This window comes from Arachis ipaensis, chromosome B3, assembly GCF_059453495.1.
Source record: "Arachis ipaensis isolate K30076 ecotype BB chromosome B3, ASM5945349v1, whole genome shotgun sequence".
Classification (NCBI taxonomy): domain Eukaryota; kingdom Viridiplantae; phylum Streptophyta; class Magnoliopsida; order Fabales; family Fabaceae; genus Arachis; species Arachis ipaensis.
In genome coordinates, this window is record NC_142438.1 from 95,085,985 (window position 1) to 95,158,073 (window position 72,089).

Consider the following 72,089-nt stretch of genomic DNA (forward strand, 5'->3'; position numbering starts at 1 on the left):
AAAATAAGGATTCCAAAATTTTTAATATGAATTCCAGGAATCTTGTGCTCTTTAGTCTAAAGCTCCAATCTGAGGGTTAGGCATGGCTTAATAGCCAGCCAAGCTTTAGTATGTAACTCAGACATGACACAGCTGACATACCAATCAACCTGCCTCTATGCTGATGGTTGGAAGCCCCTATCCAAAAGAATTAGACATGGCTTTACAGCCAGCCAGGCTTCAACATGCTTCATGAAACTCTAGAATTCATTCTTAAAAATTCTGAAGAAAAATATATTTTTGAAAAGATTCATTTTATTTTTTTTTTTTGAAAACAGATGAGAAATTTTTGAAAGATTTTTGAAAAATTTTTGAAAAGAAAACAAAAAGAAAATTACCTAATCTGAGCAACAAGATGAACCGTCAGTTGTTCAAACTCGAACAATCCCCGGCAACGGCGCCAAAAACTTGGTGCACGAAATTGTGATCTCAGGCAACGGCGCCAGAAACTCTGTACGCACGTCTTAATAAATCGTTTTTCATTCACAACTTCGATACAACTAACCAGCAAGTGCACTGGGTCGTCCAAGTAATAAACCTTACGTGAGTAAGGGTCGATCCCACGGAGATTGTTGGTATGAAGCAAGCTACGGTCACCTTGTGAATCTCAGTCAGGCGGATATAAAATAGTTATGGAGTTTTCGAACATAAATAATAAATAGATAGAAAATAAGGATAGAAACACTTATGTATATCATTGGTGAGAGTTTCAGATAAGTGTAAGAGATGCTTTCGTTCCTCTGAACCTCTGCTTTCCTGCTGTCTTCATCCAATCAGTCTTACTCCTTTCCATGGCTGGCTTTATGTAAGAACATCACCGTTGTCAATGGCTACTTTTAATCCTCTCTGGAAAATGGTCTGATGCGCTGTCACTGCATGGCTAATCGTCTAGAGGCATCACCCTTGCCAATGGCTGCATCCTATCCTCTTGTGAAAATGGTCCAAATGCTCTGTCACAGCACGGCTAATCATCTGAGGTTCTCGATCATACTGGAATAGGATTCACCCTCCTTTTGCGTCTGTCACTATGCCCAGCACTCGCGAGTTTGAAGTTCGTCACAGTCATTCAATCCCAGAGTCCTACTCGGAATACCACAAACAAGGTTTAGACTTTCCAGACTCTCATGAATGCTACCATCAATCTAGCTTATACCACGAAGATTCTGATTAAGAGATCCAAGAGATACTCATTCAATCTAAGGTAGAACGGAAGTGGTTGTCAGGCACGCGTTCATAGGGAATGATGATGATTGTCATGTTCATCACATTCAGGTTGAAGTGCGAATGAATATCTTAGAAGCTGAATTGAATAGAAAAACAGTAGTACTTTGCATTAATCTTTGAGGAACAGTAGAGCTCCACACCTTAATCTATGGAGTGCAGAAACTCTACCGTATGAAAATACATAAGTGATAATGGTCCAGACATGGCCGAATGGCCAGCCCCCATGAAAGTCTAAGATAGCATAAAACTGATCAAAGATGTCTAATACAATAGTAAAAAGTCCTATTTATACTAAACTAGTTACTAGGGTTTACAGAAGTAAGTAATTGATGCATAAATCCACCTCCGGGGCCCACTTGGTGTGTGCTTGGGCTGAGCTTGAATGTTACATGTGCAGAGGCTCTTTCTGGAGTTGAACGCCAGGTTGTAACGTATTTCTGGCGTTCAACTCTGGTTTGTGACGTGTTTCTGGCGTTTAACTCCAGACAGCAGCGTAGAACTGGCATTCAACGCCCTTTTACGTCGTCTAAACTCGGTCAAATTATGAACTATTATATATTGCTGAAAAGCTCTGGATGTCTACTTTCCAACGCAATTAGAAGCGCGCTATTTTGAGTTCTGTAGCTCCAGAAAATCCACTTTGAGTGCAGGGAGGTCAGAATCCAACAGCATCAGCAGTCCTTCTTCAACCTCTGAATCTGATTTTTGCTCAAGTCCCTCAATTTCAACCAAAAAATACCTGAAATCACAGAAAAATACACAAACTTATAGTAAAGTCCAGAAATGTGAATTTAACATAAAAACTAATAAAAACATCCCTAAAAGTAACTAGATTCTACTAAAAACATACTAAAAACAATGCCAAAAAGCGTATAAATTATCCGCTCATCAGTTTCCCAAAGAGTTGACACAAGGTGCAATTTATTGGTTAGAATTTTTCTAAGTAATTTTTGTAGTGGAGAATGAAAAAATAAATGGCTTGAAATTAAAGCAATGAGCAGTAACAAGAGATGTTATGTATTTGAAATAAAAGACCTTGGTTAGGAGAGATAATTGGAATTTCTATCCTTGTTGTCTTCCCCAAGTATAATAGCAAAGGTTTATTGCTTCCACTTAGTTATCCTTTTGCAGTTGCAGGAAAGTCAAGTGGGTACCACTACTCTAGCTCACAAGTCCTAGTCACTTCAGGGGGAAGGACTAGAGTTGGTGAGAATCGAGTTAGCCAGCAATTTCCAATTACAGATTACACTTGAGTATCACAACTCAAGGGTTTCTAATTAATCAAATCCTAAGCCAAGTTGGGAGCTCTACTCCATTAACATGAATGCCATTTTCATAAACACATAATAGGAGTAAATAAAGGACATGGTAATTTTGAGAAATTAATTAAATTAAAACTGGCACGAACAATAATTAATATGAATCAAACAAGCTATAAAAATAAATATAAAAATACTTCACTGCATTAATAACATTCAAAAATAACAATATCTAAACATGAACATCAAAGAAATTAAATGGAAAAGAGTAGTTGAGTTATCGGAAAAGTAAACTATAGAGATGATGACTTCAATAGAAGGTAGTAGCAGCTCTCTCAAGATCTAATCCAAAACGAAACTAAGAAATCAAAACCCTAGAGAAAAATAGTTGTTTCTCTCCCTAGAATTCAAAACTAAAACTAAAACTAAAGTGAAAGTGAAGTGTCCTCAGTCTCAGCTTGCCCCCTGCATCTAGTCTGTATTTTGGGCTTGAAACTGGGTCCAAATCAGCCTAGAAATCGCCCCCAGCGAGTTCTATTAAGTGCAGCACGTGACGCTCTGTCACGCGTACGCGTCGGCCACACGTACGCGTGACTGAACTCCTGCGCTGATCATGCGTACACATCACTGTACGATGCTCCAAATCACGTGCACGTGTCAGCCATGCGTGCGCGTCACTCCTCGCTTCTCAGCTCCTTAGTTTCTTGTGTTCCTTCCACTTTAACATGCTTCCTCTTCATCCTTTAAACCATTCATGCCCTGTAAACCTGAAAATACTTAACAAACACATCATGGCATCGAATGGTACAAAGGAGAATTAAAAATTAATAATTTTAAGGCCTAGGAAACATGTTTTCATTCATAGCACAAAATTAGAAAGGAAATGAAAAACATACAATTTACATGAATAAGTGTAAGAGAAGTTGACAAAACCCACTCAATTTAGTCCAAAATATATCTTAAAATAGTGGTGTATCAATGGGTCCCATCAAAACTACATTTTCCAACCCGTTCCTAACTAGCTTCAAATATCAAAACCTTTCCAAAATTAAACCGAATTCCAGTTTTAAATGTTTTCTAAAATCAAACATTTCCAAAATTAAACTAAATTTCAAGATTAAACCTCTTCCAATAATTCAAGAAAAATCAATCAAATAAATAATCACAGCCATAACCTACACTAAAACACACTATTTTACAACCACACAGCCCACATTCTTCATATCCAATCAAATCTCAATATGATTAGTTTTATTCTACAACACTTTACAATCATACTTATTACAATTATCATAATTCAACGTTATTACATATCACTATCAACATCATCATCAAGGAACTAGTCTCACTAAACTAACCACATTCATATCACAATTATTCAATCTATCATACCTCATCAATTCATATCACATTCATACTAACATTCAAGCTTCAAAATTCATAATTCAACTTATTCTAGGTCGTCTAGCCTAAGTTTTCATAAAACATTATATATTAAATACGAGAAACTAAAATTATACCTTGACTAATTTCTCGTAAAATCCGAAACGTCACAATTTGTCACCATTTCACGACACCCAAGGTTCCAAAGTCTCACCAAACGGGTCTCCGGCTCCCCAGAGTCCAATACCAAGTCTCGAAAACCACCAATTTGTTTTCAAAGTACCAAATCCAAACTAATTTCACAAAATAACGCAAAAATTACTATAGGGTTCACTAATTAGATAACTTGAAAAGAATTAAACGCTCCTCACCTTATCAACACAAAATTAGGACATGAATCGACAAGTCCACGAAGCTAATTTGATTCCAAATTAACTATTGGGCTTTGTAGAGCTCGACGCTGCGGTCGCATAGCCACAAAGGGGGCGGCAATCGGAGCTCCGGATCAAAAATTGTGGTCAACTGAAACTTGGAGCAAGGGTTTGCAACGTTCCCCCTTTTCTCCCTTGTTTCAGCATGCTTTCCTTGTTCTAATAGGAAAAATAAGGCTGAAAGTTATATGTGGGTTGGGCCTTGGGCCCAATAGGGGCCCGGTTTGGCCTTTTGGCCCAATATTGGGTCAAATTCTTTGAAATTAGTGTCGAAATTCTTATTTTAATTTTCTCTATCATATTAAACCATAAAAATTATATTTTTAATTATCTTAATTAATAATTAATTTATTAGCTAATTATTTACTAATTTCTCGGATTTTACAAAGGTCATCGTGGAGTTTGAGCACAGTGGCATCACCTTAGACCAGGGAGAAAGAAACGGTGAGAAGTCTACAGTCTTCATTGTGGCAACGGATCCATTGACTTCATGTTGCGATATTAAGTGAAGCAATCATGGCGAAATTGGTTAGGGTTAAGGAGGGAAGAGAGGTTGTCCATGTAGAAGGTCTCATGGTTAAATCCTTTGGGGGGGACCAAAATGGGTCTAAACTGGAATGTGTAACACCCTAATTAGCCTAAGCCTTACCTTGTGTCGTAAAGCAAAGGTTAATCAGAGATTACGATAGTTCTAAGCTCATACATAATATATATATATATATATAGAGAGAGAGAGAGAGAGAAGAATGGTATAATCTAGAAGCCCGATGAAAGATATAGCTCAAAAACAGGATTTGAAAAGTGCAAAACGTACTATCTTAAGGTATAAGAAATAGAAGTGATATAAGCAAGGTAATAGTATAATAGTATAATATCATAAGGAACTAGCCTCCACTCGCGGAGTTTAAGCCGGCTAGCCGTATACAGACCATATAGAAACCTGACAGTTTAAAAATAGCTTATACAAGTTTTGTGCTCTCAAATACATGCCTCTAGGCAAAACAAAATACAAAAGAGAGATGTATAAACAGATAAACCAAAAAGACTCCAAAAGAATCCAAGATCCTCCGCTCCTATCACCATCCAAAATAACTCACCGAGGTGGGTTGCGACCTGCATCTGAAAAACACAACAAAGATATGGTATGAGAACTGGAGATTCTCAGTATGGTAACAGTGCCCAGTGATGTAGGATATAAGACCCCAGGACGCCAAAGGCAATTCTAAGCTCCATATCCATCACAAGATTCAAGCTTAAAGCATTCTAAAAACAAATAAGCATCATATAAACCTTATCATAATTAAACAGGGTACTCTATCTTAAGGGAAAACTATTCTAATCAAACACCACTGTCCCACAGCCTTCACCAACCTATCCTCCATGCGATCCTATCGCCACCGCCTTCCGAACCTCCCCAATCCCAGTAGAAAACACAAGTAATATACAATGCAAGTAACTCACAAGTATAAGCATATAAAGCAATTAATTCAGATAGCAATTAGGCATGTTATTCAATCAGGCAAACCATTACAAGTAAACAAAGCATACAAACAGGTAGAAAATGCATAAGATGAATGCCTGCCCTACTAGCTGTGATATCATGATGAGTGGATAATTTATACGCTTTTTGGCATTATTTTTACATAGTTTTCAGTATGATTTAGTTAGTTTTAGTATATTTTTATTAGTTTTTAATTAAAAATCACATTTTTGGACTTTACTATGAGTTTGTGTATTTTTCTGTGATTTCAGGTATTTTCTGGCTGAAATTGAGGGACCTGAGCAAAAATCAGATTCAGAGGTTGAAGAAGGATTGCAGATGCTGTTGGATTCTGACCTGCCTGCACTCAAAGTGGATTTTCTGGAGCTACAAAACTCCAAATGGCGTGCTTCTAATTGCGTTGGAAAGTAGACATCCAGGTCTTTCCAGCAATATATAATAGTTCATACTTTGCCCGAGTTTATACGACGCAAACTGGTGTTGAACGCCAGTTCTATGTTGTAGTCTGGCGTTCAGCGCCAGAAACAAGTTGCAAAGTGGAGTTCAACGCCAGAAACACATCACAAACTGGCGTTCAACTCGAAGAATGACCTCTCCACGTGTAAACTTCAAACTCAGCCCAAGCACACACCAAGTGGGCCCCGGAAGTGGATTTCTGCATCATTTACTCATTTCTGTAAACCCTAGTAACTAGTTTAGTATAAATAGGACTTTTTACTATTGTATTTACATCTTTAGCTTTCATATTTAGATCACGTTTGGGGGCTGGCCATTCGGCCATGCCTGAACCTCATCACTTATGTATTTTCAACGGTAGAGTTTCTACACACCATAGATTAAGGTGTGGAGCTCTGCTGTTCCTCACGAATTAATACAAAGTACTACTGTTTTTCTATTCAATTCAACTTATTCCGCTTCTAAGATATTCATTCGCACTTTAACATGAATGTGATGATCGTGACACTCATCATCATTCCCTATGAACGTGTGCCTGACAACCACTTTCGTTCTACCTTCGATTGAATGAGTATCTCTTGGATTTCTTAATCAGAATCTTCGTGGTATAAGTTAGAACCCATGGATGGCCATTCTTGAGATCCGAAAAGTCTAAACCTTGTCTGTCGTATTTCGAGTAGGATCCGGGAAGGGATGACTGTGACGAGCTTCAAACTCGTGAGTGATAGGCGTAGTGACAGACGCAAAAAGATGGTGAATCCTATTCCAGTATGATCGAGAACCTCCAGATGATTAGCCATGCAGTGACAGCGCATCAGACCATTTTCACAGAGAAGACGGGATGTAGCCACTGACAACGGTGATGCCCAATATACAGCTTGCCATGGAAAGGAGTAGGATTGATTGGATGAAGACAGCAGGAAAGCAGAGGTTCAGAGGAACAAAAGCATCTCTATACGCTTATCTGAAATTATCACCAATGAATTACATAAGTACCACTATCCTATTTTATGTTTTATTTATCTTTTACTTATCAATTCATAAAATCAGTTGAATTCGCCTGACTGAGATTTACAAGGTGACCATAGCTTGCTTCATACTGACAATCTCCGTGGGATCGACCCTTACTCACGTAAGGTTTATTACTTGGACGACCCAGTGCACTTGCTGGTTAGTTGTACGAAGTTGTGAAACAAAATTAAGAATATGAACGTGCGTATGAAGTTTTTAGCACCGTTACCAAGAAAGTAAAGATCACAATTTCGCACACCAAGTTTTGGCGCCGTTGCCGGGGATTGTTCGAGTTTGGACAACTGACGGTTCATCTTGTTGCTCAGAGTAGGTAATTTTCTTTTTGTTTTATCTTCAAAAAAAAATTCTTCAAAAATCTTTCGAAAAAAATTTTTCCCTTTGTTTTTGAAAATTATTTTAAAACTTTTAAGAGTGAATTCTAAAGTTTCAAAATGGTATGGTGAAGTTTGGCTGGCCATCAAGCTTTAGACTAACCTGGTATGATTCTTGGAATCTTGATTGAGGACTTTGAATTCATTACTTCATTTTTCCTATATGTTTTCGAAAAAAAATATATACAAAAATCCAGAAAAAATTAATAAAATCATAAAAATAAAAAATATTTTGTTATTTGTTTGAGTCTTGAGTCAATTTTTAAGTTTGGTGTCAATTGCATACTTTTATTTTCTAAAAATTTTCGAAAATTCATGCATTCATAGTGTTCTTCATGATTTTCAAGTTGTTCTTGGTAAGTCTTCTTGTTTGATCTTCATATTTTCTTGTTTTGTGTCTTTTCTTATTTTTCATATGCATTTTCAATTTGTTAGTGTCTGAAGTTTGCAAATTTCTAAGTTTGGTGTCTTGTATGTTTTCTTTGCATCAAAAATTTTTTAAAAATATGTTCTTGATGTTCATCATGATCTTCAAGGTGTTCTTGGTGTTCATCTTGACATTCATAGTGTTCTTCCATGCATCACATGTTTTGATCCAAAATTTTCATGCATTGAGTCTTTTTTATGTTTTTCTCTTTCATCATTAAAAATTCAAAAATAAAAAAAATATCTTTCCTTTTTTCACTCATAAATTTTTGAAAATTTGAGTTGACTTTTTCAAAACTTTTTAAAATTTAGTTGTTTCTTATGAGTCAAATCAAATTTTCAATTTAAAAATCTTATCTTTTCAAAATCTTTTTCAAAAAATCAAATCTTTTTCATTTTTCTTATTTATTTTCGAAAATTTTAAAAATATTTTTCAAAAATTTTTTTCTTAATTTTATCTCATAATTTTCGAAAATATTATCAACAATTAATGTTTTGTTAAGAAAGATTCAAACTTTAAGTTCTAGAATCATATCTTGTGATTACTTGTGAGTCAAGTCATTAATTTTGATTTTAAAATTCAAATCTTTTTCAAAACTAATTTTAATCATATCTTTCTATCATATCTTTTTAAATCATATCTTTTTCAAAAAAATTTGATTTTAAAATATCTTTTCTAACTTCTTATCTTCTTATCTTTTCAAAATTGATTTTCAAATCTTTTTCAACTAACTCATTGACTTTTTGTTTGTTTCTTATCTTTTTCAAAACCACCTAACTACTCTTCCCTCTCTAATTTTCGAAAATACCTCCCTCTTTTTCAAAAATTCTTTTTAATTGTTTTAAATTTTAATTTTAATTTTATTTCCCCTTTAATTTTCGAAAATCATCAACTCCTTTTCAAAAATTATTTTCGAAAATTTCTCTCTCTCATCTTCTTCTATTTATTTAATTACTTACTAACACTTCTTTTTATCTCATATCTCTGCTCCTATCCTCACCCTTGTGTTTGGATTATCCATTCTTCTTCACTCTTATTCCCTTTCTTCTTCTACCAACAATAAGGAACCTCTTTACTGTAACATAGAGGATTCCTCTTCTTTTCTTGTTCTCTTCTCTTTCATATGAGCAGGGACAAGGAAAAGGGCATTCTTGTTGAAGCTGATCCAGAACCTGAAAGGACTCTGAAGAGGAAACTAAGAGAAGCTAAAATAAAACAATCCAGAGACAACCTTACTAAAATTTTTTAACAAGAAAAGGAGATGGCAGCCGAACCTAACAACAACAATGCAAGGAGGATGCTTGGTGACTTCACTGCATCTAATTTCAATTTACATGGAAGGAGCATCTCAATCCCTGCCATTGGAGCAAACAATTTTGAGCTTAAACCTCAATTAGTTTCTCTGATGCAACAGAACTGCAAGTTTCATGGACTTTCATCTGAAGATCCTTTTCAGTTCTTAACTGAGTTCTTGCAGATCTGTGATACTGTTAATTCCAATGGGGTTGACCCCGAGGTCTACAGGCTTATGCTTTTCCCGTTTGCTGTAAGAGACAGAGCTAGAGTATGGTTGGACTCTCAACCTGAAGATAGCCTGAACTCTTGGGATAAGCTGGTCACGGCTTTCTTAGCCAAGTTCTTTCCTCCTCAAAAGCTTAGTAAGCTTAGAGTGGATGTTCAAACCTTCAGACAGAAAGAAGGTGAATCCCTCTATGAAGCTTGGGAGAGATACAAGCAACTGACCAAAAAGTGTCCTTCTGACATGCTTTCAGAATGGACCATCCTGGATATATTCTATGATGGTCTGTCTGAATTAGCTAAGATGTCGTTGGATACTTCTGGAGGTGGATCCATTCACCTAAAGAAAACGCCTGCAGAAGCTCAAGAACTCATTGACATGGTTGCTAATAACCAGTTCATGTACACTTCTGAGAGGAATCCTGTGAGTAATGGGACGCCTCAGAAGAAGGGAGTTCTTGAAATTGATACTCTGAATGCCATATTGGCTCAGAACAAAATATTGACTCAGCAAGTCAATATGATTTCTCAGAGTCTGAATGGAATGCAAGCTGCATCCAATAGTACTCAAGAGGCATCTTCTTAAGAAGAAGCTTATGATCCTGAGAACCCTGCAATAGCAACAAAAGCCTATAATCCCTCATGGAGAAATCACCCAAATCTCTCATGGAAGGATCAACAAAAGCCTCAACAAAGCTTTAATAATGGTGGAAGAAACAGGTTTAGCAATAGCAAACCTTTTCCATCATCCACTCAGCAACAGACAGAGAGTTCTGAGCAGAATCCAACTAGCTTAGCAAATATAGTCTCTGATCTATCTAAGGCCATTGTGAGTTTCATGAATGAAACAATGTCCTCCATTAGAAATTTGGAAGCACAAGTGGGCCAGCTAAGTAAAAGAATCACTGAAACCCCTCCTAGTGCTCTCCCAAGCAATATAGAAGAGAATCCAAAAGGAGAGTGCAAGGCCATTGAATTGATTACCATGGCCGAACCTGTAAGGGAGGGAGAGGACGTGAATCCCAGTGAGGAAGACCTCCTGAGACGTCCAGAGATCAATAAGGAGCTTCCTTCTGAGGAACCAAAGGACTCTGAGGCTCATCTGGAGACCATAGAGATTCCATTAAACCTCCTTATGCTATTCATGAGCTCTGATGAATATTCTTCTTCTGAAGAGAATGAAGATGTTACTGAAGAGCAAGTTGCCAAGTACCTTGGTGCAATCATGAAGCTGAATGCCAAATTATTTGGTAATGAGACTTGGGAAGATGAACCTCCCTTGCTCATCAATGAACTGAGTGATATGGATCAACTGACATTGCCTCAGAAGAAACAGGATCCTGGAAAGTTCTTATTACCTTGTACCATAGGCACCATGGCCTTTGAAAAGGCTCTATGTGACCTTGGGTCAGGGATAAACCTCATTCCACTATCTGTAATGGAGAAATTGGGAATCTTTGAGGTGCAAGCTGCCAGAATCTCATTAGAGATGGTAGATAACTCAAGAAAACAAGCTTATGGACAAGTAGAGGACGTGTTAGTAAAGGTTGAAGGCCTTTACATCCCTGCTGATTTCATAATCCTAGACACTGGGAAGGATGAGGATGAATCCATCATCCTTGGAAGACCCTTCCTAGCACAGCAAGAGCTGTGATTGATGTGGACAGAGGAGAGTTGGTCCTTCAACTAAATGAGGAAAACCTTGTGTTTAAAACTCAAGGATCTCCTTCTGTAACAATGGAAAGGAAGCATGAAAAGATTCTCTCAGTACAGAGTCAACTAAAGCCCCCACAGTCAAACTCTAAGTTTGGTGTTGGGAGGCCTCAGCCAAACTCTAAGTTTGGTGTTGATCTCTCATATCCAAACTCTAAGTTTGGTGTTGGGAGTCTATAAAATTGACCTGATCACCTGTGTGGCTCCATGAGAGCCCACTGTCAAGCTATTGACATTAAAGAAGCGCTTGTTGGGAGGCAACCCAATATTTATTTATCTAATTTTATTTTTATTTTTATTGTTCTTTCATGTTTTATTAGGTTCATGATCATGTGGAGTCACAAAATAAATACAAAAATTAAAAACAGAATCAAAAATAGCAGAAGAAAAGTCACACCCTGGAGGAAGGACTTACTGGCGTTTAAACGCCAGTAAGGAGCATCTGGCTGGCGTTCAACACCAGAATAGAGCATGGATCTGGCATTGAACGCCAGAAACAGGCAACATCCTGGCATTCAAATGCCAGGAATGCACCCTGAGAAGAGCTGGCGCTGAACGCCAGAAACAAGCATAGAACTGGCGTTCAACGCCAGAAACATGCTGCATCTGGGCGTTGAACGCCCAGAACAAGCATCAATTCAGCGTTTAAACGCCAGAATTGCATGCAAAGGCGTTTTACATGCCTAATTGGTGCAGGGATGCAAATCCTTGACACCTCAGGATCTATGGACCCCACATGATCATCTCAGCATCTGTGGACCCCACAGGATCCCCACCTACCTCCACTCATATTCTTCCCTCTTCTCAACACTCACCATTCCCAATAAACACCCTTCCCCAAAACCCTTCACCAATCACCTCAATCTCTCTTCCCTATTACCCCTTCACCACTCACATCCATCCATTCTTCCCTATAAACCCCACCTACCTTCAAAATTCAAAATCACTTTCCCACCCAAAACCCACCCCATATGGCCGAACCTACTCCCTATCCCCTCACTATATAAACACCTCAATCCCTCCTTCATTTTCAAACAACACAACCCTATCTTCTTTACCTTGGCCGAATACACCCCCCTCCCTCTCCTCTATATTTTCTCTTCTTCTACTTCTTTTCTTTCTTCTCTTGCTCGAGGGCGAGCAATATTCTAAGTTTGGTGTGGTAAAAGCATAAGCTTTTTATTTTTCCATTACCATTGATGGCACCTAAGACCGGAGAAACCTCTAGAAAAGGGAAAGGGAAGACAAAAGCTTCCACCTCCGAGTCATGGGAGATGGAAAGATCCATCTCCAAAGCCCATCAAGACCACTTCTATGATGTTGTGGCCAAGAAGAAGGTGATCCCTGAGGTCCCTTTCAAACTCAAGAAAAATGAGTATCCAGAGATCCGACATGAGATCTAAAGAAGAGGTTGGGAAGTTCTAACCAACCCCATTCAACAAGTCGAAATCCTAATAGTTCAAGAGTTCTATGCCAATGCATGGATCACTAGGAACCATGATCAAAGTAAGAACCCGAACCCAAAGAATTATCTTACCATGGTTCGGGGGAACTACTTAGATTTCAGTCTGGAAAATGTAAGGCTGGCGTTCAACTTGCCAATGATGGAAGAAAACGCACGCCCCTACACAAGAAGAGTCAACTTTGATCAAAGGTTGGACCAAGTCCTCATGGACATATGTGTGGAAGGAGCTCAATGGAAGATTGACTCAAAAGGCAAACCGGTTCAACTAAGAAGATTGGACCTTAAGCCTGTAGCTAGAGGATGGTTGGAGTTCATTCAACGCTCAATCAGTCCCACTAGCAACCGGTCTGAAGTCACTATAGACCGGGCCATCATGATCCATAGTATCATGATTGGGGAGGAAGTGGCGGTTCATGAGATTATACCTCAAGAACTCTACAAGGTGGCTGACAAGTCTTCCATTGTGGCAAGGTTAGCCTTTCCTCACCTCATTTGCCATCTATGCAACTCGGCTGGGATTGACATAGAGGGAGATATCCTCATTGATGAGGACAAGCCCATCACTAAGAAAAGGATGGAGCCAACAAGAGAGCCTATTCATGGATCTCAAGGGATGCATGAAGAAGCTCATCACCAAGAAATCCCTGAGATGCCTCAAGGGATGCACTTTCCTCCACAGAATTTTTGGGAGCAAATCAACACCTCCCTAGGAGAACTGAGTTCCAACATGGGACAACTAAGGGTGGAACATCAAGAGCACTCCATCATCCTCCATGAAATTAGAGAAGATCAAAGAGCAATGAGGGAGGAGCAACAAAGACAAGGAAGAGACATAGAAGAGCTCAAGGACATCATTGGTTCCTCAAGGAGAAAACTCCACCATCACTAAGGTGGACTCATTCCTTGTTCTTAAATTTTCTGTTTTTCGTTTTTTTTATGCTAAATGTTTATTTATGTTTGTGTCTTATTACATGATCATTAGTATCTAAGTGTCTATGACTTAAAGTAGTGAATATGAATCCATCACTTCTCTTAAATGAAAAATGTTTTAATTACAAAAGAACAAGAAGTACATGGTTTCGAATTCATCCTTGAAACTAGTTTAATTATTTTGATGTGGTGACAATACTTTTTGTTTTCTGAATGAATACTTGAACAGTGCATATATCTTTTGAAGTTGTTGTTTATGAATATTAAATATGTTGGCCCTTGAAGAATAAGGAAAAAGGAGAAATGTTATCTGAAAAATCATAAAAATGATTCTTGAAGCAAGAAAAAGCAGTGAATACAGAAAGCTTGCGAAAAGAAAAAATGGCGAAAAAAATAAAAAAAAAGAAAAAGAAAAAGCAAGCAGAAAAAGCCAAAAGCTCTTAAAACCAAAAGGCAAGAGCAAAAAGCCAGTAGCCCTTAAAACCAAAAGGCAAGGGTAAATAAAAAGGATCCAAGGCTTTGAGCATCAGTGGATAGGAGGGCCTAAAGGAATAAAATCCTGGCCTAAGCGGCTAAACTAAGCTGTCCCTAACCATGTGCTTGTGGCGTGAAGGTGTCAAGTGAAAACTTGAGACTGAGCAGTTAAAGTCAAGGTCCAAAGCAAAAGTAGAGTGTGCTTAAGAACCCTGGACACCTCTAATTGGGGACTTTAGCAAAGCTGAGTCACAATCTGAAAAGGTTCACCCAGTTATGTGTCTGTGGCATTTATGTATCCGGTGGTAATACTGGAAAACAAAGTGCTTAGGGACACGGCCAAGAGTCATAAAGTAGCTGTGTTCAAGAATCAACATACTGAAACAGGAGAATCAATAACACTATCTGAACTCTGAGTTCCTATAGATGCCAATCATTCTGAACTTCAATGGATAAAGTGAGATGCCAAAACTATTCAAGAGGCAAAAAGCTACACGTCCCGCTCATCTGATTGGAGCTATGTTTCATTGATAGTTTGGAATTTATAGTATATTCTCTTCTTTTTATCCTATTTGATTTTCAGTTGCTTGGAAACAAGCAACAATTTAAGTTTGGTGTTGTGATGAGCGGATAATTTATACGCTTTTTGGCATTATTTTTACATAGTTTTCAGTATGATTTAGTTAGTTTTTAGTATATTTTTATTAGTTTTTAATTAAAAATCACATTTCTGGACTTTACTATAAGTTTGTGTATTTTTCTGTGATTTCAGGTATTTTCTGGCTGAAATTGAGGAACCTGAGCAAAAATCAGATTCAGAGGTTGAAGAAGGACTGCAGATGCTGTTGGATTCTGACCTCCCTGCACTCAAAGTGGATTTTCTGGAGCTACAGAACTCCAAACGGCGTGCTTCTAATTGCGTTGGAAATTAGACATCCAGGGCTTTCCAGCAATATATAATAGTCTATACTTTGCATTGAACGCCAGTTCCAAGTTGCAGTCTGGCGTTCAGTGCCAGAAACAAGTTGCAAAGTGGAGTTCAACGCCAGAAACACGTCACAAACTGGCGTTCAACTCCAAGAATGACCTCTCCATGTGTAAACTTCAAACTCAGCCCAAGCACACACTAAGTGGGCCCCGAAAGTGGATTTCTGCATCATTTACTCATTTCTGTAAACCCTAGTAACTAGTTTAGTATAAATAGGACTTTTTACTATTGTATTTACATCTTTAGTTTTCATCTTTAGATCACGTTTGGGGGCTGGCCATTTGGCCATGCCTGAACCTCATCACCTATGTATTTTCAACGGTAGAGTTTCTACACACCATAGATTAAGGTGTGGAGCTCTGCTGTTCCTCTCGAATTAATACAAAGTACTACTGTTTTTCTATTCAATTCAACTTATTCCGCTTCTAAGATATTCATTCGCACTTTAACATGAATGTGATGATCGTGACACTCATCATCATTCCCTATGAACGTGTGCCTGACAACCACTTTCGTTCTACCTTCGATTGAATGAGTATCTCTTGGATTTCTTAATCAGAATCTTCGTGGTATAAGTTAGAACCCATGGATGGCCATTCTTGAGATCCAAAAAGTCTAAACCTTGTCTGTCGTATTTCGAGTAGGATCCGGGAAGGGATGACTGTGACGAGCTTCAAACTCGTGAGTGATAGGCGTAGTGACAGACACAAAAAGATGGTGAATCCTATTCCAGTATGATCGAGAACCTCCAGATGATTAGCCATGCAGTGACAGCGCATCAGACCATTTTCACAGAGAAGACGGGATGTAGCCACTGACAACGGTGATGCCCAATATACAGCTTGCCATGGAAAGGAGTAGGATTGATTGGATGAAGACAGCAGGAAAGCAGAGGTTCAGAGGAACAAAAGCATCTCTATACGCTTATCTGAAATTATCACCAATGAATTACATAAGTACCACTATCCTATTTTATGTTTTATTTATCTTTTACTTATCAATTCATAAAATCAGTTGAATTCGCCTGACTGAGATTTACAAGGTGACCATAGCTTGCTTCATACCGACAATCTCCGTGGGATCGACCCTTACTCACGTAAGGTTTATTACTTGGACGACCCAGTGCACTTGCTGGTTAGTTGTACGAAGTTGTGAAACAAAATTAAGAATATGAACGTGCGTATGAAGTTTTTAGCACCGTTACCAAGGAAGTAAAGATCACAATTTGGCACAACATATCACATTGTCGGTTCAACTGCCAACCCGACACATCTCCATGGAGACGTCGCCCTTCGGATTACTCATATGGGAACCCACGAGATATAGTGTCTGGATCACTGTCCAGGTACCGGCGCCTGCTCGCCTATAGGTCCGAAGGGATGTGAGCGGGATACTCTTGCCACAGACTGATGCCAAGGCATCTTAGGCTAGTTTCACTAGCATTTTTCTGTTAGTTTTAGTTGTTTTATGCATTTTCTTGAGCTTAAAGTAACCAAGAATGGTTAAATGAATAACAAAGCAATGAACCATCCAAACAGTATGATTTTGATGCAAATTCCATGAGTTTTTAGTTATATTACTTGAATGCTATGAATGGAAGATTCTCATGAAAATTTGCAAGACTTTGATGCAGTTGTTTGGATGATTTCAGGAAAGAAGAGGCTAGGCAAGGAAGCAACAAAAATCAATAAAGGAAGCTTGAATATCACATGTGGAGTTTAAGCTCCAGTTTAAGCTTAAACTGGAGCTTAAACGCCAAAATCATGAAAGCTGAGGAAAGGGTGAAAGTGGCGTTTAACCTCCAGTTTAACCTTAAACTGGAAGTTAAACGCCAGAAATGGGAAATGCACCAGGGAGCCATTTCCACGTTTAAGCTCCAGTTTGACCTTAAACTGGAGCTTAAACGTGTTCGACCAAGTTTTCACCTCCAGGGTTGCTTTCTCCTCTTCCACGTTTAAGCTCCAGTTTAACCTTAAACTGGAGCTTAAACGTGTTCGACACCTCCAGGGCTACCTTTCTCCTCTTCCACGTTTAAGCTCCAGTTTAACCTTAAACTGGAGCTTAAACGTGTGACACCTCCAGGGCTACCTTTCTCCTCTTCCACGTTTAAGCTCCAGTTTAACCTTAAACTGGAGCTTAAACGTGTGACACCTCCAGGGCTACCTTTCTCCTCTTCCACGTTTAAGCTCCAGTTTAACCTTAAACTGGAGCTTAAACGTGTTCGACCTCCAGGGCTGCCTTTCCTATCTCCACGTTTAAGCTTCAGTTTAACCTTAAACTGAAGCTTAAACGTGTTCGACTATGTTCGACCTCCAGGGCTGCCTTCTTCCATTTCCACGTTTAAGCTTCAGTTTAACCTTAAACCGAAGCTTAAACGTGCTTCCACAAAAGGCATCACTGGAAGTGTCTGGCGTTTAAGCTGCAGTTTAAGCTTAAACTGCAACTTAAACGCCACTATTGGAAAAGGTTTCTGGGCCAAAAATATTGCAGTTTAAGTTAGCTTTTGAGCACAAACATTAACTTAAACTTACTCTGGTATGAAACCCAATTGAATATCATGGTTTATGGGATTGGGCCTGAAGGATTGATGAGTCTGGAATTTCAATTTGTTGAGTCATGTGTCATTACTTGATTATCACTAAGTTGGCTCAATGAATGTTACAGAATGTGGATCAGCAGCCTCATCAAGATTATGGATCATAAACCCAAAGCAAAAGGAAGGCAGGGAGAGGCCTCAAAGCCCAAGAAACACAACGGAAGCTCAATATAGAAAGTGTATAAATAGGATAGAATTTAAGTGAGGACGGACTTTTACCTTTCATTTGGCTAGTTTTCATACCTTTGTAATTGAATTCAGAGCTATGACTCACTAAACCCCCTTTCATTGGGTTAGGGAGCTCTATTGTAATTCAATGAATCAATAATAGTTTATCTTCTTCTTCAATCTTTTCTCTTGAATTTTGTTAGAAAGCTTCTCGATCTAATTCCATTGGGTAGTTGTCTTGGGAAAGAAACTACCCATAATTGGAATCCTTCGGAACCTTGGGAAAGGAATGGAGGATTCATGCTAGAGAAGCTTTCTCACAGTGAATTGGATTGGGGTTTGGATGGATATTGTGACATGTAATCCTACCAAATTGTGGTTCATGAAACTGTGTGGTATAATCAATGATCGAGCATCATCTCTTCTTATGAACATTTAAACCAAGGGATTGGGAATTTGTTTGTTTTTAGAGAGAATTGGTGAGCCAAGGGATTGGGATCCAATCATATAAGATTGCCAAGCAAAATTCAATGAACGCATTGGTTGAGGAAGAGATAAACATGTTTTGATTCGGAGATCTCAATATCTTCTATAACCCAATGAATTCCCCATTTCTGATTTCCACTTTCTCTTTACATTCTGCAACTCAATTCATGCAATCACCCCCATTCCCTTTTAATTTCAGCAATTTAGCTTCTGCTCTTTAATTCATGCAATTTAAGATTCCGCCATTTCAATTTCTTGCCATTTACGTTTCCCGCCAATTTTACATTCCGCAATTCTCATCTAATTCTTGATTCCGCTCAACTAGACACACTTCTAATCCGAATTGCTCATTCAACCAATCCTTGTGGGATTCGACCTCACTCTATTGTGAGTTTTTACTTGACGATAACTGGTGCACTTGCCGGAAGGAATTTTGCCGATCGTGCAATTTCCTAAATCGTGGCATAACTAGTTTATGCGCATCAAGTTTATGGCGCCGTTGCCGGGGATTGGTTTTCGATTGACAATTCTCCAATTGGAAGTTAACTAGATTGAGCATTTTTTTTTTGCTTTGTTAATTCAGTTCAAGTTATTTGTTGAATTTTAATTTCTGCACTCTGTTACATGCTTTCTTTCTTTATGCCTTTAAATTCAAGCAACTAACTCACTGACTCACTAACTATTTGAATTAATTCCTCAACTGCTCTAACCATACTCTTCCATTAACCAAGAGTATTTTACTTGTTTGTTGCCTGTGCTGTGTTCTTGTATGACAGGTAGGAGAGGAGAGACATCAACTCCTCCATATACCGAACCAGAGAGGACCCTTCATAGACTTAGAAGGGAAGCAAGAGGGAAGAGAGTACTGGGAGAAGAAGAATCTGAAGGAGAATCTGAGGACAATTTTGAGGAAGCTCTAGATCTCAACATGGAAAGAGAAGTTCATAACCATGGGAGAGCTGATGGAAACAATGCCATTCCCGAGAGGAGGGTTCTTGGTTCATACATAAACCCAACATCTGGGAATTGTGGTAGCAGCATTCAGAAACCACCCATTCAGGCCAACAATTTTGAGCTCAAACCACAGCTAATATCACTTGTGGAGAATCATTGTTCATTTGGAGGGAGTGCTAATGAAGACCCAAACCAACATCTCACAAAATTCCTGAGAATTTGCGACACTGTGAAGTCCAATGGAGTCCAGGAAGATGCCTATAAACTGCTTTTGTTCCCATTTTCCCTTAGGGACAAGGCAGCTAAGTGGCTGGAATCATTCCCAAGGGGGAGCCTAACAACATGGGATGAGGTGGAAAGCAAGTTTCTGGCACGTTTCTACCCCCCACAAAAGGTCAATAGGCTTCGATCTGAAGTTCAGACTTTTAGACAACAAGATGGTGAAACTCTCTACGAGGCATGGGAGAGGTTCAAGGATTTGACAAGGAAATGCCCACCAGACATGTTCCATGACTGGGTGCAATTGCACATTTTCTATGATGGACTTTCTTATAAATCAAGGAAGGCTGTAGACCATTCATCAGGAGGTTCATTGAACAGGAAGAAGACTGTGGAAGAAGCCATTGAAGTGATTGAGACAGTGGCTGAGAATGAGTACTACTATGCATCAGAGAGACACAACACTAAGGGAGTCATGGAGCTGAACCATGTTGATACAATCCTAGCCCAAAACAAGGTGTTTGCCAAGCAACTAGCAGAGCTCACCAGGAAATTAGAAACAAAGCAAGTGGCTGCGATACACACACAAGATCAAGAGGAAGAAAGCACTGAAGGAGGTGATTGGGAAGAGGCCAATTATGTAGGAAATCAACAAAGGCAACCATATGATCCACATTCCAACACTTACAACACAGGCTGGAAAAACCACCCAAACTTTGGGTGGGGGAACCAGCAAAACCAACATAACAAGTCCACATACCAAAACCCCAACCAAAGAGCATACCAAGCCACACAAAACACTTACTCCCAACCATCATATCAAGGCCAAAATAATCGACCTACCCAACCTAATCCGAACCAACAATTTCAAGATCAATTAAACAGGATAGAAGGAATGCTTGCAACCATGGGTCAAGACATAACCGAATTGAAAGCTTTTAAGGAAGAAGTAATTTCCAACTTGCAAAACCAAGGAGCTGCCATCCAGAAGTTAGAAAATCAAATTGGGTATTTGTATAAGCAAATCCCTGGGCCAAGTGTTTCTCATGCTGCCAAGGCTATTGCAAGGGAAGAATGTAAAGCCATAACCCTCAGAAGTGGAAAAAAGCTAAAGGAGATCTCAAGTGAACCCACAGAGGATGAAGCAAAGGAAAATGTGAGAGACAAGGAACAGGGACAATCCTTTACACCGTCTGCAACAAGAGAAAAAGAAAAAGAGGTCCTGAAGCCGTATACACCCAAAGCACCATATCCTCAACGTTTGATGAAAGGTGAAAAGGATGGCCACTTCTCCAGATTTTTGGAGATTTTCAAGAAGCTTCAAATCAACATTCCGTTTGCTGAGGCAATAGAGCAAATGCCACTCTATGCAAAATTCTTAAAGGAATTAATGATCAAAAAGAGAAGCTGGAGAAATGAGGAAACTGTGTTGTTGACTGAAGAATGCAGTGCCATCATTCAACACAAATTGCCTCAGAAACTGAAGGATCCAGGCAGTTTTCAAATCCCCTGCATCATAGGAGAAGTCATGGTGGAGAAGGCCTTGTGTGACTTAGGGGCCAGTATCAATTTGATGTCTCTAACAATGATGAGAAGAATGGAGATTGAGGAAGCCAAACCAACAAGAATGGCCCTCCAATTGGCAGATCGAACCTTTAAATTCCCTCATGGGATAGTTGAAGATTTGTTGGTAAAAGTGGGAGATTTCATATTCCCTGCCGATTTTGTGGTATTAGATATGGAGGAAGAAGCCGAAGCTTCAATAATTCTGGGAAGACCCTTCCTGGCTACTGCAGGGGCCATCATAGATGTCCAAAAGGGTGAGCTCACTCTTAGACTGCATGATGAGCAATTGGTGTTTAACGTATTCAAGGCAATGAGCTATCCATCAGAATCACTAAAGGAATGCATGAGGGTGGATGTAGTGGACATTGCAGTACAAGAAACCTTTGAGGAAACAGCAAAGGAAGTGGCAGAGGAGGAGTTCACCAAGGATATTGAAGATAGTGACATCAAGGCTGCTGAAACAACCATGCCAAGCATGCCAGATAGAGTGAAAGAAGAGAAGGAAGCACCAAAACCTGAGCTCAAAGCATTGCCCTCTAATCTCAAGTATGCATACTTGGGTAGTAATGAGAGCTATCCTGTTATCATTAGCGCTGCCCTGAGCCAAGAACAGGAAGAAAAATTGATCAATGTGCTACAAACTCATCAAGACGCCATTGGATGGACCCTAGCTGATTTGAAGGGGATAAGTTCATCCATATGCATGCATAAAATCTTGTTAGAAGAGGATGCTAGACCCTACATTCAAGCTCAGAGAAGATTGAATCCTGTCATGAAAGAAGTGGTACAAAAGGAGGTCATGAAGTTATGGCAGGCAGGGGTAATCTACCCCATTTCTGATAGCCCATGGGTTAGTCCCATCCATGTAGTGCCCAAGAAAGGTGGCATAACTGTGGTGCCAAATGAGAGGAACAAACTCATACCCACAAGAACTGTCACTGGGTGGAGGATGTGCATAGACTACAGGAAGCTCAATGAAGCCACCAGAAAAGATCATTTCCCACTCCCATTCATGGATCAGATGCTTGAAAGGCTTGCAGGACATGCTTACTATTGCTTTCTGGATGGATACTCAGGCTATAATCAAATAGTAGTTGATCTTAGAGATCAAGAGAAAACATCATTTGTTTGTCCATATGGAGTTTTTGCTTATAGACGCATGCCCTTTGGATTGTGCAATGCACCTGCCACTTTCCAAAGATGCATGCTGTCCATCTTTTCAGACATGATTGAAAAATTTATTGAGGTTTTCATGGATGATTTTTCTGTGTTTGGAGATTCTTTTCCTAGCTGCCTACACCACCTTGCCTTGGTGCTTAAGAGATGCCAAGAGACCAACCTAGTATTAAACTGGGAAAAGTGTCATTTCATGGTCACAGAAGGAATAGTCCTTGGCCACAAAATCTCGAATAGAGGCATTGAGGTGGACAGAGCTAAGGTGGAACTCATTGAAAAATTACCTCCACCAAGTAATGTCAAGGCAATTAGGAGTTTTTTGGGACACGCTGGCTTTTACAGAAGGTTTATTAGAGACTTTTCTAAAATAGCCAAACCTTTGAGTAACTTGCTTGTCTCTGATACACCCTTTGTATTTGATAAAAATTGCATGATAGCCTATGAACTTTTGAAGCAAAAACTTTCCTTTGCACCTATCATTGCCCCACCTGATTGGAACTTACCTTTTGAACTGATGTGTGATGCATCAAACCTTGCTGTTGGGGCAGTGTTAGGACAAAGGAAAGACAATTTGGTACATGTGATTTATTATGCCAGTAAGGTCTTGAATGATAACCAAAGGAATTACACAACCACTGAAAAAGAACTCTTGGCAATAGTCTTTGCATTTGACAAATTTAGATCCTATCTCATTGGATCTAAAGTCATTGTCTTCACTGATCATTCAGCTTTAAAATACTTACTTGCTAAACAAGAATCCAAACCAAGACTTATTAGATGGGTTCTTTTGTTGCAGGAATTTGACATTGAAATCAAAGACAAGAAGGGTGTAGAGAACAAGGTGGCAGACCATTTATCAAGGATACCATGTGAAGAAGGAAGCGCACAAAGCACACATATAAATGAGTGCTTTCCTGATGAACAACTCATGGTAATTCACAAAGCACCCTGGTTTGCAGACATAGCGAACTTCAAGGCCACTGGGAGTTTGCCGTTGGAATTTAATAAGCATCAAAGGAAGAAATTGGTAAATGATGCCAAATACTTCATCTGGGACGAACCATACTTGTTCAAAAAATGTTCGGATGGCATACTCAGAAGATGCATATCAGAGGAAGAAGGAAGGGAAGTCTTATGGGACTGCCATGGCTCCACTTATGGAGGACATTTTGCAGGAGAAAGAACAGCAGCTAAGGTGTTGCAGTGTGGTTTTTATTGGCCCACTATCTTCAAAGATGCAAAGGAACTAGTGAAGCACTGCCATGAATGCCAGAAAGCGGGGAACCTGCCAAGAAGAAATGAAATGCCACAACAATTCATTCTGGAACTTGAATTGTTTGATGTATGGGGGATAGATTTCATGGGACCCTTTCCCACCTCATACTCAAATAATTACATCCTTGTGGCAGTAGACTATGTCTCCAAATGGGTTGAAGCAATAGCAACTCCAACCAATGATAATAAGGTAGTCATGAACTTCCTCAGAAAACACATTTTTTGCCGTTTTGGGGTTCCAAGAACAATCATCAGTGATGGAGGAAGCCACTTCTGCAACAAACCATTAGAGGCATTGCTTCTAAAATATGGAGTCAAACACAAGGTAGCCACACCATACCATCCACAGACGAGTGGGCAAGCCGAAATATCTAATAGGGAACTCAAAAGAATCCTGGAAAAGACTGTGGGAACTTCAAGGAAGGACTGGTCGATTAAGCTAGATGATGCTCTTTGGGCATATAGGACAGCTTTCAAGACACCAATTGGAATGTCTCCTTACCAACTAGTATATGGAAAAGCTTGCCATTTGCCACTGGAGTTGGAGCACAAGGCATTCTGGGCCTTGAAACTCTTGAACTTGGACAGCAAAGCTGCTGGAGAAAGAAGGATGTTGCAAATTCAAGAGTTGGAAGAATTCAGAGCTGAAGCTTATGAGAATGCAAAAATTTACAAAGAAAGAGCAAAGAAGAAGCATGACAGCAACATAGCCCCAAGGAAATTTGAGGAGGGACAAAAAGTATTGCTCTACAATTCTAGGCTGAAGCTATTTCCAGGGAAGCTAAAATCAAGGTGGTTTGGACCATTCCTTGTCACCAAGGTCTCCCAATATGGACAAATAGAAATCATGGAAGAAAAGTCACAACGAACCTTCATTGTGAATGGTCAAAGACTCAAACATTACTTGGGAGATGTGGAGGAGAAGGACAAAGTTAAATATCACCTCAACTGAGGCAGCTGACCGTCAAGCTAATGACGTTAAAAAAGCGCTTGTTGGGAGGCAACCCAACCTGAGGTAATACTACCTTGCTGTTTCTTTTATTTGTTTCAATAAAAAGGTGAAGTAGTTTCTGTGCATTGCAAGGAATTAAGTTTGGTATTTCACACCAAACAATGAATTCGTGGATCAATAATTCAAAGGGGAATGTGTGACTCCAAGTTTGGTGTTCCACCACACAGATTAACTGAACACAACAACCTTTGAATTATATGAAAGGAACAACCATTCTAAGCAATCACAGAAATGCTTAAAATCCTTAGTAGCAACTTCATTCCAAAGAGTATTCAAGAACTCAAAGAGCAGAGGAGTAAGTAGAAGACTAAGTTTGGTGTTCACACACCAACTTAAGACTCAGACACTTACCCATACATAGTTGAGCTAACCACTCAAGTGCTTGAGAAGCAAGCAACTTCATCACTCTTGCAGGAAAGGAAACAAGGATCTTAGAAAGAGCATGAAACAACAACTAGGAGAAGAAGGAGAAATCAAATTGTTTCCTGGCAACAAAGAGAAAACAAGGAATTTCACAAGGTGGTATTGTTCCTTGACAATTCTTTAAAAAGGGCAAACAAAAGCATGCTTGTTCTGATTTAAACTGTAATTGTTGAATCTTTCTGGAATGAAAGTCTCTAGTATGTTTGTCTGTTTATTGCTTTGAATAAAGTGAATGCCTAGATGTTTGGATATAACTTCACCTTCTTAAACAAGTGCTTGCCATGCTTGTTCTGTTTCCAAAAATAAAAGAAAAGTTTGAACAAAAGTAACTTGGCTCAATTAGTGACAAATCAAGTAGAATTAAGTGGTGGTATGCATGCTTGATTGTTTAGTCAGATCACTGGAAATAGAGTGTAGAATTATCATTTTTTGTGTAGAAATTGAAAACTGTCTATGGATCTTGATGAATAAATGTCTTTGGCCATGAAAAAGAAAGAAAAAGAAGAAGAAAAAGCCACTGAAAAAGGGCAACCAAAAAGCAAAAAAAATTGAGAAAATAAGCTAGGCACCAATGGTTTGAACTTCTGAGACAAATGCCTGTGGTGTTTATGTATTTAGGATATGCTTGGATGAATAGGTTCTGAGGAGTGTTTCAACACTCGGTAACTTGGGTTAACTAACCCGGGATTATCAACCAAAAATCCATTATCAAGAACAACCTAAATACAAAACATTTAGTCACACAAAGAGGTGCTGGGCACCAATGTCTCAAGAAGAAATGTGAACTAAAATGCCTGGAGTGGATATGTGTAGTGCAGTGATAAGAAAAAGAAAATGCCAAAGGCTTGTGCAACACATGACACTAAGCAAACAAGGATCAAAGGAGCTCTAAGAAAAAGAAAAGAAAAACAAAGAAGAGAAAAGTGCCAAGGACATAAGAGTAACAAGAGGCCATAGCAGTGTTTGATGGATGCAATGAAAAAGTGATAATCTTACCTGATAAGAATGAAAAAGTGATACTGCAACTTTCTGCATAAAACCCTTCTGATGAACTTCAAGTGCTTACTAATGTAGCCAATTTAATTGCTTTCTGTTTCATACTTTCTTCTCAAATAACTCAGCACTTTCTTAGGGACAAGCAAGTATTAAGTTTGGTGTTGTGATGCCAAGGCATCTTAGGCTAGTTTCACTAGCATTTTTCTGTTAGTTTTAGTTGTTTTATGCATTTTCTTGAGCTTAAAGTAACCAAGAATGGTTAAATGAATAACAAAGCAATGAACCATCCAAACAGTATGATTTTGATGCAAATTCCATGAGTTTTTAGTTATATTACTTGAATGCTATGAATGGAAGATTCTCATGAAAATTTGCAAGACTTTGATGCAGTTGTTTGGATGATTTCAGGAAAGAAGAGGCTAGGCAAGGAAGCAACAAAAATCAATAAAGGAAGCTTGAATATCACATGTGGAGTTTAAGCTCCAGTTTAAGCTTAAACTGGAGCTTAAACGCCAAAATCATGAAAGCTGAGGAAAGGGTGAAAGTGGCGTTTAACCTCCAGTTTAACCTTAAACTGGAAGTTAAACGCCAGAAATGGGAAATGCACCAGGGAGCCATTTCCACGTTTAAGCTCCAGTTTGACCTTAAACTGGAGCTTAAACGTCTTCGACCAAGTTTTCACCTCCAGGGTTGCTTTCTCCTCTTCCACGTTTAAGCTCCAGTTTAACCTTAAACTGGAGCTTAAACGTGTTCGACACCTCCAGGGCTACCTTTCTCCTCTTCCACGTTTAAGCTCCAGTTTAACCTTAAACTAGAGCTTAAACGTGTGACACCTCCAGGGCTACCTTTCTTCTCTTCCACGTTTAAGCTCCAGTTTAACCTTAAACTGGAGCTTAAACGTGTTCGACCTCCAGGGCTACCTTTCTCCTCTTCCACGTTTAAGCTCCAGTTTAACCTTAAACTGGAGCTTAAACGTGTTCAACCTCCAGGGCTGCCTTTCCTATCTCCACGTTTAAGCTTCAGTTTAACCTTAAACTGAAGCTTAAACGTGTTCGACTATGTTCGACCTCCAGGGCTGCCTTCTTCCATTTCCACGTTTAAGCTTCAGTTTAACCTTAAACTGAAGCTTAAACGTGCTTCCACAAAAGGCATCACTGGAAGTGTCTGGCGTTTAAGCTGCAGTTTAAGCTTAAACTGCAACTTAAACGCCACTATTGGAAAAGGTTTCTGGGCCAAAAATATTGCAGTTTAAGTTAGCTTTTGAGCACAAACATTAACTTAAACTTACTCTGGTATGAAACTCAATTGAATATCATGGTTTATGGGATTGGGCCTGAAGGATTGATGAGTCTGGAATTTCAATTTGTTGAGTCATGTGTCATTACTTGATTATCACTAAGTTGGCTCAATGAATGTTACAGAATGTGGATCAGCAGCCTCATCAAGATTATGGATCATAAACCCAAAGCAAAAGGAAGGCAGGGAGAGGCCTCAAAGCCCAAGAAACACAACGGAAGCTCAATATAGAAAGTGTATAAATAGGATAGAATTTAAGTGAGGACGGACTTTTACCTTTCATTTGGCTAGTTTTCATACCTTTGTAATTGAATTCAGAGCTATGACTCACTAAACCCCCTTTCATTGGGTTAGGGAGCTCTATTGTAATTCAATGAATCAATAATAGTTTATCTTCTTCTTCAATCTTTTCTCTTGAATTTTGTTAGAAAGCTTCTCGATCTAATTCCATTGGGTAGTTGTCTTGGGAAAGAAACTACCCATAATTGGAATCCTTCGGAACCTTGGGAAAGGAATGGAGGATTCATGCTAGAGAAGCTTTCTCACAGTGAATTGGATTGGGGTTTGGATGGATATTGTGACATGTAATCCTACCAAATTGTGGTTCATGAAACTGTGTGGTATAATCAGTGATCGAGCATCATCTCTTCTTATGAACATTTAAACCAAGGGATTGGGAATTTGTTTGTTTTTAGAGAGAATTGGTGAGCCAAGGGATTGGGATCCAATCATATAAGATTGCCAAGCAAAATTCAATGAATGCATTGGTTGAGGAAGAGATAAACATGTTTTGATTCGGAGATCTCAATATCTTCTATAACCCAATGAATTCCCCATTTCTGATTTCCACTTTCTCTTTACATTCTGCAACTCAATTCATGCAATCACCCCCATTCCCTTTTAATTTCAGCAATTTAGCTTCTGCTCTTTAATTCATGCAATTTAAGATTCCGCCATTTCAATTTCTTGCCATTTACGTTTCCCGCCAATTTTACATTCCGCAATTCTCATCTAATTCTTGATTCCGCTCAACTAGACACACTTCTAATCCGAATTGCTCATTCAACCAATCCTTGTGGGATTCGACCTCACTCTATTGTGAGTTTTTACTTGACGATAACCGGTGCACTTGCTGGAAGGAATTTTGCCGATCGTGCAATTTCCTAAATCGTGGCATAACTAGTTTATGCGCATCACAGACCTCATATCTCAATGCAAGCGGGACGAACCACCGCCTTTACGCCGCCGCCACTACCTCGACAGGCGGGATCCAACCCCGTCCCCGTTGTGCGCATAGCGTCTCATATTCTTAGTAAAAACAAAATTTCAGTGGTTTTCAGAAAACATTTTCAGTATACATGGATCCATCGTCTCAATCCGAGTCCTCGACTCATCTCAACCACTGTCCATTCATAACTCAGTTTCCAATGTCAAAAGTTCATCATTCTTTATCTCATATATCAATCATCCTCTCCCAATCGTCAAATCATTCTCAGCACGCCAGAAACCTAGGCCTCCATTTTCTAATTTATCATAAAACCGTGTTCTAGAAACCTTAAGTTACATTCCATGTTCCAATACTCAAAACTAGGCCCAAAAGTATTAAAATGGTGTTTTAGAAGCTTACAACCTTGTTGGAAAGGTAGAATAGTTGAAAACAAATAAAATTTTGAGAAACAGGACGTGTGCGGCCGCACAAGGTTCTGTGCGTGCGCACACTCCTGAGAGTTTTAAAACGCGTGTGTGGGCACAGGGGTGTGCGTACGCACAGGTGTCAATTTTTACAAGGATCTGTGCGCTCGCATAACCTGTGCCAGCGCCCCCAACAGATCAGCCTCCCCAACGTGTGCGTCAACACAGACCTGTGCGTCCACACATGTTGAAGTTTTTCCATAGATGTGTGCGCGCACAAGCTGTGCTGACGCTGCGAACAGAATGCACTTCACTGCCTGTGCGTACGCACAGGTGTGTGCGTCCACACAGGTCGAAATCCTGGAAGGGGTGTGCGTCCGCACGAGAGTGTGCGTCCGCACACATCAGCAAATCTTGAAATTCTGCAACATTACAGAATTTCATATTTTTAACACCAACTTTGAAGGATCATAACTCCCTCTACAAAATTCCAATTTTCACAACTTTTATATCGATTTAAAGAGTTTTCAAAGATCTTAATCATAAACAAATTTCAATCAATTTCGAAAACCGAGGCAAAAATTATGATCGTACAAAGTTCGTCAAAAACTCAATTTTACCAAACTTCATAAATTACACAATTTATTACCATACACATTCCAACCTTTACCACACCATTCCAAAACTCCATTTTTCATCAAAATGTACCTATTGTATCATAATACACCAACTTTACCACATTCTCCTTCTCATTTCCTTATTTCCAATTCCAACATTAACCATATAATACTTATGATCAAAATCACCATCACACTCACCATTTTATAAATCATCATACTACAATTATCATAAGGAACCAACTTCCAATCCATACAATCATTCAACAACCTCATATCATTAAAATTCATCACAAATCAACCCAACATTCATCAATTCATCAACATTTAACACACCAACCATCATTTTAGTTCAACCTATCTTATTGGTCACTAGCCTATGTGTCCATGAATATTATATACTACATAGAGGAAACCAAAATCATACATTGGCCGATTTCTTTTATGCACTTAAATTCCAACTTAGCACAATTAATCTTCCAACAACAATCCAAGCTTTTAAATCCACTCCAATAAGCACAATTAGTTCCAAGAGCTCCCAAAGCCACAACAATCAAACTATATACATATAAATCATCACCAATCAACCTAGGACTCAACATAAATAAAATCTCACAAGGGTTTAGTATCTCTTACCTCTCCCAACAGATTTTATGGCCACAATCTAAGGCTAAGCAAGGATTAGAGCAAACCTAAACATCCAAAATCACAAAAACTCATTCTACCAAAATCCCTATATACCCGAAATTTTAAAGAGAGAAAATGAGAGAGATTCGAGCTTCCCTTACCAGTTTCTTATGAGTTTTGTAGAGCTCTTCATAAGAAAAGCGTAGCCGCAAACGGTGTGGTGATCGGAGCTCTCTAGCTCAAGATATGAGCTTTGGAAGATTGAGATGAATAGTGTTCAATCTCTTCTCCACTCCTCCTTTCAATTTCTGATTGTGTGTGCTTGTTAGTGTGTTGTGATGCTGGTTGGTTCACTAAATGAACCTTTTATATGTTGGGCTTGGGCCCAACTTGGGCCTGGCCCAACCCGTTAGCATTTTTAGCCCGTTTGGCCCAACTTCGGGCCAAACTTTTAAAATTAACGCCCAGTTTTCCATTTCTAACATTTTTTCTAATATTTTTGCCGGTTTTCACTTTTTCTCATGCGGTACCGGGCAGACTTGAACCGGTTTAACCAGTTCAACTGCCGGTTCGTAGTTTTTCATGGTTTTTCACAGAAGGCACATTTTCTGACTCAGAAAAACCTACTGAGTCCGAAAATCACCTTTAAATCCTCAAATTCTCACTCTAACTTTTCGGAGCCTAATTTGCGCAATATTAATTACTTAATTAACCGGTTGATTAATCGCGGTTCTTACATTCTCCCCACCAAATAAGATATTTTGCCCTCAAAATTTGAATTACCTGAGAAAAGCTCGGGATAATCCTTTCGCATTTCAGACTCCAACTCCCAAGTGTGCTCTTCTACTCCTGCTCGCTCCCAAGCAACTTTAACCAATGGGACATCTTTTCCTCGCAGCTTCTTCACACTAGTGTCATCGATTCTCACTAGCGTTACTCGAAAAGTCAACTTCTCTTCCAACTCGACCGATTCGGGCTCCAACACATGAGCCGCATCCGACGTGTACTTACGGAGCTGTGACACGTGGAATACGTCATGCAAGTTAGACAGATGAGGTGGCAAAGCGACTTGATACACCACCTGCCCGAATCTCTTTAGAATCTCAAACGGTCCTATGTATCTTGGGTTCAACTTCTTGGTCTTGATTGCTCTTCCAACCCCAGTTGTCGGTGTAACCTTAAGGAATACGTGTTCTCCTACTTCAAACTCTAACGGTTTCCTTCTCTGATCCGCATAATTCTTTTGTCGACTTTGCGCAGTTAAAATCCTTGCACGGATCTTCTTAATGTTCTCAATAGTCTCTGCTATCAAATCTGGACCCAAAACACTTGCTTCACCGGATTCATACCAACAAAGTGGAGACTGGCACCTCCGTCCATACAAAGCCTCATACGGAGCCATCCCAATACTCGCATGAAAGCTGTTGTTGTATGCAAACTCCACCAATGGCATGTAACGATCCCAACTCCCAGGTTGATCCAACACACATGCCCTTAGCATATCTTCCAACGTCTGAATAGTCCTTTCCGACTGTCCATCAGTTTGCGGATGATATGCGGTACTAAGACATAGCTTCGTACCGAAAGCTCTTTGAAAGGCTCCCCAAAACCTTGAGGTGAATCGGGGATCACGGTCCGATACTATGCTCGACGGCACACCATGCAACCTTACTATCTCCTTGATGTACAATCTTGCCAACTCATCCATAGAATAGTTTATTCGGATAGGCAGAAAATGAACGAATTTGGTTAAGCGGTCTACGACCACCCAAATCGTATCAAATCCCGACCTAGTCCTCGGTAAACCGGTCATAAAATCCATCGCAATTCCTTCCCACTTCCACTAAGGAATCTCAAGTGGTTGTAGCATTCCTGACGGTTTTTGATGCTCTATCTTCACTTTCTGACAAGTCAAACACTTGGATACTACTTTTGCTACATCACCTTTCAACCCCGGCCACCAGAACATCTTCTTTAAGTCATAATACATCTTAGTGCTTCCGAGATGAATAGAAAACCCACTGTTGTGAGCCTCTGACAACAAGTCTCGCCTTAAACTCCCCACATTCGGTATGCAAATTCTTCCCTTGTACCTCCATAACCCTTATTATCCTTAGTGAATTCTTCGCGCCTCTTATCATCCACTGGTTGAAACAATTGTTGAAGCTTCTGCTCATCTTGCTGAGCCTTTTGTATTTCTGATTTAAATGTGCTTGAGATTTGTAACTGGTTCAAACAAGCTCTCCCGACAACTTCACCAATATCCAGCTTAAGATCCACGAACTTATCTACTAGCTCTTCTTCCTTGATTCTCATCCAAGCAATTGTTAAAGATTTCCAACTCAGAGCGTCTGCTACTACATTTGCCTTTTCAGGATGATAACTCAGCTCAAAATCATAATCTTTAAGCAATTCCATCCACCTTCTCTGGCGCATATTTAGCTCTTTCTGATCAAAGATGTACTTGAGACTCTTATGATCAGAAAAGATGCTAAACCTTACTCCGTACAAGTGGTGTCTCCAAATCTTCAATGCAAACACAATCGCCGCTAATTCCAAGTCATGAGTGGGGTAATTCACCTCATGCGATCTCAACTGACGCGATGCATAAGCCACCACGTTTTGGTGTTGCATCAACACGCAACCCAAACCTTTCAAGGAAGCGTCACAGTACACTTCAAACGGTTCATGCGGTTCTGGCAAGATCAAAACAGGTGCTGAAGTTAATCTCTGCTTCAAGGTTTGAAAACTCTCTTCACACTCCGACGTCCACACAAAAGACACCTCTTTCCTTGTTAATTTCGTCATTGGTAGCGCAATCCGGGAAAATCCTTCGATAAATCTTCGGTAATACCCTGCTAAGCCCAAGAAGCTCCTAACTTCCGTCACAGTCGTCGGTCTTTCCCATTCCATCACCGCTTCTACCTTAGAAGGGTCTACGTCTATTCCTCCTTTGCTCACCACGTGGCTTAAGAACTTTACTTCTTCCTTCCAGAACTCGCACTTCGACAACTTAGCATACAACTTTCGCTCTTTTAGAATTTGTAGCATAATCCTCAAATGCTCCTCATGTTCTTTTGCCGTCTTAGAGTAAACCAAGATGTCATCTATGAAAACCACCACGAATTTGTCCAAAAAGGGACGAAACACTTTGTTCATGTAATCCATGAAAACAGCAGGTGCATTCGTTAACCCAAAGGACATTACCGCAAACTCGTAGTGTCCATAGCGTGTCCTAAATGCAGTCTTAGGGATATCATCTTCCTTCACTCTTATTTGATGGTAACCGGATCTCAAATCTATCTTAAAAAACACTCCATCTCCTTACAATTAATCCATCAAGTCATCTATCCTTGGCAGCGGGTACTTATTCTTCACAGTCACTTTGTTCAACTGTCTGTAATCCACGCACAAGCGCTTTCCTCCATCTTTCTTCTTCACCAATAAAACTGGCGCTCCCCACGGTGATACACTCGGTCGAATGAACCTCCTGGTCAGAAGCTCTTCCAACTGAGTCTTTAGCTCTGCCAGCTCTATCGGAGCCATTCTATACGGCGCAATCGATACTGGTTCGGCTCCCGGCACAACTCGATCGCAAATTCAATTTCGCTTTGAGGTGGAAACTCAGGGATATCTTCCGGGAACACTTCTGATAGCAATTAGGCATGTTATTCAATTAGGCAAACCATTACAAGTAAACAAAGCATACAAACAGGTAGAAAATGCACATGATGAATGCCTGCCCTACTGGGTGTGATATCACACTGTCGGTTCAACTGCCAACCCGACACATCTCTATGGAGACGTCGCCCTTCGGATTACTCATATGGGAACCCCCGAGATATGGTGCCCGGATCACTGTCCAGGTACCGGGACGAACCACCGCCCTTACGCCACCGCCGCTACAGACCTCACATCTCAACGCAAGTGGGACGAACCACCGCCCTTACGCCACCGCCGCTACCTCGACAGGCGGGATCCAACCCCGTCCCCGCCGGGCGCATAGCGTCTCATATTCTCAGTAAAAACAATTTTTCAGTGGTTTTCAGAAAACATTTTCAGTATACATGGATCCATCGTCTCAATCCGAGTCCTCGACTCATCTCAACCACTGTCCATTCATAACTCAGTTTCCAATGTCAAAAGTTCATCATTCCTTATCTCATATATCAATCATCCTCTCCCAATCGTCAAATCATTCTCAGCACGCCAGAAACCTAGGCCTCTATTTTCTAATTTATCATAAAATCGTGTTCTAGAAACCTTAAGTTACATCCCATGTTCCAATACTCAAAACTAGGCCCAAAAGTCTTAAAATGGTGTTTTAGAAACTTACAACCTTGTTGGGAAGGTAGAATAGTTGAAAACAAATAAAATTTTGAGAAACAGGACGTGTGCAGCCGCACAAGGGTCTGTGCGTACGCACACTCCTGAGAGTTTTAAAATGCGTGCGTGCGCACAGGGGTGTGCGTATGCACAGGTGTCAATTTTTACAAGGATCTGTGCGCTCGCACAACCTGTGCCAGCGCCTGATGCGTGAGCATCTTTCTTATCTTTTCCTAGTGAATTTACATGTAATTTGTTGAGTTTAACCAAGAATTAATTATATTTTAGCCACTATGGATGCTATTTTGAGTTTTGTACAATACTTTTTATTTTAGGTAGCATTCGGCTGGATTTGATGGAGTTTCTGTAGCACAAGAATCAAAGAAGATGGCAGCAAGGAGCGACGCGCACGCGTGCCTAACGCGGGAGCGTGAATTGGAAGTATCCATGGCGACGCGTACGCGTGACTGACGTGTACGCGTGATTTGGAGATTTGCACAGCGATGCGTGCGCGTGACCGACGCGTCCGCGTGACTCGCGAGAAAGACCATCGACGCGTACGCTGACTTGCGCCACGTGCAGAAAACGCAGAAAAATACTAGGGGCAATTTCTGGGCTGTTTTGACCCAGTTACCAGCCCAGAAAACACAGATTAGAAGCTGTAGAATGGACAAAACAAGTGGTCCCCACCCATCAATTGAAGACTTGTTAATTAATTCTAATTTAAATTCAAATTTCAATTTTAGGAAAAGATATTATTTTAATTTAAGATAATAGATTTTAAATTATTAGGATTAGATATAAAAGGATCTCAATTAATTAACAGAGGGATTTCCACCTCAACATTTCCAATTTACAACTTACAATCCTTATTTTCACTCTGAACCATGAGCAACTAATCCTCCATTGTTAAGGTTAGGAGCTCTGTCTATTTGTATGGATTGAATTTATTTCTTTTTCTATTTTAATTTATGTATGGATTTATGACTTAAGAATTATTTTCGCTCTTCATCTTATGAATTTGGGTGGAACGGAAGTATGACCCTCTTTCTATTTGAGTTCCTGTAAAACTTGGAAAAGCTCTTTACTGGAACAATAGCTTGAAAATATATTCTCTTAAATTTTAATTATCTGGATTTAACTGGATACGTGACATATAATCCTTTTATTTTTGGGTAATTAGAATTTTTGTGGCTTATAAACTGGAATTTGATCATGTAGCTTCTAATTGGAATTAATTGACCAAGGAATTGGCAGTTAATGAATTTTAGAGCAGACTAGAAAGGTCTAAGGAATTAGGGTCTAGTCACATATAGTTTGCCATAAATTAAATCCTACATAATTAAAATAGTTAGTAAGAAAAGTTAATCCGGAAAAATAGATAACTCTGAAGCCTTAACTATTTCCCCATATATATTTCACGGCTCATTTACTGCTTGCTTTCTGAAATTCTTATTTACCTTTTAATACTCTTTGAACATTTAAACACTATTTTCTGTTTGCCTAACTAATCCTATCATTCAATAACTGTTGCTTAATCTATCACTCCTCGTGGGATCGACCCTTACTCACGTAAGGTATTACTTGGTACGACCCGGTGCACTTGTCGGATAGTTTGTGGGTTAGAAATTTCGCACCAAGTTTTTGGCACCGTTGCTGGAGATTGATAGTGATTAACAACTATCAGTTGTTTGATTTCTTAGATTAGGCGTTTTAGTTTTAATTTTATTTAAATTTTGCCTTATTATTTTCGAAATTTTTTTTAAAAATTAGTATTAATATTTTTCGTAATTTCTGGAATTAAGTTTGGTGTTACCCAGTTAATTTTATTTAAATTTTTCTATTTATTTTTCCTTTTAAATTTTCAAAAAAAATTTATTTTATTTATTTTCAGTTATTATTTTCGAAATTTTTTTTATTTTCGAAAATTTTTTTTATTTATTTATTTAGTATTTTTATTTTATTATTTTACACAGGTTACCTCACAGGGACTTCTCTGCACTCTAACGTAGAGAGTCTCATCTTTTCTTGTCTTCTATTTGTTTATGCACAGGAACAGAGACAAAGAACATCTCTTAGACTTTGATCCTAAACCTGAAAGAACTTTCAGGCGGCGTTTACAACAAGCAAGACTTTACAAGGCTACAGAATCAACTATGGATAATAATAATGTGGTTAATGCCAATGTGGCAAATTCGAATGGAAATGAGGAACAAAGAAGAGTGCTTGGCTCTTATTCTACTCCTACTGCAAATCTGTATGGGAAGAGCATCATGGTGCCTCCTATAGCTGCAAACAACTTTTAGTTGAAGCCACAACTGGTCACTCTGGTGTAACAAAACTGCCAGTATCATGGTCTTCCTCACGAAGACCCAAATCAATTTATATATGATTTTCTGCAGATATGTGATACTGTGAAGACAAATGGAGTGAACCCAGAGGTGTACAGACTCATGCTTTTCCCGTTTGCTCTGAGGGATAAAGCAAAGCTATAGCTTGATTCCCAACCAAAGAAGAGTTTAAATACATGGGAAAAGGTTGTTACTGAGTTTCTCACAAAATTTTTCCCACCTAAGAAGCTGACTAAGCTTAGGTTGGAAGTTCAGACCTTCAGACAAAAGGAGGGTGAAACTCTTTATGAGGCTTGGGAGAGGTATAAGCTGCTGACTAGGCAATGCCCTCCGAAAATGTTCTCCAAGTGGACCCAACTAGATATTTTTTATGAAGGCTTGGGTGAGATGTCCAAGATGAGCTTAGATACTTCTGCAGGCGGTTCACTGCACAAGAAGAAGACACCAGAGGAGACTATTGAGGTGATTGAATTGGTTGCAAGCAACCAATATTTATACTCATCTAACAGGAATTTTGTGAACTCTGAGACCCCTCAGAAGAGAGGCGTGTTGGAAGTAGAAGCTGTTAATGCTCTTCTTGCTCAGAACAAGCTGATGTCTCAGCAAATAAATCTACTTACTCAACAGATGGGTGGCATGCAAGTCTTAGCTATCAACACCCAAAATCCACCACAGGAAGTCTCCTATGACATGGCAGGTAATTTTATGCAAATGATAATTATGATTATGCTCAACCCTCTTCTGAACAGGTGAATTACATGGGGAGTGGTCCTAGGAATCCCAACAATAATCCATATTCTAAGACATACAATCAGGGGTAGAGGAATCACCCAAATTTTGGATGGAGGAATCAACCTCAGAGACCTCAGAACTTCAACAATAGTTCTCAGGGCAGTTTTCAACAGAACAACTATAATAACCGCCAATTTCAGTCTCAGTAGCAACAACCACCTCAGTAGGCAATCTCTAAATCCCAAGAAGATTCTAATTGGGAGATGATGAGGAGTTTTATGCAGGAAACCAGAGCCTCCATTAGAAACCTAAAAGTACAAATGGGCCAACTAAGCAAATTCCTGAGAGGTCTGCAAGTACATTTCCAGGTGATATAGTGGTGAACCCAAGAGAAGATTGCAAGGCAATTCAATTGAGAAGTGGTAAAGTAGCTGGCTCTGAGACCAAGGCCAATAAAGAGCTAGTTAAAAAGAAAGCTCCAGAGGAGAAGAAGGGAGATGTAGAGCACGCCCCTCCTAAGCGTGCAGACAACCCGTTTCCTGACTCTCTTGACACTTATCCCACCTTGCCAAAGGCTCCTGAATACAAGCCAAAATTGCCATATCCTCAGAGACTTCAGAAGGCGTCCAAGGAAAAACAATTCTCTAAATTTTTAGATGTCTTCAAGAAGCTGCAAATCAACATCCCTTTTGTAGAGGCTCTGGAGTAAATGCCTCTCTATATGCTAAATTTATGAAAGAGTTGTTGACCCACAAGAGGAACTGGAAGGAACAAGAAACAGTGGTGTTAACCAAGGAATGCAGCGCCATAATTCAACATAACCTTCCTGAGAAGATGCCAGACCCAGGGAGTTTTGTCATTCCTTGCACCATTGGAGATGTCGGCATTCAGAGAGCTTTATGTGATCTTGGAGCTAGCATCAATCTAATGCCACTTTCAGTGATGAAAAAGCTTCAAATTGAGGAGGTAAAACCTACTCGTATTTCTCTTCAACTTGTTGATCTTTCTATTAAATTACCTATGGGTGTGGTTGAAGATTTACTTGTTAAAGTAGGACCATTTATTTTCCCTGTTGATTTTGTTATATTAGACATGGAAGAGGAGGTAAAACCCTCTATTATACTTGGTAGACCCTTTTTAGCTACAGATAGAGCTCTGATTGATGTGCAAAAGGGTGAATTAACCCTGAGGGTCAATGAAGAACAGGTGCTCCTAAATATTTTTGAAGCCCTCAAGCACCCTAATTATTCTGAGGGGTGTATGAAAATAGATGTTATTGAACCACTAGTTCAAGAAGTACTAGAAGCTGAGGTACTTGATGATGTTCTGGATCCTATTTTTGAGTGTGAATTAGTTGAAGTTGATGATTCACCACCCCAAAAGGAGCTGATGAACACGCCAATAAAGGAGGAGGAAGTCCCCAAGCTTGAGCTCAAACCTTTGCCTCTGTCTCTAAAATATGTGTTCTTGGGTGGAAATGATTCATATCTAGTGATTATTAGCTCTTCTCTGAAGCCTGAAGAAGAAGAGGCGCTTGTTTCTGTGCTCAAGAGCCATAAAACAGCTCTTGGGTGGACCATTAGTGACTTGAAAGGGATTAGTCCAACCAAATGTATGCACAAGATCCTCCTTGAAGATGATGCCAAACCAGTTGTGCAACCACAAAGGAGACTCAATCCAACTATGAAAGAGGTGTTCCAAAAAGAGGTAATAAAATTATGGGAAGCAGGTATTATTTACCCTATTTCTGACAGCCTTTGGGTAAGTCCTGTGCAGGTAGTTCCCAAGAAAGGAGGGATGACAGTGATCAAGAATGAAAAGAATGAGCTTATTCCTACAAGAACAATTACAGAATGGAGAATGTGCATAGATTACAGGAGGCTCAACACGGCTACAAGGAAGGATCATTTTCCCCTGCCTTTCATTGATCAGATGCTTGAGAGGTTAGCTGGTCATGCTTTTTATTATTTTCTAGATGGATATTCTGGATATAATCAAATTGCAGTGGACCCTCAAGATCAAGAGAAGACAGCATTCACATGCCCCTTTGGAGTATTTTTCTTACAGGAGAATGCCATTTGGGCTCTGTAATGCTCCAGCAACTTTTCAGAGGTGTATGCTTTCAATTTTTTCTGATATGGTTGAAAAGTTTATTGAAATATTTATGGATGACTTCTCTGTTTTTGGTAATTCTTTTGAATCCTGCCTTAAATATTTATCTCTTGTCTTGAAGTAGTGTCAAGAATCAAACCTTGTTTTAAATTGGGAAAAATGACATTTTATGGTTACAGAAGGCATTGTTCTTGGACATCGGATTTCAAGTAAGGGGATTGAGGTTGACAGAGCAAAGGTGGAGGTAATTGAAAAATTACCACCACCAACTAATGTTAAGGCAATTAGGAGTTTCTTGGGTCATGCAGGATTTTATAGAAGATATATAAAGGATTTTTCTAAAATTGCTAAACCATTGAAAAACCTATTAGTTGTCGATGTTCCTTTTGTCTTTGATTCTGATTGTCTGCATGCTTTTGAAACTCTGAAAGCAAACCTTACCTCTGCTCCCATTATAGCTCCTCCTGACTGGGATTTACTATTTGAGTTGATGTGTGATGCTAGTGATTTTTCTATAGGAGCTGTTTTAGGACAGAGGCATGGTAAGCTTGTACATGTCATTTATTATGCCAGTCGTGTGTTAAATAATGCTCAAAAGAATTACACAACTATAAAAAAGGAATTATTAGTTGTTGTGTATGCTGTTGATAAGTTTAGGTCCTATTTACTTGGTTCTAAGGTTATTGTTTATACTGACCATGCTGCTTTAAAGTACCTTCTAACCAAACAGGATTCTAAACCAAGATTAATCAGATGGGTGTTGCTCCTTCAGGAATTTGATATTGAGATAAAAGATAGGAAAGGGTCAGAAAATCAAGTAGCTGACCATCTCTCCAGAATTGAGCCTGAAGCAGGAGTACAACCACCCACGGCTGTGACTGAGACGTTTCCAGATGAGCAATTGTTCCTCATTCAACAGGCTCCATGGTTTGCAGACATTGCAAATTACAAGGCCATGAACTTTATCCCAAGAGAGTACAGTAGACAACAAGTAACGAAGCTATTTAACTGACGCCAAGTACTACATTTGGGAGGAACCATACCTTTTTAAAAGGTGTTCAGATGGTATCATCCGGAGATGTGTCCCAGATGAAGAAACACAGCAGATCCTTTGGCACTGTCATGGTTCAGATTATGGAGGCCACTTTGGTGGTGAAAGAACAGCCACAAAGGTCTTTCAGAGCGGGTTTTACTAGCCGACTCTCTTCAAGGACTCAAGAGAATTTGTGAAGCACTGTGATAGATGTGCAAAGGCCACGAATCTCCCTGCCAACCATGAAATGCCACAGTAGGAGATTCTTGAGGTTGAATTATTTGATGTGTGGGGCATTGATTTCATGGGACCTTTCCCACCTTCACATTCAAACAACTATATTCTGGTGACAGTTGATTATGTGTCCAAGTGGGTGGAAGCAGTGGCTTTACCCACCAATGATGCCAAGGTGGTAATGAGCTTTCTTCAGAGATATATCTTCAGCCAGTTTGGTGTCCCAAGGACACTCATTAGGGATGGAGGAAGTTACGTCTGTAACAGATAGCTGGACTCTCTTCTGCAAAGATATGGAGTCCGTCATAAGGTGGCAACCCCCTATCACCCTCAGACAAGTGGACAGGTTAAAGTTTCCAACAGGAAACTCAAGAGGATTCTAGAGAAGACCGTCAGTATTTCAAGAAAGGACTGGTCTAGGAAGCTTGATGATGCTCTCTGGGCATACCGGACAGCGTACAAGACTCCAATTGGCATGTCCCTATATTAGTTGGTCTATGGCAAAGCTTGTCACTTGCCAGTTGAGCTGGAGCACAAGGCTTACTGGGCAATCAGGTATCTGAATCTTGATTCAGAAGCTGCAGGAATTAAGCGAATGCTTCAGTTGAATGAGCTTGACGAATTCAGATATTCAGCTTATGAGAATGCCAAGCTCTATAAGGAGAGAACCAAGCTACTGCATGACAAGAAGATTGCCATCAGAGTCTTTGAGCCAGGACAAAGAGTGCTTCTATAAAATTTAAGGCTCAAATTCTTTCCTGGAAAGCTGAAATTCTGGTGGTCAGGACCGTTTGTGGTTACCAGAGCTTCACCATATGGTCATGTGGAAATATAGGAAGAGAATTCTGACAGAAAATTTACAGTGAATGGCCAGAGGCTGAAGCACTATCTTGGAGGCGAGATTGATCGCCAGAGGTCCACTCATCTGCTGAACTAGCAGAACTGACCGTCAAGCTAGTGACGTTAAAGAAGTACTTGTCGGGAGGCAACCAGTAACTTCGTATCCTTAGCTATTATTTGTAGTAGTAGTTTTCCTTTCTTATTTGATTTTTACTAAGTTTTTACTATTTTTCAGATCATGCAGATATCTCAGAACAGGAGCCGGACACAATATAATTTAAAAAAAAATACATGCACACGACGCGCGAGCGTCGATAACGCGTACGCATCATAGGTGTGTGCTTGAAAAAAAATAAAAGTGAACAGAGGGTTGAGCAGGAGTGGCACTGGACATGTGCTTGGTGCACAAATAATATCACACGTACGCGTCCCTGACACGTGCGCGTCGTTTGCACATTTTGCCATCCACGCATGCACGTCACTGACGCATACTCATGACCTACAAAATCGACATAAAGGAGTGTTTGGACAGAGAGTTGTGCTAGCTTGGGGCTGAAGTTGCTAGAAGCACAAATTCACCCATGCGTGCGCGTCATTTGCAAAAAGGCCATCCATGCGTGTGCGTGCATGACGCGCACGCGTCGTATGACATTATTGCATCCCAAGCCACGCGAACAGAGAGTTGCGCGTGCGCGCGGCTGGCTTCGCGCGAATCGCACAAAATCAAGGACACGCGAACGCGTGCTTGACGCTCACGCGCCATCAAGGAAAATTCGCGACCCACGCGTACGCGTGCCGTACGCGTACGCGTCACCTTCGCTGCACACCTACACTAATTTGCCGCACAGTTTTTAATTTTCTTTCTCTCTCTTCCAATCCTAATTCTCTTTGGTCCCTTTATCCTTTTATTTTTCTTGTCTCATACTAGTTGTCTCTTTTATTTTCAGTTCTTCTTTGCTTGAGGACAAGCAAACATTTAAGTTTGGTGTTGACGCTTCGCTTATGAGTTTTCTGTTTATTCCTATGGCACCAAAAGGGAGGCGAATCATCTTCACTTAAGAGCACAACCTGAAGAATAAAACAACCGCTAGGATAACTAAGGTGGTTGAGTTCCTTTCATTTTTTATTCCTTCCCTCTTTTTCTATATTATGTTCCGGTGTTCTGCTATTTTTGCTTTGTTTGTTGCATGATCCTTTATTAGTTAGAATCATAGGTCTAGTTTAGTTTTCTCTTAATTGCTTTAATTCTGAAAAGATGTCTCATGTATTACTCACTGAGCTTGAATTCAAATCAAAAATACAGAAGTGATGTATTGCATGAGAAATTGAGTAAATTTTAAGAGTAGTCTTATTTACTTAGATGTGGTGGCAATACTTTTGTTTTCTGAATGAATGCTTGAACAGTGCATATTTTTTATAGTGAAGTTTATGAATGTTAAAATTGTTGGCTTTTGAAAGAATGATAAAAAAAGAAAAATGTTATCGATAATCTAAAAAATCATAAAATTGATTCTTGAAGCAAGAAAAAACAGTGAAAAACACGAAGCTTGAAAAAAAAAGAAGAAAAGAGAAAGGATCCAAGGCTTTGAGCATTACTGGAGAGGAGGGCCCAAAGGAATAAAATCCTGGCCTAAGCAGCTAAATCAAGCTGTCCCTAACCATGTGCTTGTGGCGTGAAGGTGTCAAGTGAAAAGCTTGAGACCGAGCGGTTAAAGTCGTGATCCAAAGCAAAAAGAGTGTGCTTAAGAACTCTGGGCACCTCTAACTGGGGACTCTAGCAAAGCTGAGTCACAATCTGAAAAGGTGGTGTGGCAAAATCGTGATCGTTCATTCCTTGGTAACGGTGTCAAAAACTTAATACGTACGTTCATAATTTTAGTTCTTTGTCACAACTTCGCACAACTAACCAGCAAGTGCACTGGGTTCTCCAAGTAATAAACCTTACGTGAGTAAGGGTCGATCCCACAGAGATTGTCGGCTTGAAGCAAGCTATAGTCACCTTGTAAATCTCAGTCAGGGGAATTCAAATGGTTATAGAGTTTTAATAACTAAAATATAAATAAAACGTAAAATAAAGATAGAGATACTTATGTAATTCATTGGTGAGAATTTCAGATAAGCGTGTGGAGATGCTTTTGTTCCTTCTGAACCTCTGCTTTCCTACTGTCTTCATCCAATCCTTCATACTCCTTTCCATGGCAAGCTGTATGTAGGGCATCACCATTGTCAACGGCTACTTCCCGTCCTCTCAGTGAAAATGGTCCAAGATGCGCTGTCACCGCACGGCTAATCATCTGTCGGTTCTCGATCATACTGGAATAGGATTCAGTAATCCTTTTGCGTCTGTCACTACGCCCAGCACTCGCGAGTTTGAAGCTCGTCACAGCCATCCCTGCCCAGATCCTACTCGGAATACCACAGACAAGGTTTAGACTTTTCGGATCTCAAGAATGGCGGCCAATAATTCTAGCCTATACCACGAAGACTCTGATCGTGAATCAAAAGGCTAAGAGATATGCATTCAAGCTTGTTTTCATGTAGAACGGAAGTGGTTGTCAGGCACGCGTTCATAAGTGAGAATGGTGATGAGCGTCACATAATCATCACATTCATCATGTTCTTGTGTGCAAATGAATATCTTAGAGAAGAAATAGGCTTGAATTGAATAGAAAAACAATAGTACTTTGCATTAATTCATGAGGAACAGCAGAGCTCCACACCTTACTCTATGGTGTGTAGAAACTCTACCGTTGAAAATACATAAGTGATGAAGGTCCAGGCATGGCCGAATGGCCAGCCTCCATTGTCTAAGGACTAAACGTTCCAAAGATAGATACTTAACATGATAGTAAAAAATTCTATTTATACTAAACTAGTTACTAGGGTTACAGAAATGAGTAAATGATGCAGAAATTCACTTCCGGGCCCACTTGGTGTGTGCTTGGGCTGAGCATTGAAGCTTTCACGTGCAGAGGTCTTTCTTGGAGTTAAACACCAGTTTGTAACCTGTTTCTGGCATTTAACTCTGCTTTGCAACCTGTTTCTGGCGTTTAACTCCAGAATAGGGCAGAGAGCTGGCGTTGAACGCCAGTTTGGGTCGTCTAAAATCGAAAAAGGTATTAACTATTATATATTGCTAGAAAGCCCTGGATTTCTACTTTCCAACGCAATTGAGAGCGCACCATTTGGACTCCTGTAGCTCCAGAAAATCCACTTTGAGTGCAGGGAGGTCAGAATCCAACAGCATCTTGATGAGCGGATAATTTATACGCTTTTTGGCATTGTTTTTAGTATGTTTTTAGTAGAATCTAGTTACTTTTAGGGATGTTTTCATTAGTTTTATGTTAAATTTACATTTCTGGACTTTACTATGAGTTTGTGTGTTTTTCTGTGATTTCAGGTATTTTCTGGCTGAAATTGAGGGACTTGAGCAAAAAATCAGATTCAGAGGTTGAAGAAGGACTGCTGATGCTGTTGGATTCTGACCTCCCTGCACTCAAAATAGATTTTGTGGAGCTACAGAACTCAAAATGGCGCGTTTCCAATTGCGTTGGAAAGTAGACATCCAGGGCTTTCCAGAAATATATAATAGTCCATACTTTGCCCAAGTTTAGATGACACAAACTGGCGTTCAACGCCAGCTCTCCGCCCAATTCTGGCGTCCAGCGCCAGAAACAAGTTGCAAAGTGGAGTTCAACGCCCAAACTGGCATAAAAGCTGGCGTTCAACTCCAAGAATGACCTCTCCACGTGTAGACTTCAAGCTCAGCCCAAGCACACACCAAGTGGGCCCCGGAAGTGGATTTATGCATCAATTACTTACTTCTGTAAACCCTAGTAACTAGTTTAGTATAAATACGACTTTTTACTATTGTATTAGCAGTCTTTGGTTACTCCGGTTCCCCTCTGGGACCGAGACTAATGAATTCCATTATCACTTATGTATTTTCAACGGTAGAGTTTCTACACTCCATAGATTAAGGTGTGGAGCTCTGCTGTTCCTCAAAGATTAATGCAAAGTACTACTGTTTTCTATTCAATTCAACTTATTCCGCTTCTAAGATATTCATTCGCACTTCAACCTGAATGTGATGAACGTGACAATCATCATCATTCCCCATGAATGCGTGCCTGACAACCACTTCCGTTCTACCTTCGATTGAATGATTATCTCTTGGATCTCTTAATCAGAATCTTCGTGGTGTAAGCTAGATTGATGGCGGCATTCATGAGAATCCGGAAAGTCTAAACCTTGTCTGTGGTATTCCGAGTAGGATTCTGGGATTGAATGACTGTGACGAGCTTCAAACTCGCGATTGCTGGGCGTAGTGACAGACGCAAAAGGAGGGTGAATCCTATTCCAGCATGATCGGGAACCTCAGATGATTAGCCGTGCTGTGACAGAGCATTTGGACCATTTTCACAAGAGGAGGGGATGTAACCATTGACAACGGTGATGCCCTTGCATAAAGCCAGCCATGGAAAGGAGTAAGACTGATTGGATGAAGACAGCGGGAAAGCAGAGATTCAGAGGAACGAAAGCATCTCTATGCGCTTATCTGAAATTCTCACCAATGATTTACATAAGTGTTTCTATCCTTATTTTCTGTTTAATTAGTATTATTTTCGAAAACTCCATAACTATTTTATATCCGCCTGACTGAGATTTACAAGATGACCATAGCTTGCTTTATACCAACAATCTCCGTGGGATCGACCCTTACTCACGTAAGGTTTATTACTTGGACGACCCAGTGCACTTGCTGGTTAGTTGTATCGAAGTTGTGACAAATTATGAATTGAGATTAGAGCACCAAGTTTTTGGAGCTATTATCAGAGATCACAATTTCGTGCACCAAGTTTTTGGCACCGTTGCTGGGGATTGTTCGAGTTTGGACAACTGACGGTTCATCTTGTTGCTCAGATTAGGTAATTTTCTTTTTTTTTTTTCTTTTCAAAAATTTTTCAAAAATCTTTTAAAAAAATTTCTCCTTTGTTTTCGAAAATATATATATATATATATATATATATATATATATATATATATTTAAAATAAAAATGTTTTCAAAAATATATTTTTCTTCAGAATTTTTAAGAATGAATTCTAGTGTTTCATGAAGCATGTTGAAGCATGGCTGGCTGTAAAGCCATGTCTAATTCCTCTGTAGGGCATGTTAGGCTTGTTATTCTGAGTTACATACTAAAGCTTGGCTGGCTGTTAAGCCATGCCTGACCCTTTGATTGGAGCTATAGACTAAATAGCATAAGATTCCTGGAATTCATATTAAAAATTTTGGAATCCTTATTTTTCTTTTTTCAAAATGATTTTCGAAAAAAATTAAAAGAAAATACAAAAAAAAAACCATAAAATCATAAAAAATAAAAAAAAATTTTGTGTTTCTTGTTTGAGTCTTGAGTCAAGTTGAAAGTTTGGTGTCAATTGCATACTCATCTTGCATTTTTCGAAAATTGCATTCATGCATTGCATTCATAGTGTTCTTCATGATCTTCAAGTTGTTCTTGGTAAGTCTTCTTGTTTGATCTTGATGTTTTCATGTTTTGTGTCTTTCCTTGTTTTTCATATGCATTCTTGCATCCATAGAGTCTAAACATGAAAGATTTCTAAGTTTGGTGTCTTACATGTTTTCTTTGCATATAAAAATTTTCAAAAATAAGTTCTTGATGTTCATCTTGACATTCAAAGTGTTCTTGGTGTTCATCTTGACATTCATAGCATTCTTGCATGCATTCATTGTTTTGATCTAAAAATTCCATGCATTGAGCATTTTTAGTGTTTTTCTCTCTCATCATAAAAATTCAAAAAAAAATAAAAAAAATATATTTCCCTCTTTTCTCTCATAAATTCGAAAATTGGAGTTGACTTTTTCAAAAATTTTTAAAATCTAGTTGTTTTTATGAGTCAAATCAAATTTTCAATTTTAAAAATCTTATCTTTTTCAAAATCTTTTTCAAAAAATCAAATCTTTTTCATTTTTCTTAGTTATTTTCGAAAATTTTAAAAAAATATTTTTCAAAAATCTTTTTCTTATTTTTATATCAAATTTTCGAAAATAACAATAACAATTAATATTTTGATTCAAAAATTTTAAGTTTGTTACTTACTTGTTAAGAAAGATTCAAACTTTAAGTTCTAGAATCATATCTTGTGATTTCTTGTGAATCAAGTCATTAATTATGATTTTAAAAATCAAATCTTTTTCAAAACTAATTTCAATCATATCTTTTCAAAAATATCTTCTTATCTTATCTTTTTCAAAAATTTGATTTCAAAATATCTTTTCTAACTTCCTAACTTCTTATCTTTTCAAAATTTGTTTCAACTAACTAACTAACTTTTTGTTTGTTTCTTATCTTTTTCAAAACTACCTAACTAACTCTCTCTCTCTCTAATTTTCGAAAATATCTCCCTCTTTTTCAAAAATTCTTTTTAATTAACTAATTATTTTAACTTTTGATTTTAAAATTTCGAAAATTACTAACCTTTTTCAAAAACTATTTTCGAAAATCACTAACCCTTTTTCAAAAATAATTTTTGAAAATCCTTCTCCCTCATCTCCTTCTAATTATTTATTCATCTACTAACACATCTCCTCATCTCACATCTCTGCTCTCCTCACCCTTGTGCTTTTTTCCTTACATTACATTCTTTGTCCCCTTCCTTTCTTCCACTCACACAGGGACCTCTATACTGTGGTATAAAAGATCCCTATTATTATTATTATTATTATTATTTCTGTGCCCTCTTCTTTGTCATATGAGCAGGAGCAAGGACAAGAATATTCTTGTTGAAGCAGATCCAGAACCTGAAAGGACTCTGAAGAGGAAACTAAGAGAAGCTAAATTACAACAATCCAGAGATAACCTTTCAAAAATTTTCGAACAGAAAGAGGAGATGGCAGCCGAAAATAATAATAATGCAAGGAGAATGCTTGGTGACTTTACTGCACCTAATTCCAATTTACATGGAAGAAGCATCTCCATTCCTACCATTGGAGCAAACAATTTTGAGCTGAAACCTCAGCTAGTTTTTCTGATGCAGCAGAACTGCAAGTTTCATGGACTTCCATCTGAAGATCCTTTTCAGTTCTTAACTGAATTCTTGCAGATATGTGATACTGTTAAGACTAATGGAGTAGATCCTGAAGTCTACAGGCTCATGCTTTTCCCGTTTGCTGTAAGAGACAGAGCTAGAGTGTGGTTGGACTCTCAACCTAAAGATAGCCTGAACTCTTGGGATAAGCTGGTCAAGGCTTTCTTAGCCAAGTTCTTTCCTCCTCAAAAGCTGAGTAAGCTTAGAGTGGATGTTCAGACCTTCAGACAGAAAGAAGGTGAATCCCTCTATGAAGCTTGGGAGAGATACAAAGAACTGACCAAAAAGTGTCCTTCTGACATGCTTTCAGAATGGACCATCCTGGATATATTCTATGATGGTCTGTCTGAATTAGCTAAAATATCATTGGATACTTCTACAGGTGGATCCATTCACCTAAAGAAAACGCCTGCAGAAGCTCAAGAACTCATTGACATGGTTGCTAATAACCAGTTCATGTACACTTCTGAGAGGAATCCTGTGAGTAATGGGACGCCTATGAAGAAGGGAGTTCTTGAAATTGATACTCTGAATGCCATATTGGCTCAGAATAAAATATTGACTCAGCAAGTCAATATGATTTCTCAGAGTCTGAATGGAATGCAAGCTGCATCCAACAGTACTCAAGAGGCATCTTCTGAAGAAGAAACTTATGATCCTGAGAACCCTGCAATAGCAGAGGTAAATTACTTAGGTGAACCTTATGGAAACACCTATAACCCATCATGGAGAAATCATCCAAATTTCTCATGGAAGGATCAAAAGCCTCAACAAGGCTTTAATAATGGTGGAAGAAATAGGTTTAACAATAGTAAACCTTTTTCATCATCCACTCAGCAACAGACAGAGAATTCTGAGCAGAATCCATCTAGCTTAGCAAATTTAGTCTCTGATCTATCTAAGGCCACTGTGAGTTTCATGAACGAAACAAGGTCATCCATTAGAAATTTGGAGGCACAAGTGGGACAGCTGAGTAAAAGGATCACTAAAATCCCTCCTAGTACTCTCCCAAGCAATACAGAAGAAAATCCAAAAGGAGAGTGCAAGGCCATTGAATTAATCACCATGGCCGAACCTGTGAAGGAAGGAGAGGACGTGAATCCCAAGGAGGAAGACCTCCTGGGACGTCCAGTGATCAATAAGGAGCTTCCCTCTGAGGAACCAAAGGAATATGAGACTCATCTAGAGACCACAGAGATTCCATTGAACCTCCTTATGCCATTCATGAGCTCTGATGAGTATTCCTCTTCTGAAGAGAATGAGGATGTTTCTAAAGAGCAAGCCGCCAAGTTTCTTGGTACAATCATGAAGCTGAATGCCAAATTATTTGGCATTGAAACTTGGGAAGATGAACCTCCCTTGTTCACCAATGAACTAAGTGATCTGGATCAACTGACATTGCCTCAGAAGAAACAGGATCCTGGAAAGTTCTTAATACCCTGTACCATAGGCACCATGATCTTTAAGGCTCTGTGTGACCTTGGTTTAGGAATAAACCTCATGCCCCTCTCTGTAATAGAGAAACTAGGAATCTATGGGGTACAAGCTGCTAAAATCTCATTAGAGATGGCAGACAATTCAAGAAAACAGCCTTATGGACAAGTAGAGGACGTGTTAGTAAATGTTGAAGGCCTTTACATCCCTGCTGATTTCATAGTCCTAGATACTGGGAAGGATGAGGATGAGTTCATCATCCTTGGAAGACCCTTCCTAGCCACAGCAAGAGCTGTGATTGATGTGGACAGAGGAGAATTGATCCTTCAATTAAATGAGGACAACCTTGTGTTTACAACTCAAGGATCTCTCTCTGCATCCATGGAGAGGAAGCATAAAAAGCTTCTCTCAAAGCAGAGTCAACCAGAGCCCCCACAGTCAAACTCTAAGTTTGGTGTTGGGAGGCCACAACCAAACTTTAAGTTTGGTGTTGAACTCCCATATCCAAAGTCTAAGTTTGGTGTTGGGGAGTCTCAACAATGCTCTGAACATCTGTGAGGCTCCATGAGAGCCCACTGTCAAGCTATTGACATTAAAGAAGCGCTTATTGGGAGGAAACCCAATTTTTATCTAATTTCATTGTTTTTCATATTTTATTAGGTTCATGATCATGTGGAGTCACAAAATAAATATAAAAATTGAAAACGGAATCAAAAACAGCAGAAGAAAAATCACACCCTGGAGGAAGACCTTACTGGCATTTAAACGCCAGTAAGAAGCATGTTTTGGGCGTTCAACGCCAGAACAGAGCATGGTTCTGGCGCTGAACGCCAGAAATGGGCAGCATCTGGGCTTTTGAACGCCAGAAATGCACCCTGGAGAAGAGCTGGCGCTGAACGCCCAGAACAAGCATGGTTCTGGCGTTCAACGCCAGAAATGGGCAACAAATGGGTGTTCAATGCCCAGAACAAGCACCAATCTGGCGTTGAACGCCTAGAGTTGTGTGCAAGGGCATTTAGCATGCCTAATTGGGTGCAAGGTTGTAAATCCTTGAACACCTCAGGATCCGTGGACCCCACAGGATCACCTCAGGATCTGTGGACCCCACAGGATCCCCACCTACCTCCACTCACTTCTTCTCACCCCTCTTTCACACAATCCCATAAACACTCTTCCCCAAAACCCTTCACCAATCACCTCAATCTCTCTTTCCTATCACCTCTTCACCACTCACATCCACCCACTCTTCCCCATAAACCTACCTCATAAACTCCACCTACCTTCAAAATTCAAAATCAATTTCCCACCCAAATCCACCCTAAATGGCCGAACTTACCCCCACTCCCTTCTCTATATATAGCCCTCCATTCTTCCTCATTTTCACACAACACAACCCTCTTTTCTCTTCTTGGCCGAAACACACCTCCCCCCTCCTCTCCATATTTTCTTCTTCTTCTTCATCCATTCTTTCTTCTCTTGCTCGAGGGCGAGCAAAATTCTAAGTTTGGTGTGGTAAAAGCATAAGCTTTTTGTTTTTTCATTACCATTGATGGCACCTAAGACCGGAGAATCCTCTAGAAAAGGGAAGGGGAAGACAAAAGCTTCCACCTCCGAGTCATGGGAGATGGAAAGGTTCATCTCCAAAGCCCATCAAGACCACTTCTATGATGTTGTGGCCAAGAAGAAAGTGATCCCCGAGGTCCCTTTCAAACTCAAGAAAAAGGAGTATCTGGAGATCCGACATGAAATCCAAAGGAGAGGTTGGGAAGTTCTAACAAACCCCATCCAACAAGTCGGCATCCTAATGGTTCAAGAGTTCTATGCCAATGCATGGATCACTAGGAACCATGATCAAAGTAAGAACCCGAATCCAAAGAATTATGTTACAATGGTTCGGGGGAAATACTTAGATTTTAGTCCGGAGAATGTGAGGTTGGCGTTTAACTTGCCTATGATGCAAGGAGATGAGCGCCCCTACACTAGAAGGGTCAACTTTAATCAAAGGTTGGACTAAGTCCTCATGGACATATGTGTGGAAGGAGCTCAATGGAAGATTAACTCCAAAGGCAAGCCGGTTCAACTAAGAAGAATGGACCTCAAGCCTGTGGCTAGAGGATGGTTGGAGTTCATCCAACGCTCCATCATCCCCACTAGCAACCGATCTGAAGTTACTGTGGATCGAGCCATCATGATCCATAGCATCATGATTGGAGAGGAAGTAGAAGTTCATGAAGTCATCTCCCTTGAACTCTACAAAATAGCCGAAAAGCCCTCCCCTGGGGCAAGGCTAGCTTTTCCTCATCTTATTTGCCATCTATGTTACTCAGCTGGAGCTTTCATAGAAGGAGACATTCACATTGAGGAAGAGAAGCCCATCACTAAGAAAAAGATGGAGCAAGCAAGAGAGCCATTCATGGAGCTCAAGAGGCGCAGGAAGCTCATCACCATGAGATACCGGAGATACCTCAAATGCATTTTCCTCCACAAAACTATTGGGAGCAAATCAACACCTCCCTAGGAGAATTAAGTTCTAACATGGGAAAATTAAGGGTGGAACATCAAGAGCACTCCATCATCCTTCATGAAATAAGAGAAGATCAAAAAGCAATGAGGGAGGAGCAACAAAGACAAGGAAGAGACATAGAAGAGCTCAAGGACATCATTGGTTCCTCAAGAAGGAAACGCCACCATCACTAAGGTGGACTCATTCCTTGTTCTTACATTCTCTGTTTTTTGTTTTCTCTATGTTAAGTGCTTATCTATGTTTGTGTCTTATTACATGATCATTAGTAGTTAGTAACTTTGTCTTAAAGTTATGAATGTCCTATGAATCCATCACCTCTCTTAAATGAAAAATGTTTTAATTCAAAAGAACAAGAAGTACATGAGTTTCGAATTTATCCTTGAACTTAGTTTAATTATATTGATGTGGTGACAATGCTTCTTGTTTTCTGAATGAATGCTTGAACAATGCATATGTCTTTTGAAGTTGTTGTTTAAGAATGTTAAATATGTTGGCTCTTGAAAGAATGATGACAAGGAGACATGTTATTTGATAATCTGAAAAATCATAAAAATGATTCTTGAAGCAAGAAAAAGCAGCAAAGAACAAAGCTTGCAGAAAAATCAAAAAAAAAATAGGCGAAAAAAATAGAAAGAAAAAGAAAAAGCAAGCAGAAAAAGCCAAAGCTCTTAAAACCAAGAGGCAAGAGCAAAAAGCCAATAACCCTTAAAACCAAAAGGCAAGGGTAAATAAAAAGGATCCCAAGGCTTTGAGCATCAGTGGATAGGAGGGCCTAAAGGAATAAAATCCTGGCCTAAGCGGCGAAACCAAGCTGTCCCTAACCATGTGCTTGTGGCGTGAAGGTATCAAGTGAAAACTTGAGACTGAGCGGTTAAAGTCAAGGTCCAAAGCAAAAAAAGAGTGTGCTTAAGAACCCTGGACACCTCTAATTGGGGACTTTAGCAAAGCTGAGTCACAATCTGAAAAGGTTCACCCAGTTATGTGTCTGTGGCATTTATGTATCCGGTGGTAATACTGGAAAACAAAGTGCTTAGGGCCACGGCCAAGACTCATAAAATAGCTGTGTTCAAGAATCATCATACTGAACTAGGAGAATCAATAACACTATCTGAACTCTGAGTTCCTATAGATGCCAATCATTCTAAACTTCAATGGATAAAGTGAGATGCCAAAACTATTCAAGAGGCAAAAAGCTACAAGTCCCGCTCATCTGATTGAAGCTATGTTTCATTGATAGTTTGGAATTTATAGTATATTCTCTTCTTTTTATCGTATTTGATTTTTAGTTGCTTGGGGACAAGCAACAATTTAAGTTTGGTGTTGTGATGAGCGGATAATTTATACGCTTTTTGGCATTGTTTTTAGTATATTTTTAGTAGAATCTAGTTACTTTTAGGGATGTTTTCATTAGTTTTTATGTTAAATTTACATTTCTAGACTTTACTATAAGTTTGTGTGTTTTTATGTGATTTTAGATATTTTCTGGCTGAAATTGAGGGACTTGAGCAAAAAATCAGATTCAAAGGTTGAAGAAGGACTGCTGATGCTGTTGGATTCTGACCTCCCTACACTCAAAATAGATTTTGTGGAGCTACAGAACTCAAAATGGCGCGTTTCCAATTGCGTTGGAAAGTAGACATCCAGGGCTTTCCAGAAATATATAATAGTCCATACTTTGCCCAAGTTTAGATGACGCAAACTGGCGTTCAATGCCAGCGCTCCGCCCAATTCTGGCGTCCAGCGCCAGAAACAAGTTGCAAAGTGGAGTTCAACGCCCAAACTGGCATAAAAGCTGGCGTTCAACTCCAAGAATGACCTCTCCACGTGTAGACTTCAAGCTCAGCCCAAGCACACACCAAGTGGGCCCCGGAAGTGGATTTATGCATCAATTACTTACTTCTGTAAACCCTAGTAACTAGTTTAGTATAAATAGGACTTTTTACTATTGTATTAGCAGTCTTTGGTTACTCCGGTTCCCCTCTGGGACCGAGACCAATGAATTCCATTATCACTTATGTATTTTCAACGGTAGAGTTTCTACACTCCATAGATTAAGGTGTGGAGCTCTGCTGTTCCTCAAAGATTAATGCAAAGTACTACTGTTTTCTATTCAATTCAACTTATTCCGCTTCTAAGATATTCATTCGCACTTCAACCTGAATGTGATGAACGTGACAATCATCATCATTCCCCATGAACACGTGCCTGACAACCACTTCCGTTCTACCTTCGATTGAATGATTATCTCTTGGATCTCTTAATCAGAATCTTCGTGGTGTAAGCTAGATTGATGGCGGCATTCATGAGAATCCGGAAAGTCTAAACCTTGTCTGTGGTATTCTGAGTAGGATTCTGGGATTGAATGACTGTGACAAGCTCAAACTCGCGATTGCTGGGCGTAGTGACAGACGCAAAAGGAGGGTGAATCCTATTCCAGCATGATCGGGAACCTCAGATGATTAGCCGTGCTGTGACAGAGTATTTGGACCATTTTCACAAGAGGAGGGGATGTAACCATTGACAACGGTGATGCCCTTGCATGAAGCTAGCCATGGAAAGGAGTAAGACTGATTGGATGAAGACAGCGGGAAAGCAGAGATTCAGAGGAACGAAAGCATCTCTATGCGCTTATCTGAAATTCTCACCAATGATTTACATAAGTGTTTCTATCCTTATTTTTTGTTTAATTAGTATTATTTTCGAAAACTCCATAACTATTTTATATCCGCCTGACTGAGATTTACAAGATGACCATAGCTTGCTTCATACCAACAATCTCCGTGGGATTGACCCTTACTCACGTAAGGTTTATTACTTGGACGACCCAGTGCACTTGCTGGTTAGTTGTATCGAAGTTGTGACAAATTATGAATTGAGATTAGAGCACCAAGTTTTTGGAGCCATTATCAGAGATCACAATTTCGTGCACCACATCTGCAGTCCTTCTTCAACCTCTGAATCTGATTTTTGCTCAAGTCCCTCAATTTCAGCCAGAAAATACCTGAAATCATAGAAAAACACACAAACTCATGGTAAAGTCCAGAAATGTGATTTTTATTTAAAAAATAATAAAAATATATTAAAACTAACTAAATCATACTAAAAACTATGTAAAAACAATGCCAAAAAGCGTATAAATTATTCGCTCATCAAAAGGTTTACCCAGTTATGTGTCTGTGGTATTTATGTATCCGGTGGTAATACTGGAAAACAAAATACTTAGGGTCACGGCCAAGACTCATAAAGTAGCTGTGTTCAAGAATCAACATATTGAACTAGGAGAATCAATAACACTATCTGAATTCGGAGTTCCTATTGATGCCAATCATTCTGAACTTCAAAGGATAAAGTGAGATGCCAAAACTATTCAGGATTGCAGTTGAAAACCCCACTGTAAGAAGAGACATGAGCTTAATCGAACTCTCATTCTCATGCAAATTCACATCCTAAGCCTATATTAGTTTTGGTTGCTTGAGGACAAGCAACAATTCAAGTTTGGTGTTGTGATGCGTGAGCATCTTTTCTATCTTTTCCTAGTGAATTTGCATGTAATTTGTTGAGTTTAACCAAGAATTAATTATATTTTAGCCACTATGGATGCTATTTTGAGTTTTGTACAATACTGTTTATTTTAGGTAGCATTTGGCTGGATTTGATGGAGTTTCTGCAGCACAAGAATCAAAGAAGATGGCAGCGAGGAGCGACGAGCATGCGTGCCTGACGTGTGCGCGTGAATTGGAAGTATCCATGGCGATGCGTATGCGTGACTGACGCGTACGCGTGATTTGAAGATTTGCAAAGCGACGCGTGCGCGTGACCGACGCGTCCGCGTGACTCGCGAAAAAGACCATCGACGCGTACGCGTGACATGCACCACGTGCAGAAAATGCAGAAAAATGCTGGGGACAATTTCTGGGCTGTTTTGACCCAGTTTCCAGCCCAGAAAACACATATTAGAAGCTGCAGAATGGACAAAACAAGTGGTCCCCACCCATCAGCTGAAGACTTGTTAATTAATTCTAATTTAAATTCAAATTTCAATTTTAGGAAAAGATATTATTTTAATTTAAGATAATAGATTTTAAATTATTAGGATTAGATATAAAAGGATCCCAATTAGTTAACAGGGGGATTTCCACCTCAACATTATTCCAATTTACAACTTACAATCCTTATTTTCTCTCTGAACCATGAGCAACTAATCCTCCATTGTTAAGGTTAGGAGCTCTGTCTATTTGTATGGATTGAATTTATTGCTTTTTCTTTTTTAATTTATGTATGGATTTATGATTTAAGAATTGTTTTCGCTCTTCATCTTATAAATTTGGGTGGAACAGAAGTATGACCCTCTTTCTATTTGAGTTCTTGTAAAACTTGGAAAAGCTCTTTACTGGAACAATAGCTTGAAAATATATTCTCCTAAATTTTAATTATCTGGATTTAACGGGATACGTGACATATAATCCTTTTATTTTTGGGTAATTAGAATTTTTGTGGCATATAAACTGGAATTTGATCATGTAGCTTCTAATTGGAATTAATTGACTAAGGAATTGGCAGTTAATAAATTTTAGAGGAGACTAGAAAGGTCTAAGAAATTAGGGTCTAGTCACATATAGTTTGCCATAAATTAAATCCTACATAATTAAAATAGTTAGTAAGAAAAGTTAATCCGGAAAAATAGATAACTCTGAAGCCTTAACTATTTTCCCATATATATTTCACGGCTCATTTATTGCTTGCTTTCTGAAATTCTTAATTACCTTTTAATACTCTTTGAACATTCAAACACTATTTTCTGTTTGCCTGACTAATCCTATCATTCAATAACTATTGCTTAATCTATCAATCCTCGTGGGATCGACCCTTACTCACGTAAGGTATTACTTGGTACGACTCGGTGCACTTGCCGGATAGTTTGTGGGTTAGAAATTCTGCACCAGCGCCCCCAACAGATCAGCCTCCCCAACGTGTGCATCCGCACAGACCTGTGCGTCCGCACATGTTGAAGTTTTTCCATAGATGTGTGCGCGCACAAGCTGTGCTGACGCTGCGAACAGAATGCACTTCCCTGCCTGTGCGTGCGCACAGGTGTGTGCGTCCGCACAGGTCGAAATACTGGCAGGGGTGTGCGCCCGCACGAGAGTGTGCGTCCGCACACATCAGCAAATCTTGAAATTCTGCAACATTGCAGAATTTCAGATTTTTAACACCAACTTTGAAGGATCATAACTCCCTCTACAAAATTCTAATTTTCACAACTTTTATATCGATATAAAGAGTTTTTAAAGATCTTTAATCATAAACAAATTTCAATCAATTTCGAAAACCGAGACAAAAGTTATGATCGTACAAAGTTCATCAAAAACTCAATTTTACCAAACTTCATAAATTACACAATTTATTACCATACACATTCCAACCTTTACCATACCATTCCAAAACTCCATTTTTCATCAAAATGTACCTATTGTATCATAATACACTAACTTTACCACATTCTCCTTCTCATTTCCTTATTTCCAATTCCAACATCAACCATATAACACTTATGATCAAAATCACCATCACACTCACCATTTCATAAATCATCATACTACAATTATCATAAGGAACCAACTTCCAATCCATACAATCATTCAACAACCTCATATCATTAAAATTCATCACAAATCAACCCAACATTCATCAATTCATCAACATTTAACACACCAACCATCATTTTAGTTCAACCGATCTTATTGATCACTAGCCTATATGTCCATGAATATTATATACTACATAGAGGAAACCGAAACCATACCTTGGCCGATTTTCTTTATGCACCCAAATTCCAACTTAGCACAATTAATCTTCCTACCACAATCCAAGCTTTTAAATCCACTCCAATAAGCACAATTAGTTCCAAGAGCTCCCAAAGCCACAACAATCAAACTATATACATATAAATCACCACCAATCAACCTAGGGCTCAACATAAATCAAATCTCACAAGGGTTTAGTATTTCTTACCTCTCCCAACAGATTTGATGGCCACAATCCAAGGATAAGCAAGGATTAGGGCAAACCTAAACATCCAAAATCACAAAAACTCATTCAACCAAAAACCCTACATACCCGAAATTTTGAAGAGAGAAATTGAGAAAGATTCTAGATTTCCTTATCAGTTTCTTATATGAGTTTTGTAGAGCTCTTCACAAGAAACGCGTAGCCGCAAACGGTGTGGCGATCGGAGCTCTCTAGCTCAAGATATGAGCTTTGGAAGATTGAGATGAATAGTGTTTAATCTCTTCTCCACTCCTCCTTTCAATTTCTGATTATGTGTGCTTGTTAGTGTGTTGTGATGCTGGTTGGTTCATTTAATGAACCTTTTATATGTTAGGTTTTGGCCCAACTTGGGCCTGGCCCAATCCGTTAGCGTTTTTAGCTCGTTTGGCCCAACTTCGGGCCAAACCTTTAAAATTAACGCCCGGTTTTTCATTTCTAACATTTTTCTAATGTTTTTGCCGGTTTTCACTTTTTCTCATGCGGTACCGGGCAGACTTGAATCGGTTTAACCGGTTCATGGTTTTTCACGGTTTTTCACGGTTTTTCGCAGAAGGCACATTTTCTGACTCAGAAAAACCTACTGAGTCCGAAAATCACCTTTAAATCATCAAATTCTCACTCTAACTTTTCAGAGCCTAATTTGGGCAATATTAATTACTTAATTAACCGGTTAATTAATCGTGGTTCTTACAGAATGTATCTATGATAAAGTATAATTTTATGGTTTATTTTGTATTGAATTTGGTAGATTTCATCAACTTTTTCTACATTTATTCACTAAAATAACATGATTTTATAAATTCTTCCTAAATTATGGTTAAGAGTAAAACCATACTTTTTAGGCCTCTAATTTGCTAAATTTAATTCACTTTAATTACATTCGATGCCTTGATGTGTTTGATAAAGTGATTTCAGGTTTATGAGGAAAGTATAGATTGAAGGAGTGAGGAGAAAGCATGCAAAAGTGAAGAATTCTTGAAGAAATTAAGTTTGGAGTATTTTACAGTCATGCATACGCGCAAGTATTGATGCGTGCGCACAATTGCAATTTTTACATCCATGCGTACGCACAATCATTGATGTGTACGCACGATTGCATTTTTTTACAACCATGCGTACGCATGGTCAGGCATGCATATGCATGAATGCAATCACGTGACTCACTTAAGAAAAATGTGGCTGGCAATTTCTGGACCTTCTCAAGCCCAATTCAAACTCATTTCTGAAGTATTTGAGGCCAAATTCAAGAAGGATCAAGGGGAGAGCAATTAAGTTTAGTTAGAAACATGTTGTAGATTATATTCTAGAGAGAGAAACTCTCTTTTCTCTCTAGAATTAGGGTAGATTTAGTTAATTTTATCCTGGATTTAGGTTTGGATCTTGTCTTAATTTAGTTTTTCTTGCACTTTCTTGTTATTACATCTTGGTTCTCTTAGTTTACATGTTATTCCTTTTATTTTGTCACTTTTATATTTATGAACTCTTGTTAATTTTGATTTGTAATAATGCAATTTATGTTTTCATGTTATTGTTGCTTCTTTTACTGATTGTTATTGTTATCTTGCATTTGGTAGACATAGATTTTATTATTCTTACAATTTTACCATACTTTCATTTTATGCCTTCTAAGTGTTTGATAAAATACTTGGTTTAGTTTTAGAGTAGATTTTTATACTCTTGGCTTGTGATTGAGGACTTAGATTCCTTGATATCATTGATGTCCAGTATGATTGGTAATTTAGGGTTGTTAGTTGGTTTTAGGACCAATTATGTCCACTTGACTTAACCCTCCGATGTTAGAGGATGACTAAGTGGAATTAACCCTTTGTAATTACCATGTTGTGGTCAATGATCAAGATAGGAAGCCTTGACTCTTAATTCTTGCCAAGAGTGTCTTTTAGCATTTATACTTCTTTAGTTGTTAGCTTTATTTTCTTGCACATTACATTTCTTGTTCATCATTCTCAAAACCCCCAAAAATATCTCATAACCAATAACATGCACACTTTCCTGCAATTCCTTTGAGAGACGACCCAAGATTTAAATACTCTCGGTTTTTATTGGTTTGACTTAAGTGACAAACAAATTAAACTTTGATTGAGGGTTGTTTATCGGTTTGGATCTATACTTTGACGAGATTATTTTTGTGAAAATTCCGAACCGACAATTTTTCTCCGTCAAGTTTTTGGTGCCGTTACCAAGGAATTGCAAATGTACACTTGTTATTAGTTATTTTATATATGTGGATATTGTGAATATGTTTGTCGTTTGCCCCTTTGTTAGTTTTTGCTAGTTGTAGGAGTTTGTTCTCTTTATTTCTTATTAGCTTTTGCTTTTGTTTTCTCTTATCACTATGAATTCTCATCTATTTGGCTATGAGTTTAGTTCTAACTATGTTGTAGGAAATTAGAATTTAAATGAGAATATGCATAAAGGATGGGAAAATCAAAGGTGGGAGGAGCCTCAAGCATTTGAACAATCTCCATGGCAACAACCTCCTCCGGTATACTATGAGAATTATCCAAATCATGATGCATACCAATCTAATGGATATGGTAGACCTCCTTGTGGTTACAAATCACAACCACCATATGCCTATGACCCCCTCCTCAACATTGTCCTCCACCATACTCACAAGCCCTATACCACCAAACACCTCCATATGATCTTAACCCATATCCACCATACCAACAACCATATGAGCTATATAAACCATACTCAGAGCCACCACAATTCTAACTTCAATACTCCCAACAACCACCACCCCCATGTACACCACATCAATACCCTCACTAATATGAACCACCTTCCTATTATGAACCCATTCTCCCAAACAATGAATCCTTATCTCCAGCCCAAACCCCAATGGATAACGCTCTCATTTCATATCTCCAAAAGCTAAGAGAATGTCACACCATTCTTCAAGAGCGACTTGAAGCTCTAAGGAGGCAAGACGAATCCATGGCTACCTTGACCGAGGTAGTAACTAACTTGGCCTCACAACACTCATGCACTCAAAGCACTCCCATTGTCGATTGTGGAAAATAATGAAACAGTGTAGTATGAAAGAAAAGTTAAAAACTCAAGTGGGGAATGAGGAGTGGACTTTTGTATTGGGACAAGTAGAGAAAGCCGAAATTATTAAAGAGGAGGAAGTGGTTGAAGATTTAGGAGATGTGGAATGCAAAGAGGAATCTATATTTATAGAGCCTTCTTCCGTTGAGTGTGAAGGTGATGTTGAGCAGGATAGTACATAACCTCCAAAATATATTATGAATGAAGAATTGGAAGAAACGGGGCAAGCAACAAGTTCTTTTAATAATGATTGATGACAAGTCATGTTAGCCTAGTTTCACTAGTCTTTTTCTCTTGTTTTCATTTAGTTTTATGCACTTTCTTGCATTATAAATTAGCCATTTGAATTGGAATTGCATGGTTTCCTTAAATCAATCAACCACCTTTTAATTGATACAAAATCATGAGGTTCAAGCTAACTTTAGTTGATAATTAATTGATTTATAAACCTTGTGAATTTTGTGATACTTTGATTGGTTGTTTTGATTACTTGTAGGTGAAGAAAGGAAACAAAAGGTGTGCCAACATTATGGAAGAAGGTTGCAAGAATGGGTTTGAGAAAATGGAATTCACGTTTGAGCTAATGATGCCAAGGCATCTTAGGCTAGTTTCACTAGTATTTTTCTGTTAGTTTTAGTGGTTTTATGCATTTTCTTGAGCTTAAAGTAACCAAGAATGGTTAAAAGAATAACAAAGCAATGAACCATCCAAACAATATGATTTTGATGCAAATTCCATGAGTTTTAGTTATATTACTTGAATGCTATGAATGGAAGATTTCTCATGAAATTTTGCAAGACTTTGATGCATTTGTTTGGATGATTTCAGGGAAGAAGAGGCTAAGCAAGGAAGCAACAAAATCAATAAAGGAAGCTTGAATATCACATGTGGAGTTTAAGTTCCAGCTTAAACGCCAGAATCATGAAGGCTAAGAAATGCTGGAATTGAAGTTTAACCTCCAGTTTAACCTTAAACTGGAGGTTAAACGCCAGAATGAAAAGTCTCACCAAAGAAGCATTCCACGTTTAACCTCCAGTTTGACCTCAAACTGGAGGTTAAACGCCAGAATGATAATGCCACTCAGGAAGGAGTTCCACGTTTAACCTCCAGTTTAACCTTAAACTGGAGGTTAAACGCCAGAATGGGAAAAGCACCAGGGAGCCATTTCCACGTTTAAGCTCCAGTTTGACCTCAAACTGGAGCTTAAACGTGTTCGACCAAGTTTTCTCCTCCAGGGTTGCTCTCTCCATTTCCACGTTTAAGCTCCAGTTTGACCTCAAACTGGAGCTTAAACGTGTTCGACACCTCCAGGGCTACCCTTCTAAGCTTCCACGTTTAACCTCCAGTTTAACCTTAAACTGGAGGTTAAACGTGTTCGACCTCCAGGATGCCTCCTTCCATTTCCACGTTTAACCTCCAGTTTAACCTTAAACTGGAGGTTAAACGTGTTCGACCTCCAGGGCTGCCCTTCCTATATCCACGTTTAAGCTTCAGTTTAACCTTAAACTGAAGCTTAAACGTGTTCGACTACATGACTCTCCAGGGCTGCCTTCTTCCATTTCCACGTTTAAGCTTCAGTTTAACCTTAAACTGAAGCTTAAACGTGCTTCTACAAAAGGCCTCACTGGAAGTGTCTGGCGTTTAAGCTGCAGTTTAAGCTTGAACTGCAACTTAAACGCCACTCTTGGAAAAGGTTTCTGGACCAAAAATATTGTGGTTTAAGTTAGTATTTGAGCACAAACATTAACTTAAACTTATTCTGGTATGAAACCCAATTGAATATCATGGTTTATGGGATTGGGCCTGAAGGATTGATGAGTCTGAAATTTCAATTTATTGAGTCATGTGCCATTATTTGATTATCACTAAGTTGGCTCAATGAATGTTACAGAATTTGGATCAGCAGCCTCATCAAGATTATGGATCATAAACCCAAGGCAAAAGGAAAGCAGGGAGAGGCCTCAAAGCCCAAGAAACACAACAGAAGCTCAATATAGAAAGTGTATAAATAGGATAGAATTTAAGTTAGAAAGGACTTTTACCTTCACTTTTAGCTAGTTTTCATATCTTTGTAATTGAATTCAGAGCTATGACTCACTAAACCCCCTTTCATTGGGTTAGGGAGCTCTATTGTAATTCAATGAATCAATAATAGTTTATCTTCTTCTTCAATCTTTTCTCTTGAATTTTGTTAGAAAGCTTCTCGATCTAATTCCATTGGGTAGTTGTCTTGGGAAAGAAACTACCCATAATTGGAATCCTTCGGAACCTTGGGAAAGGAATGAAGGATTCATGCTAGAGAAGCTTTCTCACAGTGAATTGGATTGGGGTTTGGATGGATATTGTGACATGTAATCCTACCAAATTGTGGTTCATGAAACTGTGTGGTATAATCAGTGATCGAGCATCATCTCTTCTTATGAACATTTAAACCAAGGGATTGGGAATTTGTTCATTTTTAGAGAGAATTGGTGAGCCAAGGGATTGGGATCCAATCATATAAGATTGCCAAGCAAAATTCAATGAACGCATTGCTTGAGGAAGAGATAAACATGTTTTGATTCGGAGATCTCAATATCTCCTATAACCCAATGAATCCCCCAATTCTGATTACATCTTTTCTTTACATTCTGCAACTCAATTCATGCAATCACCCCCATTCCCTTTTAATTTCAGCAATTTAGTTTCTGCTCTTTAATTCATGCAATTTAAGATTCCGCCATTTCAATTTCTTGTCATTTACTTTTCCCGCCAATTTTACATTCCGCAATTCTCATCTCAATCTTGATTCCGCTCAACTAGAACACACTTCTAATCCGAATTGCTCACTCAACCAATCCTTGTGGGATTCGACCTCACTCTATTGTGAGTTTTTACTTGACGATAACCGGTGCACTTGCCGGAAGGAATTTTGCCGATCGTGCAATTTCCTAAATCGTAGCATAACTAGTTTATGCGCATCAAGTTTATGGCGCCGTTGCTGGGGATTGGTTTTCGATTGACAATTCTCAAATTGGAAGTTAACTAGATTGAGCAATTTCTCTTGCTTTGTTAATTCTGTTCAAGTTACTTGTTGAATTTTAATTTCTGCACTCGGTTACATGCTTTCTTTCTTTATGCCTTTAAATTCAAGCAACTAACTCACTGACTCACTAACTGTTTGAATTAATTCCTCAATTGCTCTAACCATACTCTTCCATTAACCAAGAGTATTTCACTTGTTTGTGCCTGTGCTGTGTTCTTGTATGACAGGTAGGAGAGGAGAGACATCAACTCCTCCATATACCGAACCAGAGAGGACCCTTCATAGACTTAGAAGGGAAGCAAGAGGGAAGAGAGTAGTGGGAGAAGAGGAATCTGAAGGAGAATCTGAGGACAATTTTGAGGAAGCTTTAGATCTCAACATGGATAGAGAAGTTCACAACCATGAGAGAGCTGATGGAAACAATGCCATTCCTGAGAGGAGGGTTCTTAGTTCATACATAAACCCAACCTCTGGGAATTGTGGTAGCAGCATCCAGAAACCACCCATTCAGGCTAACAATTTTGAACTCAAACCACAGCTAATATCACTTGTGGAGAATCATTGTTCATTTGGTGGAAGTGCTAATGAAGACCCAAACCAACATCTCACAAAATTCCTGAGAATTTGTGACACTGTGAAGTCCAATGGAGTCCAGGAAGATGCATATAAACTGCTTTTGTTCCCATTTTCACTTAGGGACAAAGCAGCTAAGTGGCTGGAATCATTCCCAAGGGGGAGTCTAACAACATGGGATGAGGTGGAAAGCAAGTTTCTGGCACGTTTCTACCCCCCACAAAAGGTCAATAGGCTTCGATCTGAGGTTCAGACTTTTAGACAACAAGATGGTGAAACTCTCTACGAGGCATGGGAGAGATTCAAGGACTTGACAAGGAAATGCCCACCAGACATGTTCCATGATTGGGTGCAATTGCATATTTTCTATGATGGACTCTCTTATGAATCAAGGAAGGCTGTAGACCATTCATCAGGAGGTTCATTGAACAGGAAAAAGACTGTGAAAGAGGATATTGAGGTGATTGAGACAGTGGCTGAGAATGAGTACTACTATGCATCAGAAAGGCACAACACTAAGGGAGTCATGGAGCTGAACCATGTTGATACAATTCTAGCCCAAAACAAGGTGTTTGCCAAGCAACTAGCAGAGCTTACCAGGCAATTAGAAACAAAGCAAGTGGCTGCAATACACACACAAGATCAAGAGGAAGTAAGCATTGAAGGAGGTGATTGGGAAGAGGCCAACTATGTGGGAAACCAACAAAGGCAATCATATGATCCACACTCCAACACTTACAACCCAGGATGGAAAAATCACCCAAACTTTGGGTGGGGGAACCAACAAACCCAACCACAAAACCACAAACCTTACAACCACAACCAACATAACAATTCCACATACCAAAACTCCAACCAAAGATCATACCAAGCCACACAAAACACTTACCCCCAACCATCATATCATGGCCAAAATAATCAACCTACCCAACTTAATCCGAACCAACAATTTCAAGATCAATTAAACCGGATAGAAGGAATGATGGCAACCATGAGTCAAGACATAACCGAATTGAAAAGCTTCAGAGATGATGTGAGAGCTACCTTAAGAAACCATGGTGAAAAACTCAAGAGGATGGAGTCTCAAGTAGGAGAGCTATCTCAACAGGCCGTCAAATCAACTGCAGTGTTCCCTAGTGACACAGAAAAGAATCCTAAAGGGGAACAAAAGAGAGTGAGATGGGAAGAATGCAAGGCCATCACCATATTGAAGGAAGTTTCAGAAGAAGAAGGAATCAGGCCCTCAGAGCAGGAGCCAGAAATCTTGAAGGAAGGAGTGGAAGAAGTTAAGCAGGAAAGTGGAACTGAGCAAGCCAAGGAACTGCAAAAAGGCATGCTGGAAATATACCAACCAAAAGCACCATTTCCTCAGAGGTTAGGAGGAGGTGAAAAAGGGAAAACCTATTCAAGGTTTTTAGAGACATTTAACTCTCTCCATGTCAATATTCCCTTTCTTGAGATTCTCCATCAAATGCCTACACACATCAAGTATTTAAAGGAATTGTTAAGCAAGAAAAGAGTTTTGAAGGGAGGACAAACGGTAACAATGAACAAAGAATGCAGTGCTCTCATCAAGAAGGACACACTCTCTAAGAAAACGGACCCAGGAAGTTTTCATATCCCTTGCATCATAGGGGAAACAAAAATTGACAGAGGATTCTGTGATCTAGGAGCTAGCATAAATATGATGCCTCTAACTCTTATGAAGAGGCTACAACTGAATGAGGTGAGATCCACTGATGTAATCATACAACTGGCTAACAAAACTCAGAAGCAAGCTGAAGGGGTAGTTGAAAATGTGCTGGTGAAAGTGGGGGATTATTACTTCCCCACAGACTTTGTCATTGTGGACATGGAGGAAAGCTACTTACACCCTATCATTCTGGGCAGACCATTTCTAGCCACTACTAGAGCGCTCATAGATGTAGAACAAGGAGAGCTAATTCTGAGAATACATGATGAACAGCTCATTTTCAAAGTTTTCAAACCTGCATCTGAGCCTGAACCAGAACCTGAAAAGCCTAAGGATGATAGTAGCCATCTGTGTTTGGAGGAAAGTAATCCAGCAGCTGAAACTCTAAAACAGTCCTTGGAAGGCAAACAAGAGTTGCAAGAGTTAAAGCCACAAGAATCAGTGGAAACAGATCAGAAGGATCCTCCTGACATAAGGGTCAATGAAGAAATCCTCAAGAGAAAGGGAAGAGTGATAGGGAGATTGCCAAGAGGGTGGAGAAACAAGAAAATTCCCACTGAAGGTTTTTCTCCGGGAGATAACGTGATATCAAGTCATTATCTGCCAATCCCACCTGGCCTCAAAACCATTCCTTCCCAGCTCCCTCAAGTGTTCACAATCAGGAAAGTTCTTTCTATGGAACATTTAGAGGTCATGAATGAATCAAGTGGGGACGTTTTCATAGTGAGAGGAGAAGACGTCAAGCACTACAATCCACCCTAACAAGGGACAACCGTCAAGCTAGTGACGTGAAAGAAGCGCTTCATGGGAGGCAACCCATGTTTTAATACCCTTACTTTTTTTGTTTTGTTGTGCATCTAATAAAGCATGGTTTCTTATGCATGAACTTGAATCCTCAGGACAACTGCTGAAAAAGTGCACTAAACATTGCATGTAAAATGCAATTTGCCTCTAAGTTTGGTGTGCCTGAAGGCACCCCAAATTTTATTCAAAATGCATTCAATTTTTAGTGCACAACCAAAGATTAAGTTTGGTGTTCCTCTTTGAACACGGTTCATGAAAAGCACGAAGTTCCTCTGGATTTCGAAATTCATGACAAGTATACCATTCGCATGTTTTAATGCTTTGGTTTCAATTACTTAGGGTAGTAAATTTGTTTAGAATCAAAGAGCCAAGGTGACTATGATTTATTAGAATTAAGCACATTCATTAAGGACAACCAATATGGATTTCATGTCATTAGGAGACTTGACCAAACACTAAGTTTGGTGTCCAAATAATAAGTGTGCATACATGTAGAAGTCACGGCTATAAGCTCATAAAGACAATCATTGATTTACATGTGCAAGTACTATTCATAATTCACATGGACCGAAAAATGATAGCAAACTTGTTTGTTTGTGCAGGTACAAAAGAAAAGACAAAAATGGAGGAAAAAGACAAAGGGAGGTACGATGCTTGGTCAAAAAGAAAATTCACAAGTCTTTGAAACTAACACATGGGAAAAGGAAGTTCTGCAAGAAAAGATAGCTACATGTACAACCTAATGCACCCAGAATACTTCCAAGAAAATGAAAAGCAATTCGTCCTTCTCCTTAATTCATATATTTACCATCAAGCCACCCTGCACAAATCACCCTAGCCGTCCATTTTGCACTTACGGGCACTATAAAGAACCACTTGGGGAACAAGTTCAACACCACCAAATCTCCTTCATGCACATTTCCTTCATCATAGCATAAACTATCTCTTGCCGAAAACAACCTCCCCACACTTCCAACAACACTTCTTGCTTCACCTTGTCAACTTTAGCTTGTCACTTACCAAAACTAAAGAACCAATGGCAGCTTCATCTAGCCACAAAAGGAGAAAAGACAAGCAGCCAATGGAGGAAAACAGGGAATTCGATGCATGGAGATACAGATCAATTTTCCATGAGATTCAAGCCGAATGGATGAGACCTAAAACGGTACTAGCTGAGGTTCCCTTTGACCTTGAAAAGGATGAGTTCCCAGGTGTTTGGGAAAAGATCAAAAAGAGGAAGTGGGAGCTCCTGACTAAGCCAATCACTAAAATCAACATCAACTTGGTGAAAGAGTTTTATGCAAATGCAGTAAGGGAGGATCCAACCAAGAAACCCACATACAAAAGCTATGTGAGAGGGGTGGAAGTTGACTTCAGTCCCAAAGCAATCATGAAAACCCTTGGCCTGAAAAACATACATTTCAGCCAAGCAAGTTATGAAGAAAGGATGATAGGAGAACCTGACTATGCAACTATTGCTGAAGACCTTTGTGCCATCAGAGCTGAATGGGTGAGAAAAACAAGAGGGGCTCCAAGAGTCTTGAGAAGGGGAGACTTAACACCTGAAGCTAAAGGGTGGTATGCAATAGTTAGGAGATCCATCCTACCCACTGCAAACTCTTCAGAAATAGTCCCTAAAAGAGCCATCTTGCTACATTGCATTATGGTGGGAGGGGAGATCAAAGTTCATAAACTCATTGCTGAACAGATACAAGAGTTTAGTGAGAAAAGTGACCCTGAATCCTGGCTCCACTTCCCTAGCACTATCATTAGACTATGCATCGATGCCCAAGTACCACTTGAGGATGAAAGACCTAATTGGCTATATCCTGGATTGGCCATAACTGCGTACAGAATGACTCTTGGCCCAACTCCTCCAAGACATACAAGAAGAAGAAATGAAGAAGGGCAACAAGTGGAAGCCGAGCAAGAAGCAGAACAAGAAAGACAGGAAGGAGAAGACAGAGAAGAAGAGCAAGAAGAGCAAGCAATTCCAGAAAGAAGACAACGAATTCCCAGAGACCCCATGGATATGAGCAGAATGCAGGAAATCATGGAAGGAATGTCTCAACAATACATGAGGTCTCAGGAGAGACAAGAGGACTTTCACCTAAAAATGATGGATATGCAAAGGAACTTTGAATCAAGATTCTTCGATCTGCAATGGGAACAGAATTTACACTTACAGGAATCCTTCAGCCACATATGCCAACACCAAGATGCCAATGTCTTGGCAATCAAGGAAGCCACCACTTTACAGAATGCAAGATACTCAGTCCAAGCTGATTACAACATCAGTTCGCAAATCAAGCTTAACTACATAGGGGAACATCTACACAAGATGGACCCAGCATTCCCAGCTTTTGATGAGTATTTCAAAGGGAGGAAAGAAGGAGAAATAAACAAGGCAATGATCCTTGAAAAAGGAGTGGAAGAAACGATGAAAAAGGCTGGATTCTGGAAAAAGCTCATAAGAAAAGACAAAGGAAGCACAAGTGGTCAAAAAGAGGCAGGAAGCAAGAAGAAGCAGGATCCCAAGAATTAAGAAGAACCAAGCAATAAATAAGAGGTGGTCTCGTTCCTTAATAATCAAATGATCATTGGTGGATTGTCTTTATGAGCTTTCTTTCATCATAAGTCATTTAAGTGTTATGTGGAGTTTTTTTTTTAGTATGAGTGTCTGTTTATTGCTTTGAATAAAGTGAATGCCTAGATGTTTGGATATAACTTCACCTTCTTAAACGAGTGCTTGCCATGCTTGTTCTGTTTCCAAAAATAAAAGAAAAGTTTGAACAAAAGTAACTTGGCTAAATTAGTGACAAATCAAGTAGAATTAAGTGGTGGTATGCATGCTTGATTGTTTAGTCAGATCACTGGAATTAGAGTGTAGAATTATCATTCTTTGTGTAGAAATTGAAAACTGTCTATGGATCTTGATGAATAAATGTCTTTGGCCATGAAAAAGAAAGAAAAAGAAGAAGAAAAAGCCACTGAAAAAGGGCAACCAAAAAGCAAAAAAAAAATTGAGAAAATAAGCTAGGTACCAATGGTTTGAACTTCTGAGACAAATGTCTGTGGTGTTTATGTATTAAGGATATGCTTGGATGAATAGGTTCTGAGGAGTGTTTCAACACTTGGTAACTTGGGTTAACTAACCCGGGATTATCAACCAAAAGTCCATTATCAAGAGCAACCTAAATACAAAACATTTAGTCACACAAAGAGGTACTGGGCACCAACGTCTCAAGAAGAAATGTGAACTAAAATGCCTAAAGTGGATATGTGTAGTGCACTGATAAGAAAAAGAAAATGCCAAAGGCTTGTGCAACACATGACACTAAGCAAACAAGGAGCAAAAGAAGCTCTAAGAAAAAGAAAAGAAAAACAAAGAAGAGAAAAGTGCCAAGGACATAAGAATAACAAGAGGCCATAGCAGTGTTTGATGGATGCAATGAAAAAGTGATAATCTTACCTGATAAGAATGAAAAAGTGATACTGCAACTTTCTGCATAAAACCCTTCTGATGAACTTCAAATGCTTGCTAATATAGCCAATATAATTGCTTTCTGTTTAATACTTTCTTCTCAAATAACTCAGGACTTGCTTAGGGACAAGCAAGTATTAAGTTTGGTGTTGTGATGCCAAGGCATCTTAGGCTAGTTTCACTAGTATTTTTCTGTTAGTTTTAGTGGTTTTATGCATTTTCTTGAGCTTAAAGTAACCAAGAATGGTTAAAGGAATAACAAAGCAATGAACCATCCAAACAATATGATTTTGATGCAAATTCCATGAGTTTTAGTTATATTACTTGAATGCTATGAATGGAAGATTTCTCATGAAATTTTGCAAGACTTTGATGCATTTGTTTGGATGATTTCAGGGAAGAAGAGGCTAAGCAAGGAAGCAACAAAATCAATAAAG

The 72,089-nt window shown here is 39.2% G+C and overlaps 4 non-coding genes across 4 annotated transcripts; all 4 read right to left on the reverse strand.

The window, feature by feature from the left end:
* Nucleotides 1-9,783: 9,783 nt before the first annotated feature.
* Nucleotides 9,784-9,891, reverse strand: LOC148571641 (small nucleolar RNA R71). Its single transcript, XR_015908058.1, has one exon. It is a non-coding gene; the product is annotated as a small nucleolar RNA R71 (small nucleolar RNA).
* A 9,924-nt stretch (nucleotides 9,892-19,815) lies between these two features.
* LOC148571642 (small nucleolar RNA R71) lies at nucleotides 19,816-19,919 on the reverse strand. Its single transcript, XR_015908857.1, has one exon. It is a non-coding gene; the product is annotated as a small nucleolar RNA R71 (small nucleolar RNA).
* Nucleotides 19,920-49,190: 29,271 nt separating this feature from the next.
* On the reverse strand, nucleotides 49,191-49,298 carry LOC148571643 (small nucleolar RNA R71). The gene has a single exon (XR_015880471.1). It is a non-coding gene; the product is annotated as a small nucleolar RNA R71 (small nucleolar RNA).
* A 16,605-nt stretch (nucleotides 49,299-65,903) lies between these two features.
* LOC148571644 (small nucleolar RNA R71) lies at nucleotides 65,904-66,007 on the reverse strand. The gene has a single exon (XR_015909032.1). It is a non-coding gene; the product is annotated as a small nucleolar RNA R71 (small nucleolar RNA).
* Nucleotides 66,008-72,089: the final 6,082 nt, after the last annotated feature.